Source organism: Mustela nivalis (assembly GCF_964662115.1).
Source record: "Mustela nivalis genome assembly, chromosome: 10".
Taxonomy (NCBI): Eukaryota; Metazoa; Chordata; class Mammalia; order Carnivora; family Mustelidae; genus Mustela; species Mustela nivalis.
The window spans coordinates 48,193,592-48,265,680 of record NC_139029.1 but is presented as its reverse complement, the minus strand read 5'-3'; the positions used below and the strand labels follow the sequence as shown (position 1 = coordinate 48,265,680).

Below are 72,089 nucleotides of genomic sequence, written 5' to 3'. Positions count from 1 at the left end.
CTTTATTTTTTCCATGTTTTGTAAAAGTTTTTTGTTTTATTTTGTTTGTATTTCTGCAGGGCCTATATGCAGCATTTTCTTTTTAAAAAATTTTATTAATTAATGTATTTATCTACAGAATTATTCTTTGCAATGTTCCAAGATATAAGCAGCATTTTCAAAATTGTTCTCAGCTTCTTCTGATTTTTTATTATTTCTTAAAAGATTTTATTTATTTATTTGACAGAGAGATCACAAGTAGGCAGAGAGGCAGGCAGAGAGAGAGAGAGGGAAGCAGGCTCCCCGCTGAGCAGAGAGCCCGATTCAGGACTCAATCCCAGGATCCTGAGATCATGACCTGAGCCAAAGGCAGCAGCTTAACCCACTGAACCACCCAGGCGCCCCTGATTCTTTATTTTTTTAAAGATTTATATATTTATTTATTTACTTATTTGAGAGAGAGCAGGAGCAAGCACAAGCACGGGGGAGGGGTTGGGGGAGAGGAAGAAGTAGGTTCCTGGCTAAGCAGAGAGCCCCCACATGGGGCTCAATCCTAGGACCTTGGGAACATGACCTGAGCTGAGGGCAGACACTTAACCAACTGAGCCACCCAGGTTCCCGCTTTTGATTCTTTATAATAGGCTTTTTTAAAAGAGCAGTTTTAGGTTCACAACAAAATGAAGCAGGAGGTACAAAGATTTCCCATATATACCCTGCCCAGCCTGCCACATTATCAACGTGCCCACCCGTCTTAATCACCCAGCATCTATAGTTCACGTTAGGGTTTGCTCTTGGTGTTGTGCATTCTAATGGGTTTGCACAAATGTGTTGTAACATGTATCCACCATTATGGTATGACACAGATAGTATATTCTCACAGACCTAAAAATCCTCTGTGCTCTGCCTATTCATCCTCCCTCCCGCCAACCTCTGGTAACCACTCATCTTTCTACTGTTTCCAGAGTTTTGCCTTTTCCAGAATATTGTTAGTATTGTGCAGTCTGTAGCCTTTTTAGATTGGCTTCTTTCACTTGGTAGTATGCACCTACAATTCCTTCCAATCTTTTCATTACATGACTGCTCATTTCTTTTAGTGCCAAATCATAGTTGATTGTCTGGATGTACCACAGTTTATTTGTCTATTCATCCACTGAAGGACATCGTGGTCATTTCCAAGTTTTGGCAATTACAAATAAAGCTGCCATAAGCATCTGTGTGAAGGTTTTACATGTTTTCAACACCTGTGGGTAAATAGTGAGGAGGGTGATTGCTGGATTGTGTGGTAAAAGGATATTTAGTTTTGTGAGAAACCTTTAAACTGTCTTCCAAAGAAGCCATGTCGTTTCATGTTTCCATCAGCAATGAATAAGAGTTTCTGTAGCCCCCCATTTTCACCGTCATTTGGTCCTGTCAGTGTTTTGAATTTTGGCCATTCTAATAGGTGTGCAGTGGTATCTTGTTTTAATCTGTATTTTTCTTAAGACATACGATGTGAAACAGTTTTTTGTGATTATTTGTCATCAATATATCTTCTTTGGTGAAGTGTCTGTTAAAGTGTTTGGTCCATTTTTAGTTGTGTAACTTGTGTTCTTAATGTTGAGTTTTAAGAGTTCTTTGTATACTTTGGTTAGCAGTCTTTTATCACATGTGTCTTGTGCAAATATTTTCTTTCAGTCTGTGGCTTGTCTACTTATTCTCTTGGAAGTGTCTTTCACAGAGCAGAATTTTTTAAAAAAACTTATTTATTTGACGCAGAGAGAGAGATCACAAGAGAGGCAGGCAGAGGGAGAGAGGGAAGCAGGCTCCCCACTGAGCAGAGAGCCCGATGCGGGGCTCAATCCCAGGACCCCGGGATTATGACCTGAGCAGAAGGCAGAGGCTCCACCCACTGAGCCACCCAGGTGCCCCAGAGCAGAAATTTTTAATTTTAATGAAGCCCAGCTTATCAGTCCTTTCATGGATCATGCTTCCTGTGTTGTATCTAAAAAGTCATCACCAAACCGAGGTCATCGAGATTTTCTCCTATGTTATCTTCTGGGAGTTTTATGGTTTTGCGTTTTACATTTAGGTCTCTGATCCATTTTGAGTTAATTTTTGTAAAGGGTGTAAGAAGGCCTATGTCAATACATACTTACTTTTTTTTTTTTTTTTTACATGTGGATATCTAGTTGTTCTAGCACCATTTCTAGACAACTCATCTTCATTTCCAAATTTATTCCTCCTGTGTCCCTCTGGTGGGAATAGCAGCACTTCTACCAAGTGGGAATTCAGTGAGTTCTCTCTCTCTCATTTTTTAAGATTTTACTTTTTTGTTTTAAAAAAACCAACCCCTCCAACCGGAGGGGCATTTATTTTGCCTCCCACACCAAAGATTTTTTAAAAAATTTAGTTATTGGACAGACAGAGATAACAAGTAGGCAGAGAGACAGGCAGAGAGAGACAGGAGGAAGCAGGCTCCCCACTGAGCAGAGAGCCTGATGTGGGGCTCGATTCCAGAACCCTGGGATCATGACCCGAGTTGAAGGCAGAGGCTTAACCCACTGAGCCACGCAGGCGCCCCTAAGATTTTACTTTTAAAAGTAATCTCTGTGCCCAAGGTGGCACCTGAGCTCACAACTCCAAGAACAAGAGTAGCATTCTCCATGGACCAAGTCAGCCAGGTAGGTGCCTCTCAGCATTATCTTTGATGCTGTCTTCTCCCTGCATCCGATGGATCACCAACCGTTTCAATCCCACCCTACAAGAACTCTGAAATCATTACTTCATCCTCATTGCAACTCTGTTTTTCAGGCCCCTGAATCCCTGTCATCTGGGAACCTGTGACAAACTCCTGTCTGGTCTACCTGTCTAGTCCCAGTGTCCTCTCTGTCCACCATTCCCGCTCCCACCGCAAAGTTCTTTCTGAAAAGCAAATCTGATCATCTCTCTGCTGCTTGCAACTGCTCACAAGCTCCGTATTTCATTGAAAAGACGAAATCCAGATCCCTTTTGCCGGATTAACAGGTTTATCCTGACTAAGTCCCAGCCACCAAGGTTCACATCCCTTTACTGCCAGTACATGTGAGCTGACCCCTTGAGGTAAAGGGACTATGTCCTGATCTCTCCCTCACCGAGACGAGTGCTGACTGCTGCTCACCCTGGTCACTGACTTCAAAGTATCTCTTAGTTTCTTGAAGACACAAGAAGGAGGTCAGAAGTCCGATCATGCCTCTGGGGGTTTAAGTGGAAATATCTGCAGGGGCACTTCCCACAGGAGGCTGTAAGGGCGGATCCATTCCATGCCTTGTCCAGCTTCTCTTTGAGTTGGGTTGGAAGCCTTCTTCTGCCACTCTGTACTACCCTACACTTCCCTCCAGCACAGTACTGATGAGTTATTACCGTGATGATCTCTTTAGGAAACAGTAACAATACTCCTGAAGTTCATGGATTCTGGCCTTATTGTGATACACTGCACATGAAAATAAAATGAAGAAAAGTAACATATCAGACACCTGTGTACTCGGCACAGAGGTTAAATATATGTTAGTGATTTGCCATACTCGTTTCAGATTTCTCTTTTTTCTCTTATGAAATAAGAGTTTATGACTTTACTGGAGCCCCACCCCTCCCAGACCTTTCTCCACCTTTCCTCCCTGAAGGTAAACACTAACCTGAAGTCAGGGAGGAAAAGTCTTTACTCTTCTGTCTCTCTCACTGAACAGTCGGTCAGCACCATAGGGTGGTTGGGGAAGACGGGTGTCCTTTGCTGTGGTCTCTCCATCACCTGCGCTTAGCACAGGACTTGTCACAAATATTCCTGGTAACACTAGCCTCAGTGGCCTCCCTGAACCCACCACCATCCAAAGGAGCTCTTTCTAGAGTCTTAGCTCCACTTGTTACTCTTACTGTAACGGGGATTTACTCCTTCTCAAAGAAGGACTGAGACGACTATTATGGGGGCAAAAAGGAACAGAGGACAGAGCATGAATTTTGGAATCACACTACTGGGTATGTGCCTTTGAGCAATTACTTAATCTCTCTGGGCGTTTAATTTCCTCTTTTGGAAAAATGAGGCTAATAATACTCATCTAGCAGGGGTTTGTGAGGATTCAATAAAGTTAACGAATGTGAATCTTCCCTTGATGGTGGAATAGGTGCTCAATAAATGTTGCCATTGCCATAAAAACAATAAAGTGTTTCATCTTTCTGTTTTTCTTTCTCAGATTTTTCCCCTCACAGGCTTTTTATTTTCTTGTCTCCACTTCCCCGTTCTGTTCCTTCTCTCATTCCATTTCCTCAGCCAGGAAGAAAGCTCCGCTGTGCACTGCCTGTCTGTAGCCCACATATCCTTAAGGTTCAGCTCCAACCAGTTCTGAATATTCCAGCTTTCTTGTCCCCTTTTCTTCTTTAAACATGAGCATTGATCACTTAACCTCTGTGACAAACTCTCTAGTATGTGGCATTTTTGCGGGAGTGTTCTTTCCCATTCTCTTTGTAATTTTCTCAGAGGCCAAGACCGAGTCTTGTATTTCTCTGTTATTTTCCATGCTTCTCAGCCCTAACACAGGACGTAGGATGACTTGTAGTCAGGCTGCCTGAGTTCAAATCCTTCTTCTGCTACTTGCTCTGTGATCTGGATCAAGTAACTTCATTTTTCTGGACCTCAGTTTTCTTAGTATAAGTTGGGAGTAATAATAATCCTTCCACCCCAAGATTCTTGGTGTAATCACATCTTCAAAGCCCCTTTTGCCATGTAAAAGAATATATTTAAATGTTCTGGGAATGAGGTTGTAAACCTCTAGTGGAGGGGCATTTATTCTGCCTCCCACACCAATATAGTAAAACATTCATTCATTCAACAGACATTTATCTATCACCTAGTGTATGCCAGAACTTTTTTAGGCCCTTGGGTTGCAAATACAAATAAAAATAATTTCTGGTGGATGGACAGTATCTAATTCACTGGAGAAACTTTGTTGGCTGTGGACCTATCTTATGATAGTACTTCCTGAAATGTGGAGGGGGAAAGGAGAATATCTCATATTTAACAGTTACTTAAAACTTGGTGCCACTTTGATTAGTGGAGGGGCAGAAAGTGGACCCAGTACAGCACTCAATAGATTAAAAACACCCTAGGTATGTGTGTGTGAATATGTGTTCATGAGGTTGAGGTATGCCTGAAATTGCTCTCCCAATGAGAAACCAACAGAAATTACATACACAATTTTAAAGTGAGAAAGAGAATGTGGAAGGGCAATATTTTCTTTTATTTTCTATTTATCCCCAATGTGGTATGTGTGGATTGTAAGGATCAGGGAGAAGGGTTTTTCACTTGGGCACGATCTACCCAATAGAGCAGGCTCATTTCATTTACCTTCTCACCCATCAAAAAAACACCCTAATTTTTTTTTTCACACTCACTCTTTCAATTATTGATTGTGAGGTTGATCCAAGGGCATTATCACACTCTATTCACAAGAATAGAAAATGGGAGAATAGGGACACCTGGGTGACTCAGTGGGTTAAGCCTCTGCCTTCGGCTCAGGTCATGATCCTGGGGTCCCGGGATCGAGTCATGCATCGGGCTCTCTGCTCAGCGGGGAGCCTGCTTCCTCCTCTCTCTCTGCCTGCCTCTCTGCCTACTTGTGATCTCTCTCTGTCAAATAAATAAATAAAAATCTTTGTTAAAGAAAAAAAAAAAAGAAAATGGGAGAATAAACACAGGAATGGGAAGCACCTGCCAGAATTCTTAGAGATATGGGCTGTGGTTGGCAAAGCAACATGTTAGAAAAGAGAATGAACCAAAAGTAATATTTTCAAATGACAAGTCAATCATGTCTTTATTTCTAGTCCCTTGTCAGAAATGAATAAAAAATGTCCATCTCTAGACCCTGTGTTTCCTATTGAATATTACTTTCTGACTCCTTTGCATACAGAATTGCCCTCCAAACTTCATTTCTCCTGCATGGTCTTCCCCTTACATGACTGCCAAGAAGTGGGCTACTGAAGGTCAGAAGCCAGAGAGGTTTCTTTCTTTCCCAGGACTTGGCAATGGGTCACGTGTTTTCATTGGTTGGGGGCTGGGCTTGTTTGGATTTTGTCTTCCTTATCTCTGAAAGGACCAGAAATGACTGGAGTGGCCTTCTTAAAATGCAGGAAGTTCACTCAGGGCTGCTTTTGTTTATTCATTATTTTAAAAGGTGAGACTTTTGTGAGTTACTTGGGTTTGTCGTGACCACACAGCTCACTTTGTGAAGGGGATGCTGACGTTCTCTCATTCCACAAATACTAACCGGGGTACCTGCTGTGTGAAAGTCAGGTGCAGGAGGGCAGGAAGTAGGGAGGACATGGACATCTACTGAGCTTCAGTATATGCATACACTGTGACCTTTTATGCTTAGATAATGTGCCTAAGAAGCAGAAGTCATTATGCTCAGAGATTTGCAGTGTGGCAGATCGGTTTTTACTTTCGTGTTAGCTCCCATCATCTGTCTACAGGACTGTGTCAGGAAGGACAGTGAACTGAGCTCACACACGATGGGAAAGCATGGGGAGATTGAAAAATGATGTCTGCTCTGCATGTGGGAGGGGACACTGGTGACATATATGAATGTAAACTTTCATTTACTCATTAAACATTTACTGATCACCAACTGTGTACTAAGCACCATGGAGGCATATGTGGATATAAATGCGGTGTAAGGCAATATGTGGCAAATGCCAATAGATGCCCCCCCCCCACACACACAGTGACACAGAAATGTAGGGAAGTTGCTCTAGAATGGTCTCATCAGGGAATAGCTTTTCCATGAATGGAGCCTTCTGTATCAGTCAAAGTTTTATCAGAGAAATAGAACCACTGTCAGTGTTATGGAATATGGGATGTATGATAACAATGAGACATGACATCATTGTGGGAGGGTCTGGGGAAGTAAGATCCAGAAAAGGGAGCTGGAGGATCAGAAATAAAATTACCAGCCCTCCTGAAACACTGGCACTGATGGATTGGTAGAGCTTGCAAGGAAAACCTGGTAAGGCAGATGAATCTAGGTGCTGGGATGGTACTACCAGGTGGAGTGCTGCAGAAGCTTATGGAACATTGTTGACTCTGTATCTGGTGGGGGGCTGGGGCAGTGGGTGGTCGTCAGGGTCAGCAACTAGAACAAGAGCTGGTCACAGAGCAGGGGGAAGCTAGGACACATTTGAACCTGTTTGTGCCTCTGCTTTTGTCTCCCATCACATCTAATCAAGACTTCAGCCTTCTAGAGCTCTTGCAAATTTGTTTTATGGTCAATTCTAATGTGCAATCATCCAGAAAAGAGATCATGAGAAATGTCGTTCCAACTTAGCCACATTGACCCAGTTCAAAACGTGATACCTCAAAAAGGGACACAAATCCACCTAAGAGGAGTGAGCAGAGCATCTGGGAAGTTTTGTGGGCAAGGCTTGGTGGTGGGAATGAGTAAGTTAGTGTTTAGGAAACCATGAGTAGATGCACCTGGGTATAGTGAAGGGCTTATGCTAGAAGATAGGGAAGATAAGGTTAGAAACAAAGACTGGAAGCATTAGTTAGTGCATTAATTAGCCTATTCAATCAAGTTGAGGATAAAACATCTGTGGAAGGAAAACTGCAAAGGGCAAAGGGTGATCTTGGAAGTCTTTCTTTAGGCTGCGATTCCAAGGTTCAGGTTGGTGTGTGAGCTAGATTCCAATCTGCAAGTCAAAACCCAGTGATATTTGGGTAGTTCTGAGCATTGTGAGCTGGGTGCTTTTTTTTTTTTTTTTTTTTTTTTTTTTTTTTTAACAACTAACCCCTGAATTTATTACTGGATAATGTGGGTATCCTGTCATTTCTGCTAAATAAGCAATGTAATGAGATCCCATGGCATGGTATGTGTGTGTCATGTGTGAGAAAGAACACCTAGTCTTCACAGAGTCAAACTGAACTAAAATCAAACACCATATCTGACCCTCGCAGGGTGTGCCATGAAGTCAGAAGCATTTCCTTCTTTCCATTTCTATTTTACCACTTGCTGTTATCCCAGATCCTTATTGAAGTGCTTCTATCAAGTTGGCAGACGGTACTCTTTTTCTTTTTTTAAAGATTTTACTTGGGGTGCCTGGGTGGTTCAGTCGGTTAAGCGTCTGCCTTCAGCTCAGGTCATGACCCCAGGGTCCTGGGATCAAGCCGCACATCGGGCTCCCTGCTCAGCAGGAAGCCTGCGTCTCCCACTCCCCCTGCTTGTGTTCCCTTTATCGCTGTGTCTCTCTGTGTCAAATAAATAAATAAAATCTTTAAGAAAAAAGATTTTACTTATGTATCTGTATCTATATGTATGTATTTGAGAGAGACAGTGAGTGAGAGAGAGAGAGTGCACGAGCAGAGGGAGAGGGAGAAGCAGGCTTCCCACTGAGCAGGGAGCCTGATGCAGGGCTCCATCCCAGGACTCTGCGGTTATGACCTGAGCTGAAGGCAGACACCTAACCAACTGAGCCACCCAGGCGCCCTCAGACTGTACTCCTTGATACAGAGCTCATTATCCCACTTTGTGGTATCTAGTAATAGATTTCTACATTTATTTGATAGGTTACCAAGCCGTTTTGCATTTGACCCTCATAACAGCTTAGTGAGGTAGCCAAGGCTGCTTACTCCTTTTTCCATTGTACAGCAGACAAACTGAGGTCTAGAGAGTTGAAGAGACTTGCCCAGCTAGTTAATGCCAGAACCAAGACTAGTCCCCAGCTTTTTCTGCTTGGCCACATAAGTAATGTCAGTCCTGGGAAGGAGAACACCATTGTTGTGAGTCAGAATTTTTTTTTTTTTTTTTTTTTTTTACTTTTTAATTATATTTTCACATGTTGACACTCTGCTTTCCTTTGGACCATTCTAAATCAATTCTTGGATGGGGGCTATGTGAGGTTGTGCTGCCGAGGGGGAGTGGGTGGACAGGAATCCAAAGCACACGGGTCTATGGCCAATGGGCTGCTTTCTTTATAGCCCAGGCGATCCAAACCAAATGTGACAAATGGGCAGAATCTCATAAGTATTCCAGCTCTTCACTTCCCTAGTTTGATTACATTGTACCGGATGGCATTTGGAACCCGGTTCAGGGTGCATAGAGCTGAATTATGCAATTTGCCAATATGCAATTAACTGGAGTAGCAACACATTCAATCTAATGGGGGCCAGACAGAGACTGCATAATTCTTGGGAGCACAAGTTGATTATGCAGTTAAGTGATATGCACTTAAGAGAAGTGCACCACATCTATCTGATCCCATTTCTTCCAATAGATTCTTCATGGCACTTTACTCCAGCCTTTCTGCTTTTATGGTCCAACGTATTCTAACCTGTATCCACTTGAAATGAGAACCTTACAGTTCATATGTAGATTTGGGATTCATTTCTTTTAAAAATCTTAACTCTTGAATGCAAAAATGGATAGGCACATGAGAAAAGAAAGGAGGGAACTGGGGGGCTCCATGGGTTGGGGTCTTAAAGACACAGAACGATATCTGGATTGTATAATTTAGGATGCTTCGTTTTCAGTTTCTTTTTTTTCCCCTTAGTTAGGAAGTTGTGTTTCAAATGCAAACGTGAGGTGCATGAGAAGATTTCTTTTTAAAAGCAATGGCCTTTGCAGTCGGTACTTTTTTTTTTTAACTTGAAAATGGATATTGTAGAAAGGGGGCCCTTTTACGAGAAACTCCAATTAAATGACAGTTCATTGAGTGTAGCCAGTTTTAAGTTACTCTGATGATGATGGATCGTTAATTTAATTTGGCAGGTTTTACTGGTTTACTGTTATGCTTGCTGTATGCCCTGGATTGACCTAAATCCTTTGGGGGGAACCCCTAGAAGTATAAAATATGGTTGTCTGTCCTCAACCTCCTTAGCAGGTCACGAGTCATGCATACAAAGCAATTGAGGAACAATAAAACACAGCGTATGATTAGGTGTCCAATATGGTTGTTAAAGAGAGTAAAAGATGAAAGAAATCAGAGAGAAAATAAACTGGGCTGGAATTTCTCATCACTAGAGGGAGACAGAGGGAGAAGCAAGGGTCAGAGCTTCACATATATTAGGTCACATCAAAACTATTCTGTAAAGGTACTACTGTCCCGAATTTACCGATGAAGAAGCTGAGACTCAGGAAGGTTAAGGAACTTGTCCGTGATCCACAGGTAGCAGGAAACAAAGCGAGAATTTAGAAGCAAGTTTCCCCGTCCCCACACTTCCTCCTTGGAGGTGCTCAGTGGGGAGGCCGTGGCAGACGGGCTGTGGAGGGTTCAGACATCCCCTGGAAGAATTAACTGCAAGCTCATCACCATCTCTCCCCATCTGGGGTCCTATGGTGTGGAAAGGGTTCAAGGAACAGGTTGGAGTCGTGGTCCTAGTTTTGAGAGAGTTCCTTCTTATCCCTTTAGCAGAAGAGATACACCTCACAGACAGAGCTTTTCCTGAGTTAAATACATTTCTGCCAGTGTAGAAAACCAAATGAGATGACTGAGCAAAGAACTTCAGCATTTGCGACTTAGCACTTGGGCCTGTAGCAGTAGGCAAGGAAGAGAGAATAACAAAGGTTAAGTGTCATATTATCATCAGATCTCCTTTCCCTGAAAGAGAAGAAACTCATGGAGTGGGGAGCCGGGTGTGACTGGGCCCAGTGGGGACCACATGGGTCCCTATCTTTTAGGTTTGTATGGAAAACACTTCCGGGTTATCTGCCACTCAGTAATTTACTCTTCACCTGTATTAGTTTTCACTGGTGTGTAACAAACTTAGTGACGTGAACAATATCCATTTGTGATCTCGCAGTTTCTAAGGGATGGACTCCATGCATAGGGTAGATGTTGCCCTTGCTCGGAATCTCACAAGACTGAAGATGTCTTCTAGGGCTGCATAAGTCTATGACTTTGTCAAAAGTCATGGATACGTACCATTAAAATGAAGGCCTTTTACTCTAGGTAAGCTCTACCTCCATAAAGTTGAGTCAGAGAAATAAAAATTGAGAGAAACTGACAATTTGGATAACTCGCTCTTCACAGTCCCTGACAATGTGATTTTGCCTTTAGCACTCATCATCAGAGAAACAATTCCTTTGTGGCACAGATATTCCAGTAAGAGGTATTTGCCACTCTTTGGAGTGAGGAGGAGTTGGGGTGTAGAGTGTGGGGTTTCATGGTTTGGGAAGGAGAACATCTGTTGTCTCCCACCAGCCTTGTTCCTTTGTTCCCCGAGGGTCTGGGGTGTGTTCTATTACTTCATTAAGCCTTCTCAAGTTCCGCCCATCTTCTTTTATCCCCCACTTTCCACTCTCCTTTTCTTCCTTTCTTTGTATTTCTTTGCCTGCCAAGTTCTGTGAGGTTCTGAATCACAGAGAAACAGATCACTTCACATTAATCTGAAAAGCCAGGTTCAAACAGGAAAAATAAGCAGGAAGTTTTCAGACAATTGTCTTGAGATAATCCAAGACAAAGTTTTGCTTTTTACCATGTTCTTATAATAATCTGCGTTTCTTGGCCCGAATAATTAAGGCTAATTCTTCATTACTCTCTTCGTCTGTGCCAGTGGAGAAACATGGTGAGCTCCCGGGTGTCTGGAATTTGTAAATGAGGAAAACTATTATAGAAATAGTTTGGAATCCGTTGAATTAAACAAATTTTAGCAAGAAATAATTAAAAATTATCATGGTAAAAGGCCCAGAAATATCCATGTTACCTCTTTGGTGAGTATCTTTCTCTTTTATTTTTCACATTTTTATTTCTTATATTTTAAACATCAGTATGTACTGTTCTGTAACTTGCTTTTTCCAATTACCAATATGCTCAGAAATGTTTCATATCTATATGTATGTTAATGTGAATCATATAAAATTTCTATTTCTGTAGATTTAAACAGAAAAGAATTTTTTAAAAAGATCTTATTTGTTTAATTGATGGAGAGAGAGACACAGCAAGAGAGGGAGCACAAGCAGGGGGAGTGGGAGAGGGAGAAGCAGGCTTCTGGCCGAGCAGGGAACCCCACGTGGGGTTCTATCCCAGGACCCTGTGATCATAACCTGAGCCGAAGGCAGCTGCTTAACAACTGAGCCATCCAGGCACCCCAAACAAGAAAGAATTGTTAACCAAATAAATCGATTCCAGTATTTTAATGGCTACATAGTATTGCATTATATGGTTATACAATAATGTAAAAAAAAATAATTCCCCTATTGATGGACATTTAGGTTGTTTCCATTTTATTTTGCCAATACGGACAGAATTGTAATGCATACATACACACTACACATTTTTTTATATCTATCTCTGTATATATCTTTGCACATAAGTTTATATATGTCTTTATGTATATACACACATATATCTTCATTATGTCTATATCTTTGTGTGCATATACCATACCATGTATAAAATCTTTGTGTGTATCAGTTTTTCCTGTAGAATAGATTGGATAGATTTCTAGATTTTGGTCAAAGGGTTCGCACCTTTAATTATTGCCAAAATGTCCTCAAAATGACTGTAACAATTGCTTTCCTCAGATTGTCCTTTTCTCCATATATTCTCAGTAATCTGATGGGTGAACTGGTTTTTAAAGCATTTTGAAACTATTTTATTCTGCAAAAGCTGTAAGAAAGACCTACCAGGCACCCAGTGCTGCTAGGCCTGAGAAGTGAATATGTGAGTCGTCTATATGGTCATTGCCTCACAGCGTGTGTGTTCCAACTGGCAAAACAAGACTAGAGCCCACACGCATACACACTCACATGTGCACTTGAACACGCGGTAGCCATGACATCAATGTCATACTCACCAATCATCTTTATCAAGATGCACTGAAAATACACCCACTGCCTGCTCTGAGGGTCATCCGAGTCTGACAGAACCAGTGTCATTCTAGTTCCTCCCTTTACAGTCTGCATGACTCTGAGTTTCTTTGTAAAATGGACAGAATAATGATAATCTCCTCAGAGGGTTTCTGGAAGCTAAAATAGAGTGCCACGTGCAGTGCCCAGCCCTTCGTAAGGACTCTGTGAGTATTAGCTACCGCCATTTGCCTTCCTTTCGAATGCCTACCAGCTTCTCATGCCTGTTATTGTCCCTCTATAGTATGACACAAAAAAATATTTCTTTTTTTTTTTAAATTTTTTTTTTTTAAGATTTTATTTATTTATTTGTCAGAGAGAGAGCGAGTGAGAGCGAGCACAGGCAGAGTGGAAGGCAGAGTCAGAGGGAGAAGCAGGCTCCCCGCGGAGCAAGGAGCCCAATGTGGGACTCGATCCCAGGACGCTGGGATCATGACCTGAGCCGAAGGCAGCTGCTTAACCAACTGAGCCACCCAGGCGTCCCCCCAAAAATATTTCTTACAGGGTGTGCCAGGCCTTGAGGAGACAGAGACTGTCGCTCCCCTCATTCTGAACATTATCTCTCTCTTAGTACAACCTGGTTGCTGAGGTTTCTGCTCTAGAGTTATTTTATTCTAAGAACTTTCAACATTGCCTGCTCCCTCAATGGAGGGACTTCTCAATGCTGTTTTACAAAACACTGATTCTTGATTGAAGAAGGGCCATTTCGATGACCACCAGTGTATTTTAGAAAGAAGGTAAGGGGGCAACATAGTAGATACATTTAACCAAAATAGAATGGTGCAAAGGGAGGCTATGGAGATGTTTGCTCATAACAGACATATTTTCTGCATTTATTATTAATGTTTCAGAAAATACTGTTTTCTTCCAGGTATGTAAATTTCGTGTTCATTGGGGTGGCATAAGCAGGTGGGTGGAAAAGTGCCTGGTCCATTATGCATGACCACGAAAATACGGTAGTCCATAAACACACAGCTTCCTCCACTACACTTAGAAAATCCGTTCCAATTACCTGCCTGTTCCCTGCTCAGGAGGCTGCAGCAACGGCTGCTCAGTGGAAAGTACGAGAAAAGAGCAGAGAAATGTGAACACTTGGGAATCTAACAAGAGGGCACTCTCCCTACAGGAAACTCATTTCGGAGAAGGACTTTGGGGGCATATCAACAGTCTTTGGAGGGAGGCATTTGCATCAGCGGCTCAGGATACCCTGATAACATGGACAGATGTGGACTGATAAATTGCAGGGAGTGGCTAAAATGCTACATAATGGGGGCTGAAACCATTCCAGCTCAGTTGGACTTCAGGTTTTCTGTGTGGAGATTCCTTTGGTACCATGATCTGTAATCAGCAAAGGGTTCATGGGATACCTACAATAGGCTACCTATTTCCTCCGAGGGTGCTAACCCGGTTAGGATCATCGACCCCCTGATGGAAGTTCTAGTCCCACCTGATGCTTCAAGGTTAAGTCATATATTGTCCCCCAGATTGGATTCAGGCGAGCTCGCTGGATGTGTAGGGTGTGTGGGAAGTGACCAGGACGTTTTTCATTGTGTAGAGACCTTCAAGGGTTGGTAGCTGTGCTATGCTTAATCTCAGTCCTCATTTTCATCAGGAATATCCCATGTCCAGCAAAAAAATGGAGAGGGCGTAGGAATGAGAACTTTGATTTCTGGTTTTGACTCTCTTCTCAGGACACTGGTTGGAAGAGGCCTAATTATGCCACGGACACAAGAAAAACAGGGAAACAGATCCTTCTGAGCAGCATGTTTTAATATAATTGCCTCTTCCAGATTTTCTCAAGGAAAAAACATTTGCTTTTTGGCATTTGGTCTTAGTATTAGGACAACTTACAGACTGTGGGCAAAGGCTTTGTGAAAACAGGCATATTGATGCGTAAGGTTAGGCTTTTTTTTTTTTTTTAAACTAGGTAAACATAAAATTTGGATTTAAACATTATCTTAATATATTTAGTGAATAATCTTGATGTTTTGGGAGAATGGTGTCCTGAATAAATCCAGCAGACACTTCTCGAGCACCTCCTGAATTTACTGCTAGAGTCAGTTCTGACCTTGAGGAGATCAAGTCTAGAAAAGAGACTGTGTCCTGATTTTGTTTTTTAAATCTCCGTATTAGGATGTCAAAATCTGAGATTGTGGCAAGAATCTGTGTTTCTTTAAAGCTGTGAGAGTTTAGAAAGAACAGTTGAAACCCTGGAATCCTGGCACCTTTGACCTTTAAACCGTAGACCACAAAGTTTCCAAAGTAGTTTAAAGTTATCCTGCAACAGAGTCATACAGAACCACAGGGGTGACCACTGCATGCCGTCAAATTCTCTCTGACCCTTTCCATGCCTGCTGTGTGAGAACTTCCACCATCTCAATTCCTTTCATGTAGTCCTGGAAGTCTTCAAGAAGCCTCTCCCATGTACTCCACCTACGTCCTCAGTTACTTGCCGGGGTCACCTTTTGGTTTCTTCCTTCTTTAGCTCCTTGTAATGAATCTTCTCTCAGGACAAAAGTGCCCTCAAGCCACCAATGGCCCCCCATGGCCGCTGGTGCCAGCTGGCATGTATGGCCACGCCTCTGTCAGCACCTCCCCAATTCTAATTCTGCCACCCACTCTGTCTACAGATACAGTCAACACCTTTCCTCTCCTGCCCTGCCTCTGGCCCAAAGCCTCTAAAACAAAACCAGAGCACACACCTGGATCCCGTTAGCAATCTGTTCAGGAGCCAAGTAAACAAGGAATTTCTGAGTCACAGCCTTTCTATCCCCTACTTTGTATCTTTCTGCTTGCTACCTCATCAGGCACGAGAGGCCTGACGACAGAAGCTCAATCCTTGCTTTGCCGGCCCCAAGCCATACCCCATCTCTGCTCTCATGTACCATGCTCCCTGGGAAGAACCAATTTAATTCCAAATAGTGTGTTTGTAATAAGGCACATGCCTATGCTCCCAACACCCCTAAAATTAGCTTAGAGAAACATCCCTTTCTCCCTACAGTCAGCTCTGACTGCCAAGGAGAAGCAGATTTCCTGAGGCTGTTTGTCCCAGACCTTCCCATTCCCAGTGGGGGTCTGGGCTGTCTCGTTTTATTGCTTGTCTTAGAGAGGAGAACAGCCTGCTTTGTCAATAGGTTAAGAATCCCAACTGTGCACCCAGCACACAAAGCAGTTAAGAGTAGAGGTTTTGGTAGCTGGATCCTGACTCTGCTACTTCCTATCCAGGCTAAGACTGTTCCCTTATCTGTAAATGGGGAAATCCCTCTGACAATGGGGAGCACTATGCAAGGTTTTATATGTAGCTTACAATGATCACAGAATTGTTGGTTTTTGTTTGTCTGTTTGTTTGTTTAACAGTTAGTTGTATGGCAGTAGTGTTACAACATGGCTTCCTCTCCAGCTCCTGGTTCTCAGCAATCCACTTTCATTCAGCTGCTTGATTCATCTCCCCAGAACGTTAGTCTATGGGGAAATGTGAGATGCGCTTCCTATTACAAAGTCTGAAAGTCTTTCTCTCTGCTCAAGGCTTTGATCTGGCCCCAACACAACATCACCTCCTTTTGCCCACCACTCCTCTTCACACGTCCTCGCTCTGATGGAAGTCAGTCAACATTCCTGCAGTCCACCCATGCCCACCGTTTGTTCTTTTATCTGGAATCTGGATGGTATCTCTTCTTTGCACCTGACTCAAGTGCCACCTCCTCCCACAAGCCTTCCCCAGCCCGTAGTAAATCCCACAGCCCTTCACAGACTCTACGGACGAGGGGCATTTATTCCATGTCACCACATGCTTATCTATGCAAACTTTGTGCTGCAAATTTACACATCCATCTCCCATGTCAGATGATGGATGATGGCATCTGTCTGATTCATCTTCATATTCCTAAACCAGGATTTCTCAACCTCAGCACTATTGACATTTTGGGCTGAATAATTCTCTGTTGTGGGAGATGCCATGTGTATTGAATGCTGTTGAGTAGCACTCGCGGTCTCGATTCGCTAGAAGCCAGAAACATCCCCTCACCCCATCTGTGACAACCAAAAAAGTTTTCAGGCGTTGTCAAGTGTCCCCCAGAGGACAAAATCACCCCCCACCCCCAGTTGAGAACGGCCATCCTAGGCTGACCTTGGGGGTCTGAACATGGGTGGTTCTGAGCAAACGCTTATGAAAAGAAGGAAGGAGTTTGGCTCAGGCCCTTCTAATTTTAAACAGTAGTGAAATATGTAATTAATGATATTCTTTCAGTAATTGGAAATAAAAGGATAGAGTTCCCATGAGGACTCAGAGCTAAAGATAGAGATTGGAATGTCGCTAGCATGGAAGCAGCCAGTAGGCATTCATGGTATAATGCTTAGGAGTAATGCTTAGGAGTCCAGAGTCAGGTAGGATTTGGGTTCTGACACTGGCCTCCCCACTATGAGCTGTAACCGTGGGTATTTATTTATTTATTTATTTATTAAAGATTTCATCCATTTATTTCAAACAGAGGAAAAACAAGCAAGAGCGAGAACGAGAGCACCAGCTATGGCGGAGGGGGCAAGGGAGGGGTAGAGGGAGAGGCAGGCTCCCCACTAAACAGGGAGCCCAATGTGGGGCTCCATCCCAGGACCCTGGGATCATGACCTGAGCCAAAGGCAGACGCTTAAGCAACTGAGCCACCCAGGCACCCACCATGGGGGAGTATTTAAACCTATCTCAGCTTCAGTTTTCTCCTTCTGTAAAATGGGAGTGATAATTGTAACTCACATGGAGTTGTTATGAAGATAAATTAGGTAATGTACTTACAGGGCTTAGCAGAGAGCCTGGAATGTAGTAAGCACTAATAATAGTTCAAAGCTATTATTAATATTGCAATTATTATTGTAATAGTGACTCATTTCTAATCCTTTCAGAGGTCATGACAGTATTACTTCCATTTTATAAATGGGTTGTGGTTAGAATCTGGATCTTTTGATCTCCAACCTTCCCTGGATTCAATTTCTTTTGACATAATACAAATAGAGTCATTCACAAGAAGGATCTTCATTTTATTTGGAAACTGAGCGCTGCCTACAGCAGATTCCTTTTCAATCGGTAAACACCATCTTCATCTGTAACTATCCCTGGGAAACTCAGTAACTGCTTATTAAGCACTTTGGATAAGTAGATGCGCTACATACTGGATATAAGACACCTGTGTTGCTAAAACAAAGCACCTGCCTATTTGTACGTTGCAAACCCTCAAGCTCAAAGATTCTGTCCTTCAGGCTTGAAAACATGAATTCATAAGTTTAGTAACGGGTTGGCATCAGCTCCAGGCAGCATTTGATATTTGGAGTAAAGCAGCATGAGCAGCTGCCTTGGCCCAGAGCAGAAGCTGGGACAGAAGCTCAGGGACAGGACAACAGGTAGGTGGGGAAGCCAATTTCCCCCTGAGACAGCCAATCAGCTGAGCGGATTCGTGCAGGCCAATCTGCAGTAAAGCAGATTAATTCTCTTGCCTTAGAAAAACGGAACACCAGAGAGGTTCGGAAAATTTCTCCCCAAACCATTTTTTTTTTTTTAAGATTTTATTTATTTATCAGAGAGAGAGAAGGGGAGAGAGCGAGCACAGGCAGACAGAATGGCAGGCAGAGGCAGAGGGAGAAGCAGGCTCCCCGCTGAGCAAGGAGCCCGACGTGGGACTCGATCCCAGGACGCCGGGATCATGACCTGAGCCGAAGGCAGCTGCTTAACCAACTGAGCCAGCCAGGCGTCCCCCCAAACCATTTTTATCACCACAAACTGGCTGACTTGGTGGTGGTGGTGGGGTGGGGGGATCCTCCCCATACTTCCGTTTACTCATCTGCAAAATAAGGGCATCAGATGAAAGGAGTGGGTCTTGGTGCTGCCTCCCTGGGAGGAGAACACTATAGTAGTACAGATCCTGCAGGATTTTTGTAGCAATTACTAGCCATTAACAAAATGCTAGACAACACCTGAAGAAAAGAGGAATTTTGGGGGCGAGGGAGGGGACCACATATCGTCTCTTTTGTTTGACAGAGTGGATTTGTTCATCCGTTTATTCATAGTTGAGGGCATCCTAGATGCTGGGTCTGTCGGAGCACCAGATACTGCCTTGGTCCTCAAATGGGGCTTACATCGAACGAGCATAGGTTGGAGGAAGGGCTTATGTCTTTTCCCCTCCAAATCCAAATCGCTGTCCTGAATCTGGCTGGCGGCCCTTTCTGGGTGATGGGGATCCCTCCTTCCCCGACTCCTTCCCGCCGCGATCCGGTCCGCTGGGACCGGCTCCCCCCACCCCCACCCGTGGTCGGTCCCCACCCCCACCCGGTTAGCGCGGAAGCGGGGCATCGAAGCGGCGTGCCTTCCGATTCCTGCAGGTGGAGCCAGAGCCCCTGGCTGCGCGGCGGAGGCCGGCTGGCGGGGCGGCCTCCGGCCGAGGCTCGCTGGCTCCCGGCGACGCTTCCTCCCTCTCCCCTTCTCTCTTGGGCGGTCTCCCTCCACATCCAAACCCACCGAGTGCGTCTGAGGTGAAGTCGTGCCAGACTTGGAGACGGCTGCCAGCTCCCTCTCAAGTCTTGGCTTCACAAAGGAAAGCAAATTACAAAAATGGAAATTTTCAAACTAGCGTTCAGTGGTATTCAAATCGACGTTTGGGTAGCACGCAGGCACAGATCGCGTTCGTGCTATTTTGTGATTAAAATGATCCCGAAAATACCTCCTTGCTTTGGTTTTCATCTGCTAAAGCGACTTGTATCTCTCCCTCTCGACCCCCCCCTCCGTGTGGGGAGCGGCGAGCCCCGGACCCCGGGAGGACGGCTAACATTTGGATCGGCGTCTGCTGAAATCGTGCCCCCGCTGACTTTCCTCAAGAGTTGAACTTTGAAAACGCCTGCGCTTCTCAGCCTGGGGGAATACGAGTGAAGTTTCTAGGTACTTCGCCGGGAAGTTCTGTTGTTTGTGTGGCAGGAACCACGAGGTCTGTGATAGTGCCTACATCGTCTCTCTGTGTCGTCTCCTTGCAAGGAGCCCACCCGAACTTGGAAGGGAGGGCTCCGTCTCATCCTTTTACAAGATAGTTTTTAAAGGGCCCTTGACTTGGGTCTTGAATGGTCTTACTTATTGTGGTTTTTTTTTTTTTTTTTTTTTTTTTTTTTTGCAGTTGCTAGACAGGAGTGGGTTGGTGAGAAAGGCGCTCCCATCCCCCGGCTCCTCCGCCCCCATCCCCCGCCCCTCATTGTACCATTTCTTTCCTTGGAAGCTTTGACTGTCTCCTTACACAGCTGTGTTTGCAGCGCCTGGAGACAGGTGGGGCAGCAGCCTCCAGCTGAAGCTGCCAGCTCCCTCTCTAAGGACTGTCTGAATAGCTATTAAAAAAATGTAAAGATCACACGGAGGCATGCATACACGCCCACACTTTATTTTTTCGGTGGTGGTCACTGACTCTGTCCGACTGTTGTCCGAAGGCAGCTGTACTAGTTTGGGGAGCCAAGTGTCAGAAGCATTCTATGATCTGTATTCTCCAGGCCACATCCATGTTCCCTTGGGCCACCACCGTGTCTTTGTAGGGACAATAAAAGCTGGGTCCTGTGGCCGTGGCCACGCTGTTGGACAGATGATGACTGTGGGGGAGAGGACCCCCAACTCAACAGGTCGACCTCAAACTCTCCTGAATGCGGGCAATGTTCAGGCAGTTGTGACATGAAGAGGTTTAGTTGATTTGGGTCTATACAAATTAGAATTCTCTGTCTGGGTCAAGTGATAGCAGATAAATCAGACTAGACTGGTAGTGTTTTCCAGACTTTAGAATGGAAGGATGATTTCTGGGTTGGATTAGATACCCTGAGGGGTCTAGCCCTGAGTACCCAGTGTTCTTTGGGACCCTCATGCCTTGGCTTGCACTGTAGCCTCCTCTCGGACCATCTCCCCATCCTTTTCTTTGCTTAGCAAACTCTTGTTTGTCCTTTAAGACTTGTCTTAAAGGCAACCTCTCTGAAGTCCTTCATAGCCAAGCCCATGTGCCTGTCCCCCACACCCCTGAAAATTAATAATCCTGTCATCTGTCAAATATAACTCTATTGTTTGATTTATATAACATACTGCACTGTAGTATACTCTTTTTTTTTTTTTTTGCCTCTTTCTCTCCTGACAGAATATATTCTTTGCAAAGGCCGGGAACACTTTGTATTTACCTCAGACCCCTCATACTAAAAATGCTTAGGAAAATCTGTTGAATGAATAAAGAAACACGTTTGGTTTTTAAATATGTTCAAAGGAGCAGTTTTTTTTTTTTTTCAGGTTCTCCTAGTTCAACAGCCAGACATCTATGACCGTGTCTGTAGAGCCGAGAGTAAACATCTTTAGTTTACGTTAAAGTCTGATTTTCCCATCTGAGAGACATTCTCCTGCTTATGGCAAGGAAAATTTGATGTACGTGTAGGTGGAAAATTTCTGTATCCCCGCCATCTGATTAATGCATCTGTTCCTACACAATCTGAGGAGAGCAGAATATCACTGCAGACATGAGAGCTGGTGGGAATGATATGGTCCTCCTATCGCTTTAGGATACTCTTACGAGTTGTGCGCAGGTTGGCATGCAGGTTGGTATTTATTGTTGCTGTCCGTATTTATTGTTGCTGAAGCCACAAACCCGGAAGTGTCCTTGGAAGTGTCTCCCTCAGGTCCCATGTCCAGTTATCATCAAGTTACGTCATTTCTTCTCCAAAATATTGCTTATATTTGTCGACTGTTCTTCACCTCTGCCATTGTCCCATTCTAAGCCATTATCACTTCCCATTTGGACAATAGTCAAAGTCTTCTTAGTTCATCTTTCTGCTTCTTGTCTTGCCTGCCTCCTGTCATCCTACCGCCCTGGCCTACCACCTTTGAGTGGCTGCATAATCCTTACATAATCTTAGCATAATCCTTTGCATGGCAAAGTTTGATCTGGCTCTCCCCTGTCTTTTTAGCTTCTTTATTCCTGAATTTACTAGCCTTCAGATCCTTGAACTTGCCCAAGTCTTGCCTACTTCAAGGCTTATCTGTGTGCTTACTTCTCCTGGGAATACTCATCCACTCTTGGATTATTTATCATCTTTCCGAAATCGATTTCAGCGGCACTTTCTTAGAGATGTGTTCCCTGCTTCACTTCCCCACTCCATCTCTCCTGGATAAATCACATCCCCATTTTTGTCCCTCCTAATGCTCTACTTTTTCTTTGTGTTTGTTATCACAGGTTTACAATGCTAAAAATTATTGACGTTCTTATTCAATTTATGCCTGTCTCCCCATCCACAGTGGATCACATGAAGGCAGAGATCATATCTCTTTATTCAAAACAGTGTATACCAGTGCCTGGCCTATAGTGGGTAGTCAGGAATTGCTCTGGATAGTGCTGCATGAGAAATGCTAGCAGGTCATATGTAACAGGCCTGTGACATGATAATAGTTTCATGCAAAAAAAAAAAAAAGGTAATCTGAAATGAGACTCAAAGATGTTTATGCACATGGAGCAAGCATGGGGAAGACTTGAGTTATGATACGATATCCCACGGCCTTTCTCCACTGCTATTTGAAAAATAAGAAGAGAACAAGAACAAAAATATTTGTTTTACAGCTCTACCAAGAGTCAGCCCTCCCCTTCTCTCCCCCTTGCATCAAGTACATCCTGTACTTTTGGCAACATGTTGACTGGATATTTAAAAGCTGTGAACTGTTCTGAAAATTTCACATACTGGGTTATGGGCCATGTGTGTTTGATCAAAATTCAATTACTACACTGTACCATACTTGGAAACCTATCATCCCAAGTTATGAAGTATGACGAAATAGGCGAACCTAATTGGTTCAGTATGGGAACAGTATCAACCAACCTTGTTATGATAAATAGCTTCCTGTGTTAAAGGTTCTCTAGAGCTTATAAGTATCTTGGCTCACCTCCTCCAGTGGAATAAGAATATTACTCCCAGGGACCCCCTAGATCACCGTCCCTCCAAAGCAACAGGAGTTCAGAGTTTTCTTCAACTTACTGCCCCTGAAAAAGAAAAATGCTGTGCAATTTTTCCTCTTCCTTTTCATTTCTTCATCTAGAATTTGAGTACCTGGAATTTCTTCCACTCTATTTTTCTTCAGAAGAGCAATTTAAAAATCATAAAGCATTCCAAATGCAGAAAAATAGGCAAAACGTCAGACAACCTTGTACCCACCTCTCAGAATTAATATTTTTTTCCTATTTCCAGCAGATATTTTGTCTGATGTTTCTTATGTGTTCTTTCTCTTCTTTTGGGGATCAAAGGTAGACTACCATTTATTAAAGCACAATATTCACGGGATTTATCAATTAAGGGCTGACATACTTTAAATACTTGAATCAGAAGGATGTACATCTCATTACAGAGAAGTACCTGTAAGTTGTATGTCTTTTGGGGTGTTGAAATGGACTCAGTAAGGATTCCTTGTCTATGTTGTAGATGAGATCACAAGGTCCCAAAGAGAAGGAAGGTTTTTGGAGGTGGGGGAGACCGATCAAGAAACTGTCTTAACAGTTTAGAAAAGATAAAAAATGGGAAAACATTTCCGTGCTTTGTGGTCATCATGGGTGTATGCACTCAATTTTTCTTTAGCAGTGACATTTTGGATTAGGCTGGAAGTATTTCCTCCTAGTGTTCTAACTAAAAGGCAAAGCAACTGAATGCAGGCATCTGAACTTCCGAAAGATGATCAGATTCGAAGCATTGGCTTTTCCCTCAGAAGACAGCTTTAAGGCCCCCAAATTTGTATATATTTACCCTTAATTCAAGTGAATCACTTGTGGATGCTTTCTCAAGTTTGCTCTCATTCACTATTTCTATGAGACCATCCTCCTTAACCTCTTCACAACCCTCACCCTCATGCTAAATCTGCATTTCTCCTTCGTGGTCCATAAAAAGTTGTTTCTCAGTAAAGAGCGAGGGCTTCAGCTTGTCTTTGACAATCACTCATCAATCATGACTGCCGCAGTCCATCACCGAAGCCCGGAGAAGGCTCCTTGCTGAGGGTATGTGGGCATTGCCACACAAAGGGAAAGGGAATACACGGTGTGGCTGAGCAGTTTGAAATCACAGCGCTGCCAAGATTAGATTAGAGATGTTCTTGCTCTCTGCAGTCCCATTAGGTTTACTTTAGAAATTGCAATTAGCTTAAAAGTTGTGATTTCTGAAATGACCCACTCGCCTGTCTTGTTTCCCTCTATCAGGTAGATGTGAGTATCGTAATCCTTACGTAATTTTTAAATAGAACTTCCAGCAAGAAGTGCTCCCTGAGAGCTGTAAACTTCAAAAAATAGAATGTCACTGTAGGCACTTATGCTAATAAGTACCTACATGATTTTTTTCACTTAACAAATGTCTGATTTTGGCAAGTCACTTTTTTTTTTTTTTTTTTGGTATTGAATCTTGCTTGATTGGATAGCACAAGATTTGCCAGACTACTACTACTGTCTGTACAGTAATTAAAGAAAGAGTTCTTGTCGCTCTAGCAGAGACCAGGCTATGCCTGCCTGTGATAAAGTTAAATGATAAAGAATAAATAAAGGGAAGAATAAAGGGAAGTTAGCTACTAGCATGTCGTTATTTCAGGTGAATAGTAGATGTCAAGCAGTGGTGTATTTTGTAGAAAGTGTTGAAAAAGTGAACAAAAAGCTATCAACTTTTCCAATTGAATGAAGTGATCATTTTAGGAAAATAAACTCTTCCATTTCTCTCTTTTGGAGAAGTTGATGTGAATTATTTTAACATGTAACTTCACCAAATACAGGTTCAAACCCTACTGCAGTAAACATCAGTTTTATGACAATTGTCTCAGTAATCACAATGAACACTTTACTATCATAAAAATAGTTCCAAGCTTTGGAAAAGGCCGCATGATGTCGTTTGAAATCATGCTGACAGAAGTGAAATTTCCCTTATGGATTCATTGTGCCAAAGTGGGGCAGCCCGGCCCTGGCTTCTCCCCTCATCGTCTCTGATTCTCTCCTGCCCCTCTGTATTTATCTAATTGGACTACTGTAGGTGTTGTTGTTTCCAATAGCCCCAAATGGAGCCTCAAGACACTGGCACATCTCTGAATAAACCTCACCCAGAAGCCATGCAATAGAAAAACATATTTTAGTACGTTTAGAAGGAATTGAAGTAAAGGAATAGTGCCCTGCAGAGGAAGGAGGCAGCATCATGTTAGCCATTGTCTTAAATATCGTCGTGTTCTGTACTTTGGAAGGTCTGGTGCAGGGGTGGGCAAATTTTTCTCTAAAGGGGGTGTTTTGTGCCAGTCACAGCCTACCAATAACCAGTGCTGGGGTTGTACTAGTCTTTGTGTGTGTTTTTTTTTTTTTTTTTTTTTAAAGATTTTTAGTTACTCATTTATCTGACAGAGAGACAGAGAGTGCTGAGCAGGGAGCCCGTTGTGGGACTTGATCCCAGGGTCCCAGGATTATGACCCAAGCCCAACGCTTAACCAACTGAGCCACCCAGGAGCCCAAGCCCTTGTGGTTCTTATTAAAATTGCAAGATGTCCTTTGGCAACAACCATTAGGAAGCTTTGAAAAAAAATAAAGACTTACTACTCACAAGACCTAGACATTACATAGCGTACCTGGGGCCACATAGCAGGGTCCTGGGTGGGAGAGAATCCCATGGTTCTGGGATTCTGTTTTAATTGAGGTCAAGAGTGGTAGCCTAGGGTTTTGTGAGCTCACTCTTTATTGGTTAATTAATTAATTAGTTTATTGAGGTAAAATTGGTATATGACATTATATTAATTTTAGTTATACGCACAACATAATTCGCTATTTGTATACACTACAAAGTTATCACTACAATAACTTTAGTTACCATCTGTCACCATATAATTGACCCTTTTCAACCATTTCATCGACCCCACAACGCTGTCACACTGATAGCCACTAGCGTGTTCTCTGTATCTCTGAGTTTTTTTTGTTTGTTCATTTGTTTTGGTTTTTTTTAGGTTCTTCATAAAAGAAAATCATAGTGTATTTGTCTTTATTTGGCTTATTTCACTTAGGATAATATACCTAAGGTCATCCATATTGTTGCAAATGGCAATATCTCATTCTTTTTAATGGCTGAGTAATATATGCATCTCACATCTTCTTTACCCGCTTATCCACTGATGGACACTTCGATTGTTTCTGTACTCTGGCTGTTTTAAATAATGCTGCAATGTACATAGTAGTGCACATTATCTTTTTAAATTATTGTTTTCACTTTCTTCAGATAGTACCCAGAAGTCAAATACCTGGATCCTATGATAATTCTGTTTTTAAGTTTTTGAGGAGATTCTACACTGTTTTTCATATTGTCTTCACCAATTCACATTCCCACCAACCATGTATGAGGATTCCCCTTTTCTGCAACCTCTCCAACACTTTTCTTCTTGTCTTTTCTATACTAGCCATTCTGACAGGTGTAAGGTGATATCTTACTGTGGTTTTGAATTGCATTTTCATGGTGACTGATGAGGTTTTCATGTGCCTGTTGGTGATCTGGATGTCTCTGGGAAAATGTCTATTCAGATTCTCTGCCCATTTTTAAAAAAGATTTATTTGTTTATTTGGGAGATAGAGAGAGTGAAAGTGGGCACATGGGGGGAGGGTCAGAGGGAGAGGGAGAGAATCTCAAGCAGACTCCCTGCTGAGCACAGAGCCCAAGGTGGGCCTCCAGGGGCTCGATCTTATGACCCTGAGACATGACCTGAGCCAAAATCAAGAGCCAGACTCTTAACTGACTGAGCCACTGAGGATCCCCCTTCTTCCCATTTTTTAGTTGGATTGTGTCGTGAAATATTATGATTCTATTTTTTTTCCAACCCTTTAAAAATGTAAAAACGATCTTTAGTACATGGGCCATACAAAATCGGGAGGCAGGCCGGATTTGGCTCACATGTTGTAGTTTGCTGACTTCTGACCTAGTTGATCACACATTGTTTTCACTTAACAAATGTCTGTTAAGTGAACTTTAACCTAAATACTTTCAAAGCATTATGAGAAGTATGAAGATACAGAACACATTCAACAAATATTCAACATGTATCTGTTGAGCTCTGTTATGTCCCAGGCACAGTGCTAGGGCTGAAGATAAGATGGAGAGCAATGCAGACCATGCCCAGCTCTCACAAGTTTTCCTTATAAAGAAGCATGAGAAGTGCCACAGTAGGGGAGTCACAGGAATTGTGGTAGCACATGACAGATATAAGCTGACCTTGAATTGCTTTCAGGTTTTCTTTCTTTCTTTTTTTTTTTTTTTATGGTACTTTGTACTTGATCTTCCGGTTTCTAATCCTTACCCTATATATCATTATCTGAGTCTTTTTTTTTTTTTTAAGATTTTATATATTTATTTGACAGAGAGTGAGAAAAAGCATGAGCAGTGGGGAGGGGCAGTGGGAGAGGGAGAAGCAGACTCCCCACTGAGCAGGGAGCTGAATGCTGGTCTTGATCCTGAGATCCTGAGATTATGACCTGAGCAGAAGGCAGATGCTTAACTGACTGAACCACCCAGGTGCCCCTCTGATTATTCTTCTTGAGAGAAAATAAGCTGATGAAACTTCCCTGCATGCAAGAAAGGTAAAACTATATGTAGGACAAATTTCTGTCCCAGTGAGGACAAGTTGTCGCCCCCTCTGTTGTGGGTGTGGTCCAGTTCATCTGCCATGTGGTGGCTATCTGCTCTCCCTGAGGCAGCATTAGACAGAGAGCTAAGTCAGGGTCTCTTCTGTCGGAGGAGCGAGCACTCCATAGTCGAACCATCCAGATCCAACACACCGAGTAGAGAAATAGTTCTCTGTTATTGAACCCATAAGTAACAACCATCCCTACCACTACGGCCCCTTACTTTACCCCAAGCAAGCTCTGGCCTTCATTGCTAGGAAATATTTTGACCGATATTCAAGATCAGATCATCTTTCCAACCTCATCAGGTCCAACCTCACAGCTCTCTCCCATTCATCTTAGTCACCAGCCCTTTAATCTTGTTCCTTCTGAGTCTGTGACCCTCTAGTGAAACCATTCAGCATTACCCCCAAATTAATTTCTTTCTTTCTTTCTTTCTTTCTTTCTTTCTTTCTTTCTTTCTTTCTTTCTTTCTTTCTTTCTTTTGGATTTTATTTATTTATTGGACAGAGAGACAGATCACAAGTAGGGAAGGAGGCAGGCAGAGAGAGAGAGGGAAGCAGGCTCCCCGCTGAGCAGAGAGCCCGATGCGGGGCTCAATCCCAGGACCCTGGGATCATGACCTGAGCTGAAGGCAGAGGCTTTAACCCACTGAACCACCCAGGCGTCCCTACCCCCAAATTTCTGTATGTCTGTACTTCTTTGTCTCCTTCTAGGAGGGGGACAGTCATAGGTACTGCTCAAGGTTCTGCCTACTGAATGAAGTACCTTTCCCTAGTGCCCTTCAGGAGCCATCTTTAAGGAGGGCATACTGTTCCTGCAGTCCATTTTTAACCAGTGTAAATTCCTGCAGTTTTTTTTTTTTCTTTTTTGTTTCTTCAGGTCACTTTTCATAGACAAGTTCCTGCAAAGCTATTAAAATAAGTTTAAGAGGGACACCTGGGTAGTTCAGTCCCTTGAGCAGCTGACTCTTAATTTCAGCTCAGGTCATGCTCTTGGGGTCCCAGGAGGGAGTCCCCCATGGGGCTTCATGGTTTCTGGGAAGTTTGCTTAAGGACTCTCCCTCTCAGGGCACCCGGGTGGCTCAGTGGGCTAAAGCCTCTGCCTTCGGCTTGGGTCATGATCCCAGGGTCCTGGAATCGAGCCCCACATCGGGCTCTCTGCTCAGCGGGGAGCCTGCTTCCCTCTCTCTCTCTGCCTGCCTCTTTCCCTACTTGTGATCTGTCTCTCTGTACAATAAATAAATAAAATCTTAAAAAAAAAAAAGACTCTCCCTCTCCCTCTGCCCCTCTCCCCACTCTCTCTCTCTCTCGCTTTCAAATAAATGAATAAATCTTTAAAAAGATAAAATAAAATGAGTTATAGAAGAGGAGGCAGTACCCCCAGGGTATGTGCACCGGGAAGGTACATGGCATGCCCCTGAAGCTTACCGCTGCCTTTATCACCGGCTTTAATATGATCGTGTATTTAAACACTTGCACTTGATTTTGGAGTGTTGCTATGCAAACCCAATTTAGATTAGATGATACACATTTGTAATGGGCAGTTCAGGTCACATGATCCCTTCCTGTCTCACAGCTAAGAAATCAGTCTCTACCAGCCAGGAGATGTTTCTTCAAAAGAGACTATGTATTCATGGAAGAATATAGGGCTTTGCTCCAAACCCTGGGGCCTTGTATCTTGATTCTTCTATTGGAACTGTCTGTCCAGTATCCTCATCAGTCATACACACTTAGAGCACCATGATTCTGCTAGATCCTATGTCCAGGCTGCTTGCCCTGGGTCCTGGTCCAGCTGGAGAAACATTGCTTGCTCTGGGACCTAATCAAAGTTGACAGTCCTTAGGTGTTACTTGGTAAATGTGTCCAGCAGTTTATCCCAATGTGGTTTGAATTGCCTCCAAAACCCTAAGAGACCTTCTAAGCATCACTATGTTGAGGTGGCAGAGCCCTGAGTTTTTATGAGGTTTATCTCACACTCTTTCATGCATGTGCGTTTTATCAGGGAATCTAGAACTACAGCTGTTTCTTATTTACTATGTCTTAAGGATATGCTATCATCCATGTACTGAACTACCATGATATCCTGTGGGATGGCGAGGTAGTCAATGTCCAGTTGACTACATTTTCACAGAGAGTCAGAGTTGCTGTAGCCAGGAAGTAAAACAGTACAGGTGAATTGCTTTCCTGAGAGATGATAGCAAACTCTTCTGGTATTCTCTGCTTATTGGTATAGAGAACAAAGTATTTATCAGATTGTTCACTGCATACCAAGTGCCAGGGTCTGGATTGATTTGCTCTAGTAAAAAGACAATATCTGAAAAAAACAATTGCAGTTGAAGTGCTGTTTACATGATGAAATTTAAGAGAATCCATTGCTATTCTCCAAAACCCATATATCTTCTGCCATGGTCATAGTGGTGAATTGAATGGGGATTTATTAAAAGTCACCCCCCCCCCCATTTTTCAAATCTTTTTTTTTTCTTTTTTTTAATCTTATTTTTTAAAATAGCTTAGTAAATTACTTTAAAGTAAACATCCTTGTAACCAACATGAGTCAGGAAACAGAACTTTTGCTAGTCACCCTAGAAACTTCTACACATATCTCATGCCAATCTAGCTTTCTCCCCTCAAAAGTAACTATTCTGACTTCTATGTAGTCATCATCACTTCCTTGCCTTTTTATGCTTTTATCACCTGAGTGTGCATGCTTAATCACACCCATTTTATACAGTTTATTGTATAAATTTGAACTGTAGAGTTTTCCAAAGTCTGAATTTTTTTTAAATTGCATATTCATGGGGCAATTCAACATGGTTCTTCCTCCTTTGTATTTCCCGCAAATTGGCAGCTGGATTCAGAGGCCTGGACTCAGGTTCAATCTCTTTGGTAATACCGTAAGCAATATTGTGTTTTTTCATTAGAAGATGCATGTCTGTCCAATTTTTCACTCTTTTTATGATTTTAACAGCTGGTGAAACTCAAGGCCAAGGCCCTTTTATTTATTTGAGGTTCCAAAATTGTGATATTCTGTCATTTTGTTTTCATATTAGCTGAAGTAATTTTACTAATTTTTTAAAGATTTGTTTATTTGAGAGAGAAATTGTACGTGCATGCACAGACACAGACACACGCATGTGTGCACATGCATGGAGGGGGAAGGGGCAGAGGGAGGAGAGAGAGAAAATCTCAAGCAGACTCCCCACTGAGGGAGGAGGCTAACATAGGGCTCCATCTCACCACCTTGAGATCATGACATGAGCCAAAATCAAGAGTCCGACGCTCAACTGATTCAGCCACCCAGGCGCCCCCGAAGTAATTTTATAGAGGGATACTTCCCCTTATCCATTAAGCTAGTTTGTGTAAAATAGGCAAGATAAGTGCTTGATTCTTTCCTTTCATTTATCCAGTTCTCAAGGAAGTAAACTGAGTTCCTTTTCATCCTTAAAAGGTTGTTTTTTTCTTTTACTATTATTATAAACTTATGGATTTATACATATTTGGTGAGTTTCAATCTATTGCTATTTTTTTTAAAGCTGAAATTGTATCATCTTTGGCCAATGGAAGCCTCTTTATGTTAGCTCCTGGATCTTTTTGACATGACCCCAGTGGTCTTTGATAGCTTCCTTTCTATCTGATATGTCAAGATATTCCAGGCATGTCTTGTACATCTATACCCAGACCTGGATCTGGTCATTTCTCCCCAAATCCCTGGTTTCTTTTAATGAGGAGCAATATTTCAAAACCATGGCATGGACCCTCAGGAGACCTGTGATTCCTGGGTTGGTCACGTGTTCTTGTTCACACTAACATTTCCAAGTTAAATTCATGCTTCAAGATTTTTTTATTTAACCTCTTCTATATTACATTTGTATCCCTTTCTTCCACACTGAGAATCTGGTTTGCAAGGACATGATAGAATTAGAATATTACATAATTATAAATTTGTTTTGTCTTGCATTACACCTAGAATAGTCTCAGGTCAGCCATGCCAATAATACTACCATTAATTAAGATTATTGAAAATGTAATTTAAAAATATTTTATTTTATTTGCATACCCATCTCCCCCTTTTTTAATGGTTTTACTATATGTCAATTGTCAAATTTGTTTTCAATTAAGTATATATTTAATATCCACCATCAGTCTTTATGTTGATGATCGTCCAGTCATTTGGTTTTCTGAAGCTCATTGGCTTAAGAGAGTATTGTCCCACAGAATTTTCTGTGATGATGGGAATGTTTTATATCTGCACTCTCTAGAATGATAGCCACTAGCTGCATATAGGTTTTGAGCACTTAAAATCTAGTTAGTTTGATTAAGGAATTGGATTTTTAACTTTACTTCACTTAATTCATTAAAATTAAAATTTAACCAACACATGGCCAATGGCTACCATATTGGTCAGCTTTGCCCTAGTAGATCCCTTAGGAAGGGCTCAGGGGAACAGTACTCTTGGAGTTCTTGCATGTTGATAGTAATTAGTCTGTACCTTTTATATTTGTAGATCAGTTTTACTGTATATAAAATTCTTGGCTCACATTTTCTCCCTTCAAGCATTTTAAGTATGTTGCTTTATTTTCTCCCGGCACAAAATGTTGCTGTTGAAAAATCCGATGATAATACTTTTTTTTCCTTATATGTCATGTGTGTTTTTTAGCCTAGAAGCCTGAAATATTTTTTTCCTTAAAGCTCAGTAGTTTTACTAGAATATGTCTTAGTGCTTGTGTAGATACTTCATCATAATCAACCACCGATGATAATTTCATTAATAGTGAATGCCGCTGCATGCCATGGATTACCTAACATCCCATTTTCCATTGGCAAAGAGTTCTGCACTCTTTTCCAGAGTGAGGATATCACTAACTCCTCAGATTCAATCTTTGAGGGTCTATTTCCTGGGGCCACTGCTAGGACCAATTTCTGTATCAGTGTCTAGTGAGGAGATAGAAACCATTCCAATAATTAGAGCAGAGTGAATTTGTTATAAAAGAGAGATATTGGGATGCCTGAGTGGCTCAATTGGTTAAGCTGCTGCCTTCAGCTCAGGTCATGATCCCGGGGTCTTGGGATCGAGTCCCCCATCAGGCTCCTTGCTCTGCAGGGAGCATGTTTCTTTCTCTGCCTCTGCCTGCTTGTTCTCTCTCTCTGACAAATAAATAAATAAATAATAAATAAAATCTTAAAAAAAACAAAAGAGAGACATTAATTTTATAAATGGCATGACCACCCTACATATCTTTTCTCAAGTATACAGTGTGCCTCTTTCAGTATGTAATTTCAAATACTTTTATTTTTTATTTCAGGAAAGATTCCAGTATCTGATCCATTCCCCTGCTTTGGGTGTGTTTCTTCAGGGACTTCTATTATTCATGTATTGAGTTTTCTTTGCCCATCTTCAATATTTATCCCTTTCTCTTGACTTATTTTTGTTTTTCTTCATTTATTTTTGAATTAAAATTTTTTCTTCTTTTTACCTTCCATATTTTAAAGGCTTTACTTATATTTATTTGCTCTTACTTTTCTCCTACAGTAATCTTTATTTAAGAAAAAAATTTTTTGCCCTTTATTTGTATTCTTCCTTGTCTTTTGTCACATCACTTCGGAGTTTCCCTGATTCTGACTTATGCTATTTCCCCCTATATTATATTATTTTCCTAATGTGTTTTAGCTCATTTTGAAATAGTATATTACAGTTTTGATTTGTTTTTGAGCAGAGCTTTTTTCTTTGCCTGTAGGGATATCATTCTGCTCCTTTTCTTTTTTTTCAAATAGTAACATTTTATGGGACTTGATTTTGACACTTTTTAAAAATTCCTTTTAATATAAATTTGGTTGCTATTGCACTTCTAGAGGACGGTTATTTCAGATAGATCTTCTAACTTGACACAGTGTCCTCTTCTGTTGTTTTCAGGTAATGTCTAAAAATGTGGTGGTTTGGTTTCTGAGATTTTTCTGGCTCTTTTTCCCCTCCCACACTTTGATCTAGACCTTCCTTTACATTTATTTCTGTTGTTCTATTCTACTCAGATGTAAGGCTACCAGCAGCAGTTTCTCCTGTGGAGGTGTGTCTGGAGTTCAAGGGAATTAGACAACTCCAGCCCCTTTTAAGCCTTACTACTGACCCCTTACCCTCTCCTGTTAGTGGAGTTTCTGCTCCTTTCTCAAACAGACTAGCTGTACTTTTTGTCAGTTTCTGTTGCCTTTTTGAGGAGGTTTCTACCCATCACTTGCATTGTTGTATTTCTCTGAGTTCTCCAACCCAAATGACAATAACACATAGTTCATATTACTGTTCCCCGCACCCCCTATTTGTATTTTGGGGTTTGTTGGATATCTTATCATCTAGTTTTGTTGTAAATATTTGTCATATAGAAATTTTTCTGTTTATTTTTAAAGTGAAAATTCACAAGATTCTAAACTATGCTGTCCCCTGCTACTACCATCTTCTTCTTTCAGGTTTTTACAATTTTCCTTCCTGAATTACCAGAAGTTGAATTTTTTTTTTTTTCAGGAATAGCAGAGGGATCGCAACTCAAGAAATGTAAACTGTGGTAAGCTACAGGTGAGACCCTCAAGTCTTTGAAGGTGGTATTAATGTGTAATTCCCTCAGGGATGTGATACTGTTTTTGATTCACTATTTGGTTCATTTCACTAGTCCCATCTCTTCATGTCAAGAGAATGAATGTGAATACTCTCCTAATTGATGAAATGTTACCACAGCGTTGTCTTCTGGAATGGGACAATAACTGCAGAATGGGTTTGTGGACTTTCTTGGCCCATTGCAAGATGGATTCTGGCCAAAACTGCATGTATTGCTTGATCTTCCTAAGCCCTTACTCTTACTAGTGGGTCACATTTGTCTTTTTTGTCCTTAAGGATTAATGCTAAGAACCAGTGTCCAGTTAAACCCTAAAGGATGGGTATTTCCCTTTCCCAGTGCACAGTTACTCTGGCAATTGGCTGAAGTTTATGTAAGGAAACAAAGAAGAAATTTATAATTCATGCTTGAGACAATGCCACAGCATCCTTGCTCAGGGATACCTGGCTTCTATATTCAATAATCTCAAACTGTGAACTGGATCCATTTCTGGATCCAGTTAAGGTAAGGTAATCTGACTTTTCACTGAGGCAACTCAAAACCAGTGCTCACATATCCCAGATTATTTTTTCTCGACTTTTTTGTTGCTCTTTGGTTCAGTCCTAGGAATCCAGCCATAAATAATCTCATTCTTGAAGGTCAGCTCATTCTGATTACAGCTGTATTCTTGCTGCTTATATGGTAACTAGTTAGTACTACCACTTAACCTCTGCCACTCCAGAATCGTATCATCACCACTGAACTTAGGAAACCTATTTTAATACCAGAATCTCCTACATAAAGCAGCCACTGTAGTGTTTTAAAGGATATGGGTGCTTCAACCAGGTATATTTCTCTGTGTCTTAGTTAGGGAGCATCCTTTGGGTCCTCTTGGCAAACATAGTTAGATGGTCATAAATAGTAATTCCATTTTAACACTGTTATCTCCCTAAGACTTTGTATTTCCTCTTCCCTTTACATTCTGTCAAGGAATTTTGACATTTCAATCTCACTTGGGGTAGGTCTCTATTGAAACCAGATTTGAATTGATCAGCGGAGCAAACAGGTGCATTCTCTTGAATTAGTTTATTGAATTAAAATCTCTAGTAAATGCATCCATGTTGATAATTACTTCTCATCGATCTACTCCTTTCCCCCTCTGAATCCATTATCACACATATTCATTCCCCAGGTTGTTTCTACAGATATAAGTAAGCAGGAAATTGTGATATTAAATGGTAAACTCTCTTTACTGGTCTCCTTGAGACATAATGGGATCTTTTTTTATGGGGCAAGCAGGAAACGATGAAAACGGTGCAACATAGCCATGGCTATGGTAAAACACAAGGTTAACTGTCATCTCTTTGAAGGTAGATGCCTCTGGTAAGGTCAGCCCAGGCTTTCCACAAAAGGTGGAGCTAACTTTCTCATGTGGGAAGGAAGGACTGCTTCTTCTACCAAGTAAGGCTCAGTGTATACTGAGACTCCAGAGACTCATATTCATCTGAATTTATCCAGATGTTCTCATCTCAGTCCTCAGGGTTCCATTCCTTCCTTAATCAAAGTCAGTCTTGACTATAAAAGAGTGGGGGAAGCTGTGAATTTGATTTCATTTGTAAATCAAGAGTCACATGACCAGTCTTGGCATCTTACTTTTGGACATGTCATCTTGTTGGCTTGAAGAGATTAAAGATTGTTTGATGGCAGTTACAGAAACTTTCCAATCCTCTAATTTTGTCTAGAGTGTAGCATTTTAAAAAATATACATTGGCTCCTTTCCGTAAGCTCTCCAGGGCTTCAGAAGTGTTTAGGTTCCCCATAGTCCTTCTTTGCCTCATTCAAACCGTACGAATCCACCGAAGACTTGCCTTCAATGGGCTCTTAATTTAAGTCCTCCAAAAAATGTGATGATTTAAGTAGTTCTGTTTATGACTGTGCCATGGACTGTCAGTTCCCATTTTTCAGTGGGAGCTGAATCATCTCTGCCTTCAAAGCCAACCAAATCAGATAACCACTTTCAAATCTTTGTTGAGAGTCTGTTGTCTTTAAATACTTCTAATTTCACAAACTATATATTATTCAAGGCTCAGTATAGGCAATGGAAAATATCCCAGGTATTTTAAACACTAAAGGATTTTGTATAAGAATTTGGATGCTTTAAGAAATAGCTAGAAATGTTATAGTAGTATGAATCAGGAGATCTATTAAATTTAAAACTTATCATAGATGCTAATCAGAGATCAGGTAGCTGGGGTTAGAAAGCCACTTCCTCTGTCACCATCAAAACTTTCTTGACACCTTAGGTGTTAACCAGGCACTGAATATGGTCATCATTCCCTCTGACCTGCTTTTTGACACTTGTGTTTTTATGAGCTTGCTTGTTAGCAATGAGAAGAAAATGTCTTCCATGTTTTTCTTCCAAAACTTTTATGATAGTCTTAATTGGCAGAACCTAATTTGCATATAGAACACTAGCTGCAAGAGAGTCTGGAAAACACCATTTTAAACTTTCTAGGCTCTTTTTTTTTTTTTTTTTTTTTAAGATTTCATTTATTTATCAGAGAGAAAGAGAGAAAGAGAGATCACAAATAGGCAGAGAGGCAGGCAAAGGAAGTGGGGGAAACAGGGAGCCTGCTTCCCTCCCAGGATGCCAAGATCATGACCTGAGCTGAAGGCAGAAGCTTAACGCACTGAACCACCCAGGTGCCCCACTTTCTAGGCTCTTTAAAGTAGGAGTGGATGCTATCCAGTATATCAAAAAACCAAATTTTTCTCCCCCTTTGGCTTATGTAGATCAGTTGCTGTTGCTTTATGCAAAATGGGAGATAAACTATAGTGAGGTGAAGAGTTAATGTAAATGAAGCCCTATAAAGAGCAAAAATAGTGTATTCTTAAAAAATTTGTATATGAAGAGAGAGATGAGATGGTAATTAGTGGGAGAATTCAGAGGAAAGAGACAATTTCTACTTAGATGTAAGAGATTTAAGCATTGTTATGGGTTGAAGGGGAGCAAAGAATAGAAAAGAGTTTGGTTGAGGACTTAGAATAACAAGGGACAATTGATCATACAAGTTCTGCAGGAGGTGGGAAGGTAGGGATCAGGGTTATAGGCATCAAGGTTGTCCTTAGAGAAGTAAGAGGATCAGCTTTACTCTATGGGGGTCCTGCCAGAACTTTGACCATGCAAGGACCCTGCCAGATGTGAGAAATCAGGGAACATGATCATAGGCAACCTCATATCTATATCAGTCATAAAAGAGTAGTTTGTGTAAAATAGATGACTAGATGTGTATGTAGTTCCAGCTGTTTTCACATGAAGAACTTATTTTGGGGCATTTCATCTTTCAAATACTTTAAACCACTTGCTGTCAGATATTTACTTAAGACAGATTATGTCCAACATATATTGTGTTAAAGAGGAGCACTGTGAAGCAGCATTCTTTGTTTTTGTAAATGTGTGAAATCAACCAACATGAGGTCAGTGTGTTGCTCAGGCCTCCACACTGCTCTGCTCAAGCCTATACAGAGTCTTCCATTTCTGCTCAACAGCCCACATCTCCATAACTTAACTCTAACCATGGTTGATAGGCCTATGGTAAGCCCCAACCAAAGGAAGTTAGCTTTGTTTGGGGAAAAATAATGCAACAGTGAAGTTACACCCACAGTAAAAATGTCTACCCTTAGAAGTCAATATGATTAGAATGGAGATTTTGAAGTAGGTTATGCAAAAAGAGCAAAAGTAGGGGATTAGGACAGAATGAGATCTGCCTCTACTTTTATCTTCTCTAGGGCTATTACATCTAAAACATTCCAGGCAGGAGGCTTTTGTGTGTAAGGGCAAATGGAAAGCAGAGAGAGTCAGCTCTCATGAGGTGATGTGATTGGGTCTTCCCAGGTGGCCAGTAAGTAGGTGAAGGTTGAGAGGACTTCTTGAGAAGAGTGCTGATTTGGGGGCAGCTTTCTGAGAGAAAGTAAGAGGATTCCCAAATTCTCTCCTTGTTTTCTTGGGTCAGTCTTGGGTCAAGAGGTCAGTTGGGTGACTCTAAACTGTCCCATACATTCTCACCCCTCATTTTCCCTCTACATCCATCATCCTAAATAAATCTACAATCTAATTAAAAGTGGTTTGTGCAAATGTGATGCAAATGTGCCCTGAAGATAGTCCCCGAGCAACCCTTTCCCACCAGCAGAGACCCGAAGCCCTTGAGGCAGAGCTGGTCTGGAGCTGCTACCAGCTTTTGTTCCAGATGCGTGTTCTAATGTTTATTAGGAAAACAAAGTGGAAAACCACTTTTCTATAATGTGTTAAAAATTCTGCCTGTGATTCTCCTTTCTCCCTGACACACCCACTGGAGGCTGAATGCCTTATACTATTTTGTTGGCCTAGCTATCCTCTTCTCTGACCCACCCAAATCTAGGGCCCTTCCTCCCATTTTTGAGATGAATCCTACCTGTGTCCCTTTCTTTCAGGGCTCTGCAAGGTGACTGGTTAGTAGATTTAATTAACTAATGCACTAGAAAGTCTCACCAGTTTCATGCATCACTCTTGGAGGATAACATTTGCATTTTAAATGAAGCTTCTTAGACTGTCAAGCTCAGGGAGTAGCTTATAGATCATCAGGACAAATGCTCTGATTGTACAGAGGAGGCTGCCCATGCTCCCAGACCCCACGGGACTTGCTAGAGGTCTGAGGGCGAGGGTAGGATAGAGCCGGCACTGAAACCCATTTAGGTTCTAGTCTGCCATCATGACTCACAAGCTCTCACAAGATGAGGAGGTTAAAAACAGAATTTTGAGGTACTAAGGGAAAAGATGTATTTTGAATTGTGTATTTACTTAACAGTCAACATACATTTACACACAAAGTGATCCCTCCTTACCTAGAATTCCTATTCTCATTTATCTCTGTGGCCACTTAGCATAGAAAACTGCCATTATTCCTTACTTGTGTGTCGTCCCAACTGGATTCTGAGCTCCTAAGGACAGGGACTGGATTTTATTGGTCACTGCGTCCTAGGACCCAAGGCAAGGTAGGGCAGAGTGGGGATTCAATATACATGGCTGAAGGAATGATTTTTTTTAAGAATTAAAAAAAATTTTAATTTATTTGACAGAGAGAGAGAGAGAGAGAGAGAGAGAGCGAGCGCACAGCAGGGGGAGCAGCAGACAGAGGGAGAGGGAGAAGTAGGCTCCTTGCCAAGCAGGGAGCCTGACGCGGGGCTCATTGCCAGGACGCTGGGATCATGACCTGAGCAAAAGGCACATGCTTAGCTGACTGAGCCATCCAGGTGCCCCTGAAGGAATGATTGAATAAATGAATGATTTGATTGACCAGGCAGAGCGGATATAGTATTAGGTACTGCGCTTCCATGGTTCTGACAAAGTTATCCTAATGGTGAGGCATCTTTTCTAATATTCTTCAAATTATATGAATTACTCACCCTCCTCCTCTATCTCCTTGTACAGCTGGTTGCTGTCTTTAACTTTTACTTTTGTGCCTTACACTGATGTGATTACGTCTCGAGTTTCTTCTACCTGTAAGATTTCTTTTCCTCATATGGTTATCATCGCCCTTTTGCAAGATTAAGAAATGACATGCTTAAAGAATACCAGATTAATCTGTTCTGATTTTTTTTTTCTCAGCTAGGGATAAAAAAAGAGCCTTTTGAAGAGCCTTCAAATCAACAGTAATTTCAAATTTTCACAACATAAAGAGGCAGAGCACAAAGTGAATTTGACACTTTGAAAAATGCTGTAAGCCTCCCAGTAGACGGATGAACATGCTTCCACTTCATGAATGCTTGTTTCATAAGTATTCCATAAATATCGATGTCAGGGTTGTTAAGTAATTAATATTAACCTATTGAGAAAGCGTTTCTTTTCTAGGTGGTTGATTTCCAGTGGGGAGACTAATGAAATATTAAAGACTGTGTGAGATGTTTTCTATAATTACAGTTTCTAGCTGTATTTACAAATGAAGTGTCTACATGCAGTGAAATAATAACGGGGTTTTAACCTGTTTTTGTTCCTATACAGAGTATATAGATGTTTTTTTTCAATCTGAACCTTCTCTGCCCAAGTTTGTCTATATTTATTACTCTTCACAATTGCCCTCATAGACTCTTTCTTGTTTCTACCATGATTTGAGAGGCTACAATTCCACATTTTTATAACTCTCTGTTTTCTGGTTCTTGACTCATCATGAGTTGTTTCTGTGAATTCCTATACTTATCTTATTTATAGAATAAACTCATTTTGAGTCATCAATATACCCTAGTTGAGTACTTAGATCTAGATGTTTGGGGTAAATCATATCAGGTAAATGTTAACATAATTTGAGTGTTTTCTGGGATACTCCTGCCCCTTAACCTCTTTGTAGGATTAACCTGAACCACATTCTACACCCTGTAGGAAAGTCTAATGCCCTCTCTAGCATTTGTGCAGATTCTCAGGGACCTTAATTTCTTTCTTTCTTTTCTTTTTTTAAAAGATTTTTTTTTGTTTATTCATGAGAGAGAGTGTACATGAGCTGGGGGTAGGGAAGGGATAGAAAGAGAGGGAGAAACAGACTCCCTGCTGAGCAGGGAGCTGGACATGGGGTTTGATCCCAGGACCCCTGGATCAGGGAGCATGACCTGAGCTGAAAGAAGATGCATAACCAACTAAGCCGCCCAGGTGCTGCTCTTTATTTCTTATTTATTTATTTATTTGACACACACACAAAGAAATCACAAGTAGGCAGAGAGGCAGGCAGAGAGAGAGGGGGAAGCAGGCTCTCTGCTCAGCAGAGAGCCCGAGGTGGGACTCTGAGATCATGATCTGAGCCGAAGGCAGAGGCTTTAACCCACTGAGCCACCCAGGCGCACCCGGCTCTTTATTTCTTATAGTCATCTCTGAGTCTTGTATTTCTAGTCGATTTTTTTTTCCCCATTCTGTCTTTTTGTGGTTGGTCATTTCTCTTTTTCACTTTGACCCCAAAAGAACTCAAATACACTCCCCCTTCCCAGATGCATATCTATCTACCTACCTACCTATCTATACATGTACATATACATATACATGTGTTTGTACATAATACATATATATGTGTGTATATAATACATATACATATGTGTGTGTTAATCACCAAAGGCCTCTGTATATGTGGCAAATTGGGGTTTGGTTAAACAAGTGGGAGATTCAGCAGTATAGACAGATTAAAAGAAGACCTAGATAGATGTGTTCTTGAAAGTTCTTCTAGTCTTCCAGCTGCTTGCCCATTATTTCCCACCTCTAGTCCCTTCTCTCTTCTGCACCCCTTTTCTCTCAGAAACAGAGTCTTCCTCAAATTCTTCTCACTATCTATGTGGAACAATCTAACTCTCTCCACCCTATTCCAAGTCCCCATAATCCCTGGCTTTTCTTTGTAAATACAAGAACTCTGTCCAAGCTTCAGAATCTCTATGTGCAAGAGCTCACGCCACTGTATTTTTTGATAATCCTCCTCATTCTCTGTTGGGGCATGGGTCATGCCTGTTTTTGGCTCTTCCATTACACCTAATTTTCAAGCATGAAACTATTGGATTCCTTTCAGATTTTTCTCACTCCTCAAGAGCACATGAATAAGGCAGTTCTAATTTTTGCTTTTATTTTTATGTATTTATTTTTTGCTATAAAAAATATATCGCACTGACTATGATTTTAGATTTTTGACCTTAAGAAATAATTGAAAGGAAGAATTTCAGAAGTATCCTTGCTGACCTTGCTAAATATTTATATGACTTAAGTGGATTCAAGAGGGATTGTTTCTGATGCAAAGAACCTTGAATTGTTTTAGTATATGAAATGCTATGACTTTCACGTCTATGTTGAAAGAGGATTAGATTTGCTGTGTTTAAGAAGGGAGAAATAAATTTGAATAGGACATTTACCTTATACAGTATGGAGAAAATGTTTTAAAAATCAAATAAAATTATGCTTATTAAAAGAAAAAAAAAAAAAAAACTCCTGCTTTTTATTCTCCAAAAACCAAGGAAGAGGATTAATCTACTAATGGTTTAGAAGCTCTACTTTCTTCCCTTCAAGGCAGAGTCCTCAGTAGCTACACACTTGAGGACTTACCCAATCAGTACCTGCAAGAAGGAAAATCAATCCTTAGACTCGTTACCCGTAATCACGAGGCTCAAGCACACTTAAGTCAAGGCTCCTTTCACAAAGTCCAATGTCGGATGGAGAGCTCCTACATCTTTTTGTTCAGTGAATTGGACTGGGCATGATGGCTCTTCTGGTAAGAGCTTTCTTTTTTTTTTTTTTTCTTTTAAAGATTTTATTTATTTGACAGACGGAGATCACAGGTAGGCAGAGAGGCAGGCAGAAAGAAAGAGGGGGAAGCAGGCTCCCTGCTGAGCAGGGAGCCCAATGTGGGGCTTGATCCCAGGATGCTAGGATCATGACCTGAGCCAAAGGCAGAGGCTTTTAACCCACTGAGCCACCCAGGAGCCCCTGGTAAGAGCTTTCTTAACTTCAGGTTCATTTAGTATTTAAACTCGGAAAATAAGAATATAAACTGGAGTCTTGACAAGTGTTTACAGATTAATAAACATTCTAGGCACTGGCTAACTAGGCAAATATTGTTTAAGGAGAAACCACGTGTAGACACAGGGACTGTGGCCTCCGGATATGAGAAATGGGTATAGTGTTGATGAACAGCAGACACTATGCAGGTTTGGGGTTAGAAGGAATTCAGTTTATACAGAGGTAACTCCTAAACCTTTTGCTAAGTTATTTGTTTCTCTAGGTAACATATTTTTTATTGGATCTTATATTCTAGCTATTGCGATTCTGAGGGGGCACAAATTCCAAAGATGTATGAGCCAGGCTTCTTGGTTCAAGTATCAGAATGTAACTCAAATGCCTTATGTTCAAAAGGGAATTTATTGGCTTATATTACATGGAAAGGCAGAATGTACTTGCCTCTCAGATACTGATCCAGGAGCTAAATTATTTGGGCTTTATTTCCATATTTTAACTGTGCCTCTCTCTCTAGGGTTGGCTTAACTTCATGGACATGTTCTCCTCTTGAGATGGGAAAGGAGAATGGTGGTGGTTCAAGGCCTCTATCATTATAACACTCAATCCAAAAGAAAAAGAGGGGTCTTCTCTTTCCAAGAGCCATATATTGATATCATGGAAAGGGTATCATGGAAAGGGCTAAGTAAGCATAGCCCCTAAGCATCGTAGGGACTATGCTTACTTCTATCATTGTTGTCAAGAGGATATGGTACCAGAGGTTGCCATGCCTGGGTTACAGGGCTGAGCCTGCTGGAAACAGGTAGGCAGAGCACTCTGAGGCCCAGTCTCAGCAGAATCACATAGAACAAAGCAGTGGCACTTCCACAATGGAAAGAATGGTTCTGAGCACACAAATGCAACTGATGCCCACAACAAAAGTCTGAGCCCATTCCTCAAGAAACTCTGAGTATGGTGTAGGAGAGGGATATATGAAGAGCTGCAGTAGTCAGATGAAAGCGAATACAATTCAGATAAGCCCGGTGCACTATGGGACCACAGAGTGGGGGACCCGTAACTCAGGTTTGGACTCTGAGTGATGGTTCCTTGCTTGAATCTTGATAGACAAATAAATAGGGGTTGTCAGTGAATGGGAGGTGCAGAATAGATTTTTTTTTTTGCATTAGACATAGCACAAACAAAAGCAGAGAGATGAGACTGCATAAAGGCCGTTTGAGGAACTCTACATATTTGGAAAAGGCTCCGGGGCAACATGTTTTGGGGGATTTTCAGGACAAAAGGCTGAAGAATTATAAAAGGTTGGAGTATGAGGATCTACAGGACTTGCAAAGCATCCAACATAGTTAAAGTAGGAAAGTTACTTGATGAAGCTTGTGTTTTATGGCAGCAGGTAGAGAATAGATTGGAAGGCATGTGGACTAGAGGGGGAGAGCTTATGCAGTAAAATGAGGGAGAAATGGTGAAGACCTAATTGAAATAATGCAATTTTGAAGATGTTCTTGATAGGACTTGATAACAGATAGGAAGGATATTGCCAGTGAGCGAAAGGGAGAGTTTGAGATGACTCCACGTTTTCCAGCTTTGGTAACTTGGCAGATGGTGCTGTAAATCACCAACAGAAAGAACCAGAAGTTTTTGGTAGATCAAGAACTTTGGTTTGGAAACTCATCTTTATAAAGCAAACCTGAAGTGACTCCAGAAGCTAACTGGACTCATGAGAGAGACGGCAGAGCACATTGTTGTCTGCAGTAGAGCAAGGGACCAGGTGACTTCTCAGGACCCTTTGTGCCCACCCCAGGAAAAAGTCCATCCTAATTTTAACCATATTTACTTTCCCACCGTCAGAAGTTCCTGTGACCTTTGTTATATCTGTACAGCTTTGATACAGCTTATTCCTGTATCTGTGGACCTTGTACAGAAGGAGAAATTTTAATATTATGTTTTATTGATTTAGTCTTCATAATTTAGGGTTACCAGCCTACTGATATGGAAAGTGGAGTGGTGCTTAATCATTCCATTCTACAGGATGGAATTAAAGGTTATCTTTAGGTTTTTTCCAGCAGGCAATTGCTACATTTATAGTTTTTCTTCTTAATGATTACCTTTGACACTTCAAACCATAGAAGATAGCGTCACAGCTCTCTTGTCTGACCTACAAGGCAACAACCTGATCTAACCCATCTTTCCAGTCCCATTTTCTGTCACTCTTTCCTGTAGATAGTCATCTGTGATCAAGGTGGTCTGAACTTCAAATGAAACTGTGACAAAGTGTCTGGCACATACCTGCTCTTAAAGATTTCCTGAATTTTTTTTTTTTTTTTAAGATTTTACTTATTTATTTGACACAGAGAGAGAGTGTGTGAGCACGAGCAGGGGGAGGAGGAGGGGCAGGCAGAGGGAGAAGCAGGCTCCTGGCTGAGCAGGGACCCCGTCTTGGGACTAGATCCCAGGACACTGGGATCATGACCTAAGCTAATGGCAGCCACTTAACCAACTGAGCCACCCAGGTGCCCCGACACTTATTGAATTTTTGAAAGAAGAATTAGAGAAAATCAAGTGGTTCTCTTTCCCTCTTTTTGAAATGCTTGTTCTTTTTCTGATTAAATAACATTTCCATGGTAAAAATTAAAACACACAAAAATAAAAATAAAAAGTTAAATAGGGGTGCCTGGGTGGCTCAGTGGGTTAAGCCTCTGCTTTCAGCTCAGGTCATGGTCTTAGGGTCCTGGGATTGAACCCAATGTCGGGCTCTCTGCTCGGTGGGGACCCTGCTTCCCCCTCTCTCTCTGCCTGTCTCTCTGTTTACTTGTGATCTCTGTCAAATAAATAAATAAAATATTTTTTAAAAATGTAAAATAAAAATTACTTATCATTTCATTACCCACGATTAACCATTGATAACTTTTAGGTGAATTTCCATTTTTTTCTATGCATGTGGAAGCATATGTGTGTATATGTATACACACACATATGTACACATATATGCACACACGAATCTCATTAGATAAAGTGTTGAATTCTACTCTTCTCACTTAGCATTTATCCTAAAACTTTTTCCTGATTTTTGAGTACTCAGGGATACTATGCTTTTTAACTGCCTGTATGAATATCTATCAATTAAGATACAGTTATCTCATCATTCTTCTGTAGTTAGATATTTAGGGTGTTTCTAGTTTTTGTAAATGATAAATATATTATGAATATTCTCATAGGCAAATTTTATCAGCATTTCTGGTTACTTCTTTAGATAAATTCTTAAAATTCTGGGGTGCCTCATTGGCTCAGTCAGTAGAGCATATGACTCTTGACCTCAGGGTTGTATTAGCTCAAGCCCCCCATAGGGGGCAGAGATTACTTAAAAATAAAATAATATAAACATAAATAAAAAGTAAAAGTAAAATTCTGGATCAAAATATTGTGGACGTTTAAAACAATCTTTGATTTACCTAGCCTAATGGTTTCTAGAATCATCTTACCAACTATATTCCCATCAAATTATGCGAGAGACGCTCGTGCGGCTTAGTCCGTTAAGTGCTGAACTCTTCTCTTGATTTTGACTCAAGTCATGATCTCAGGATTATGAGCCTGGGCCCTGCATTGGGTTCAGCTCTGGGCATGGAGCCTGTTTAAGATTCTCTCTCTCCCTCTCCCTTTCCCCTCTCTTCCTCCTTCTCTAAAAAGAAAAATCATTTTTTAAAGATTTTATTTAGGGGCACCTAAATCTTTTTAAAAAAGGTTTTATTTATTTATTTGAGAGAGAGAGAGCGTTAGAGAAAGAGAGAGAGAGAGAGAGATAGCAAGCACGAATGGGGGGCAGAGACAGAGGGAGAAGCAGGCCCTCCACTGAGTAGGGAGCCTGAGGTTAGGTTTGATCCCAAGACCCTGAGATCATGACCTGAGTCAAAGGCAGACGGTTAATCGACTGAGCCACCCAGGTGCCCTTGGAAAAAAAAGAGACTATATGAGAATGATTATCATCACATTGCATGAGAATGATTAATTTTCAGGATATTTAAGCATATGTCAGGTTAGAAACTAGGTTGGTAGGGTTTGTGTGTGTGTAACTTTATTAAACATCCAGATGAGTTGGAGAATAATTTACATATTGATGATATTTAAACTTCCAATAGACTATCTCTCTCCAGTTATTCCAGTCAGTGCTATTTTTAGTCCTTTACATTTTTAAAGTTTTCATTTATGGGTAACTTACACACATTTCTTGTTAAGGTTATTCCTAGGTATTTATTTCTACTGAGAATGAGAATGGGATATTTTCCCATTGTATTTTTTCTTTTTCTTTCTTTTTTTTTTAAAGATTTTATTTATTTATTTGACAGACAGAGATTACAAGTAGACAGAGAGGCAGGCAGAGAGAGGAGGAAGCAGGCTCCCTGCTGAGCAGAGAGCCCGGTGTGGGGCTCAATGTGGGGCTCAATCCCAGGACCCTGGGATCATGACCTGAGTCAAAGGCAGAGGCTTTAACCCACTGAGCCACCCAGGTGCCCCATCATTGTATTTTTTCATTAGCTGCCTCTGTCACACAAGAAAACAGTTGATATTAAAACCTTCCTTTTTTTTTTTTATTTAAATCTCCTTCCTATCTTGTAAAGGAAAGAAAAAAAAGGGGGGGGGGAGGAGATGCTCTGACTACTTTCCAAACACACTTTGCTTTTTGTTCTCCTCTAAATTTTGTTCATATGGTCTGGCTCTCTTAGAAAGCCCTCCTAATGCTTTTCCACCTTGGAAAATCTTAACAATGAGGAAGAGACTGTGGTGGTCCATCTGAACCCCTCTGCATAGAGAATGCAGGTTCTGGGACCCCCAAGGGGCCTCTGCCAGAATTACTCAGCATGGTCACCAGTGCCTTTCTCATTCTAGTCAGGCTCTGTGGCTTCCCTGCAGCTGCCAATACCAACCAAAGAAGGAGACAAGGAGACAGAATGCCTGGTCCTCCCACCCGCCCCCAGCAGGCGCCCTGTGAGCTACAAGCACCTATGCTTGCTGGCCCTCCAGCCATGGTACACCCATCTCCTTGTTTCAGCCCAAAGTTAAGCCCCTCTAGTCATCCATGTCCTCTGATACGTTTCTGGTGTTTATTTACCTCTTGCTTGTTAGTTCCAAAACAACTCTTCTATGTTCTGCTCTGTGATGCTGAGCTCAGGGTCTGCAGAAGTGTATTTCTCAGAAACTCTTGCCAGTTGGCTTCCTATTAGCTGATGGACTGCCAGTGGGAAGAACAGGAGGGGGATTGGGAGATGGAAGGGAGAGGACAGGACTTGCTATTTCTAGTGTCAGTTGTCTACAGCAAAGCAGCAACAAGGTGCGGCTTCTTCATCTGGGGCTCCCCAAACCAGCTGTGCCCTTCCGCCTTAGAAGTGCCAACACCACCAGCCTCACCCTTCCTCGAAGTCTGAGCCTACTCTCTTCCCCTCGCCTTATTTCCTTCCCTCCCTTTCTCCCCACTTTGTTCTCCTAGTTAGTGCTTAATCCTTCAGATCTCAGCTTAAGCATTGACTTCTCAGATCTTGATGCTTGTTCGAGGCTCATCTGCTGAGGGTAGGGAAGCTGGCCCCTCTCACATGAAAACCAGCTGAGAACTAGTCAGGAGGTACTTCTTGGGCTTTATGAGTATGTGAATATGGAGGTTGGTGTGGGCTTTTGGTTCTAATTGTGGGCATTTTTTTCCTACTATCTCCAAACCTTAAATCATAAATACCAGCTGATTTCATTTCCTTTCCTATTATTTATTTCACACAACCTGGTTTTCTCTACTGTCCACTAGACTATCCATTTTCATGGATGAAGGGGTCATATCTATTTCACTCACCTATTAGCAGTAGATAACATGCAGTGAATATTTTTTAAAGGAATGAGTGAATGATTTGGCTAGAATTGCCATTTCTGAGGCCACTAGTGGCATGCCGTTTACCAAATGGACGATGGACACCTTCAGACTTTAAATTTTTTTTTTTTTTTTTTTTTTTTTACCTTCAGACCTTCTTATCGTACTCTGCTAGTATTCATGCTTTGATCCCTTGCATTTTGTGGCACCGTTCTTTCCTGATTCTCTTCCTACCTCTCTTGCTATTATTCCTCCATTAACCTGGTAACCTCTTCATGAAGGTCCCACCTTATCTTCATTTAATCCTCCAGTTTAGCCCCTTCAGAGACCAGGGGTTTCCCAGGTGATAACAATAAATTACTCCACTAATTTGGCCATCTTTCTGGAATGTGATATGATTTCTGATTTACTCTTTTGGCTGTACTGGAAGTAGGGCATTTTCAGAGACTTCCATTTGACTTTACCCATTATGGTAGCTTTTATCCTACAGGACAAGAACCCAATATGGGAGTTGGACCAAGTATATCAAACCCAAGTGAACATTCAGGAATGGGGAAATGACCACTGGGTGGGTTCATGGATCTAATGTAAACTGGATGTTTGTCAGGATTCCATCCATTACCTGGTCCCTGTAGTTCCCTACTCTAAGAGAGAGGCAAATGATGATTGTTCAGATCTCTGAGTATTCATGCCAAGTGTGTCCAAAAGTCCTTGAAATGTTTGAGTATTTCCTTTTCCTAAACATATAGCTCCCCAAGTACATGGCCTTAGGTCCCTTTTCGAGAAGGAATGGGGAACTCATTACCATGTGTATTTGCTTTGGTGTTAGAGGGTCCTTCCTCCTGGAGACCTGGCCTCCTGTTGAGTTAGTGAGTCTGGGTCTGAAAACAGATCAAAGTCCAGAAACTAGGGATTGGGTGTAACTGCTTTTGGTCTCCTATCATACACACTTGATTTCTTAGGAGGTGAAACCTGATTAGGGCCCTTTTTACCTGAGGAATGCCATGTTCCATTAGATATCTTAAGAAATCTTTATGGCTCAAACCTTTTCAACTGCCATATCAACCATGGTCTTAGGGTACTTATGTCCTTTTGACTTGTGTAGTTAAGCACTACCCTCAACTTGTACTCTTTTTTTTTTTTCTGTTTGTTTTCTTTTCTTTTGTTTTGTTTTAATGCCCATTGCTATCTGATTCTATTTCTGAAATGGCCTACTCCTACTAATAGCCCATGCCTACTGTACAAGGCTCTGGAACATTTTGATTATGCCCAGAAGAATGGGGAGTCATTGAAGGGTTTTTAAACAGAGGCAATAAGTTCAGATGTATGTTTTAGAGAGGTTAGTTTGGCAGCTTTCTGACATCCTCACCACAACATTCTTTCTGGTCTTTATAAATGGTGTATCTTGGCATTCTCATGGAGCACAATCATTGGGTGAGTCTTCAGGCCTTACTTATTATATCCATTCCCGAGTGCCTACTTCTGTGAACCTTCTAATCACTTTCTAAACCATCTGGCACAGCAATTCTGAAATTTTGATTTCACTTAATGTGGTCCACTGCTTTCCCCAATATTTTTAAAAAATTTTTTAAAGATTTTATTTATTTATTTGACAGATAGAGATCACAAGTAGGCAGAGAGGCAGGCAGAGAGAGGAGGAAGCAGGCTCCCTGCCAAGCAGAGAGCCCGATGTGGAGCTCAATCCCAGGACCCTGGGATCATGACCCCAGCCAAAGGCAGAGGCTAATCCACTGAGCCACCCAGGTGTCCCCCCTCCAATATTTTTAGGAGCTGTCCTAGTGGCAAGTTTGTGTTATCTCTTGGATTCCTTGCTGGGATGTTAAATCCTACATTTTGGCAGAGTGGTCCAGAATAAATAAACTCATCCCTACCTATCTCGTGTTCTAGACCTCTCGATAATGTACCCTCAGAATCTAGCCCACACCTACTCTCCATCTAGCTCCTGCTGGTACATATTGGCTATGTCTTGAACCCCTTTGTGGAATAGTGGGAACAGTTTCTTTCCTCCCTTATTAGACCTAGTATATCTCCAGATGGATTACATGGTGACCTACTTCTGGTTATAGCATAATAACAAGGATGGGGAGGAGATGGGCAAAGATACTGCAAGGGGCATGTGTTGTCTTTCAGGGCAGAGATCTCTGCATTGCCTTCCAGCAAGAGAGGTTCTCACCCTTACTAAGGAGGATGGGACATTTCTGAAGGCCAAGAGAATTCAGAGGAGTCTAAGAGCTCAACATCTGAGGGGACATTCAGCTGGATAATTCTGGGTCAGGTCTCTCCCACCCCCCAATGCTCTGCCAAACAGAGCTTATCCCTGTGTAACAGATGTAGTTTGGTTAGTCATTTAACCTTTTCCAGAATTCAGCCACTTTGACTTAAGTCCTGGATCTGGGTCTCAACTTTCTCTGCCCTCCTGCTGTAGCAGATGGGAGAATTGTTAGAAGATACCAAGAGGAGACCCTCCAGCTTTCACACTTGGTTTTCAAAATACCTGCTGATCTCTCATTGTTCTTCAGTATCTTTTCCTAAGTCATCAGTAACACTTACCAAGAAGTATCGAATCCTGTTTTCCTTATAATTCGTAATTACCCTGTACTTCTCTAATGTCTGATGCATTATACACACTGGCACAATCCCCTTCTCTGATACACCATTCTAATTTCCCCTACAAGAGCATGTTCACGACTAGATCACTACCTGCTGCCAAGGTCCATCTGTATTCTACCTGTCATGAGTGATGGAGTCCTTCTTGCCAGCCAGATGATGAATGATTCAGTTCCCAGTTTCCAAACTACATTCTGCTATTTTAGTCCATTCCTGGTACCAGCTGTCACAGGCTGGGCTCTCAGAGAGCAGATGTTGAGGCAGAGATTGCCATGCAGGATGTTTAGTAGGAGTCAACACCTGTGGAAGGCAGGCGAGGTAGTAGGATTAGGCAGAGAAAATAATTCAGTTGCAGTGCATGCCTGATAAAGCCTCAGCCAATTCTATCAGGAGCTCCAGAGTGTACATGATCTGTTGAGAGTTATCCCACCATGGGGTAGACTAGCTGGGCCTTTATACCCCATGGGATCAAATATTGAACATGGGCTTTCTAGGAAGGGCATGACCTTGGATGAAGTGGTTCTCTGCAGCTGAGGCAAACCTTGAAGGGACTGACATCTGGAGGCTGCCTATTGATAGCACTCCTGGTTGCTGGGGCGAAAAGTTCTACCTTGAAGCAGTATTGGGGTGGCACACTTGCATGTCCACCACAACATTCAATAGCAAACTCAACATCTGTATTCATTAGGGTGCTCCAGAGAAAACAGAACATACGTGCGTATGTGTGTGTGCACACAGACACACTTACATCTATCTATCTATGTCTATATAGAAGGTAGGTAGGTAGATAGATATAGACATAAAAGATTGGCTCATGCAGTTATGAAAGCTGAAAAGTCTCATGATCTGCTGCCTGTATGCTGGAAAGCCAGGAAAGCTGGTAGAGTAGCTTTAGACCAAACCTGAAGACCTGAGAACCATGTGAGTCAATGGTATAAGGAGTCTGGGTCCAAAAGTCCAAGAACCAGGAGCAGTGATATCTGAGTGCGGAGAAGACGGATGTTTCAGCTCGAATAGAGAACAAACTCAGCTTTTCTCCACCTTTTTGTTCCATTCAGGCCTTTTTGTTCCATTCAGGCCTTCAGCAGATTGGATTGATGCTCACCTGCATTGGTGAGGGTAATCTTTACTCTATCTATAGATTCAAATGCTAATCTCTTCTGAAATCTGCAAAAGTAATATATTACCAGCTATCCGGGCATCCCTTCAGTTGACACATAAAATTAGACATCACAACTTCTATCTTCTTTTTTTCCTCCTTCACACCTTTTTTCTTCCATGTTCTTCATCAGTGGGGGTGGAACTACTCCTCACCCAGGCATCTGGAAGCCATTCTGTTTCTCATCCCTCACAATTATCACATCACCACATTTTAATAATTTGGTATCTTGAATATTTTCCACATCTTTCCCTTTCTTTCCATGCTTCCCATAAGAGCTCAGAGTCTCAATGTCTTTCCCCTGGACTGTCTCAGTAGCTTCCAACTTCTCTTTTGAACTTCAGTCCTGAAGCTCAATCCATCTTCTAATAAGCTGCAAGAGTAAGCTTTCTGAAATGTAAATCTGATCTTATATGATCTTAACTCCTCATTTATTCATTCATTTTATCAGCAATAAATTCATTCACTCAAAGAACTGCTCAGGTCAAAGATTTTGTAGTCAAATAAGTCTCTTCTTTTCCCCTCACACGCATTAAGTCCTGTGGGCACCAGCTTCAAAATATATTCTGAATTCAATCACTTCTCCACAAGTCCACCTCTGTGGTCCTGGTCCAAAGCTTCCTTACATTTCATGGGGACCAGTGAAATAGCCTTGAATTTGGTCTTCTTGTTTCTTCTATTGCCTCTTTATTGTGATTTTTCCGCAAGAGAGTCAGAATAATTTTTTAAATGTAAATAAGATCATATTTCTATAGCAAATGAAATCTGCCAACAATTTGATAAACCAGAGGAAGAATATTTCAGATAGAGGGATGCCTGGGTGGCTCAGTTGGTTGTATCTGCCTTCAGCTCAGAGCATGATTTCAGCGTCCTGGGATGGAGTCCCACATCAAGCTCCCTGCTCAGCAGGGAGCCTGCTTCTCCCTCTGCCTGTTCCCCTGCTTGTGTACTCTCTCTGACAGATAAATAAAACCTTAAAAAAAGAGAATATTTCAGATAGAGGGAACCACAAGTATAAAGGCCATGGGTTGGAAGCAAATTTGGGGTGTCTGAGTAACAGAGGAGAGGTCAGAAGGACTGTTACAGTGAGCAAGGGAGACTATGGTGGGATGGGTTCTGGGAGGCCTTGCATATTTCTTTCTCCTGGCCTTCCCTTCCCCTACCTCTCAGCTTGCTCTCCAGTTTCCAACTCTTGCTATGTGCAAGCAAGGGAGAATGGAGGAGGAGATAAAGGTCAGGAATAACTGTATTTGAATTCCTTCTATCAGAGCCTGGCCTCCTATTCTTGGGTTAGACAGGTGTTTAAAGTTGGAGTGTTTTCCAGGCTCTTCTAGAGGTTGTCAGCCCAGCTCTCCCACTACAACTTCAACGTGCATTTCTCTTTGGCTTGACTATTCTTTTTCTGTAGACCCTGGCTTAACAGGAGCCACTTTCTATGTGCTCACTCTTAGCCAGGAGGTCCAGTTGGACAGAACTTAACAGGTCTGTGGCTCAGCGCTCTCTTTAGCATTGCTATGTCTTTTCCATGGGAAATACTCTCACTGTGTCCCCCCAGACTAAGAGTGTGCGGGACTTTCCCCAACTCAACAGCCCTCTCCTGACTCCACCATCAAAGTGACCAGTTATTCCATTGCTCAGCTTCTAGATATCCCAGTGGAAGTCAGAATATAGACCATGGTTGTACCAGCCACCATATTGCTTTCACCATGTAGCCCAATGGAAGCCCTCTTCATCTGGCTTGAAATGAAGGAGATAGATGCTTCCACCACCAGCTTCCCATCTTTCTCTCACTCACATATACCCCCGTTAGAGGAAGGTGTGGAAACTTAAAGCACTGTCAAGAAAATTTTAGATTATACATGCCAATTAGAAAAGGAGAGGCTTTTTAAGGTCACTCGGTATATTTTCTACTTAGTTGTTTCAAGATTAGGAAGAATCACTTATCCGATTAGAGGGGATGTGAGGCAGTGACAGCTCTTTCCTAAAATAGATGAAATGGGTGATGCTGGTAAAAGAATTCTGACCCTATGTTAAGAAACGGGCTCTATCTTAGAACTTTCTACTCTTCAGAGAAATTTTGTTGTCAGAAAAGTGTTAGATGAAAGAATGGTGGAGGTTACTAAGGCAGTAGTAGTTGTTTTTCTCCCCCTGTATAAATAAAAGAATGCTTATTTCCTCAACAAATATCTTTTGAGCAGCCCCATGTGTCAGGACCTGAAAGGGGACTAGTAGAGAACTACATATTTACTATGAGAAAAGGGGATTATCATCCAGAAGAATGCTGATTTTTACCTTGCTGTTAGAATCAGCGAAGCCAGATGGTTCAAGAAATCTATAGCGTGACCTATAGGGGAGATTTGCCTTGAGGAAGCAATTTTACTTTATATTTTATAATTTATATTTTACTACTTAATATACCAGATATTCTGAATTCAAAGGCAGTGAAAAAATGGAAAAAAAATAGAAAGAAATGGATAGGATTCATTAGAAAACAAAGATTTAGTAATAATGCCATAAATTATAATTGTTACAATCATTTTTATAAGTAACATTAATTGGGCACTTACTATATGTCAGATCCTATGCCAAGCACTTTCCTGGATTTTGGTATTTTTCATAACAATACTTTTACTTTTTTAAAGATTTATTTATTTGAAAGAGAGAGAGAGCCAGCTAGTGCGTGTGTGTGCGTGTGTGTGTGTACGCAAGCGCAGGGAGGGAAAGAGGGAGAGGGGGAGGGGAAGCAGACTCCCCACTGAGCATGAAGCCCCATGCAGGGGAGATCATGACCTGAGCCTGAAAACAAGTTTAACCGTCTGAGCCACTCAGGCACCCCCATAACAACTACTTTGGAATATGTATATTATCATCCCCATTTAGTAGATATAGAATTTGAGACACAGGGAGGAGGTGACAGATTCAGATTTGAAAATGGCTGTTTGAGTCTTAACCACGGCTTCATGCAATCTGGGATGAGAACACGACACCAATTCCCTCAGCTGTACACGCTCTGTTGGAGTCAGCTGTAAACGGGATCCATGCTTAGGGGATTACTGCAGATGAGCCCATAGTTTCTTGGTCCCAGGGGAAAGGCTCCTGGCAGTCATCTCTATTTTGTGATTTGTCATGTGTGTAATAAGAAGAATCTGCTAGATTTTCTCCTAAAACCTATTTATTCCATTAATATTATCACTCTCGCCTTCTTTGTGTTTGAAAACCAGGAATGTCCTATTGTAAAGCTTTCATCTTACTTGTCATAAATGAAATTGTACTGAAAGGAGTAAGGCATTTGGAAGCGATGAGCTTCAGGGAATGAGTCGGGCATCTGAGAACATCAGAGCCTTCTCGAAGTATTTGCAGTGCCTGTGGGATATGCGAGCCCAGAATGCCAGACACTCTAAACGACCGAGTCTCTCCCTTCCCCTGCAGAGCTGAGATCCTCTCTGAGAACATTTCCTCAACACTCGCCATCTCCTCTGGGTGCTCTGAGAGGATTCTGAAACCGTCTCTGTCAGAAGCTGGAAGAAGCCCATGGTTCCAAGACGAGGTGCTGAGAACCCACTGCTGTGCTCTTGACCATGTGGAGTCGGATTTTTAGACTATCTGCTAGAAGAGAAGAACAGGACCTCCTGCTGAGAGAAAGTCTCCTCAGCTGAGTTGACTTTTTGGAAAACAACTGGATATGGTATTGGTCTTTATTACAGTTTCCACAGACTAAAAAAAAAAAAAAAAAAAAGTTGTTTATAAGACAAAAGCCGCATACAATTTGGTATGGTAACATTTTTTAGAATTTTGTTTTTGCACAGCGGAAACCAGGGCTGATGTGGTCATGGTGGAAATGGAGCCAGTTCTGTTACCCCAAAGCACCTCTCCTAAAACATGAAACTGAGTAAGCCAGGCCTGGCCTTGCCAGGAACAGCCGGCATTGTTTGGCTCTTTGGAGAGTTCCGGGACACAGTGCTCCGAGAGGGCCCCGCGGAGCCCCAGGCAGCGCAGCAGCGAGGGCTCCGCACGCCTGGGCCCCTAGCGGTCGCGTTCTCAGGAGTGGAGAACACCCGCTGCCCCCGCCTGTGACCTTCTTTCTTCCAGGCTCGGGGAATGGTCACGGTCACGGACGGCTGCCCGGCTGCCGGGTGGGCGCTGTGCTACGCATGGTTCTCGCCTTTCCTCTCCACCGCAAAGGCTTCCTGGGCAAACCGAGACACCTCTCTTGGTCCCTTGTTTGCAGTTCTTCAGTTCTCGGGCAGTGAAAGATGCCAAACGAAACATCCAAGTTTCCTGATGTTTCGAGCCAGATCATGTGAAAACTAAAGAAAATCCATGTTTGCTGGCTTTGAGAACAGGAGTTAACAAACTACTTTTTAAGCTCAAAGGAAGCGACTTACAACAGAGCCAGACTCACGATGAGAAAGTAGAACGTGAAGGAATTCTATTAAAATTTGGGCATCGAGAGACCTCCTATAGTGGCTGTGTCTCTACTTTCCAGACAACCAGAATAGTTTATTTTCCCTCTTGCTGCCATTCTCTGGTGAAAAACTAAATTCAGGGCTGCAAACAAAAAAAAAAAAAAAATTTTTTTTGGAGGGGGGGTAGTTTCTTTTGGAAATTTTGGAGGTCACTGTACTATGGAAACTATTTGGATAGTTTTTATATGTATATTTTCCTAGGAAAATGAGAAATGGATACTTCATTTGATTCATTCAGTGGCTCGGAGACTCAGGGCTGGACAGGAACAGATGAGGCTCCTGCCCTGAGGAGCTCACGGGTGATAAGTGGGGGAAATAGATAGTAAATTTGTAAACTCTGAAATGTATCATGTAATTTCTAACAGTGATAATGCTCTGAAAAATAAAGCAGGGTAAGGAGAGAGAAAATGAATGGTCAGGGTGGTCTGAGAAGGCCCCCGGGGAAGAGAATATACTTAAATTAGGACTGAAGGACTGGCAGGAGTGAGCCATGCTCAGTTCTCAGGGAAGGGTACTGCAGGCAAGGCTGGTGGCTGGAGCGGAGTATAGGAGGGAAAGTGGGGAGGCTGAAGTTGGAAGCTCGGCGGAGGCCAGGTAAGCAGGCTCCTGTTTACCATGATAGGGGATACAGATTTCATTCCATCAGTTTGGGGAAGTCATTGAGTGACTTTGCTTATTGTCATTTTTTTTTTTCCCCTACCAGTTCCCAAAAGAGAAAGAATTTCATTCATGCATTCGATAGTTATTTATCAAACACCAACCATATATCCAATTGGGTCCAGTGCTTAAAAAGTTGTGACCTTTAGGGGTGCCTGGGTGGCTCAGTGGGTTAAAGCCTCTGCTTTTATCTCGGGTCATGGGATCAAGTCCTGAATTGGGCTCTCTGCTCAGCAGGGAGACTGCTTCCTCCTCTCTCTGTGCTTGCCTCTCTGCCTACTTGTGATCTCTGTCTGTCAAATAAATAAAGAAAATCTTAAAAAAAAAAAAAAAAAGTTGTGACCTTTGGGGGTCCAGGTACCCACAGCCACTCATGTCCTCTCTGCCTGTGTCCTCTGGCCGCCTATGGCCTTTGCACCCCTGCCCAGGGCAGCATGCTGGCCACGACCGAGCTGCCCAGCACTACCCTGTGCTCTACAAGGCGAGTGCAGGCCTCGGCTAGGCAGCCGACCTTGGGGCTCGCATGGGTTCTAGGTAGAGTGACACAGTCGTGTCTCCAGCAGAGTCATACTACCCCTCTGATGTTCGAGGACATCAATTATACATTCTTTGCCCTTGAGACTCTGGCAAGATCGACCCAGGAAAACTTGGTAAATTCCCACTTTATGAAAGACGTGGGAGGATTAGAAGCTTTGGATCGAGTGAAGATTACCATGGCAGTGGAGGATGAATTTGGGTTTGAAATTCATGACGGGGAAGCAGAGAAGTTCATGTGACCACAAGAAACTGTAGATTACATTGTGGATACGAAGGGTGCACATGAATAAAATATCAGGCTCCTTTTCTTCATCGAGGGAAGCCTTGGAAGGTGCTGGCGAGTGTCTGCAAGGGAGAACGTGTTTTTATTGCCGACTTTGACAGTGTAATTCTGCTTAGGCTTATATTTAAATTGTCTAAGTGTTTTTGCCCTTTGAATATAAATCTAGAAAACGAAAAGGAAAAAAATAAGGTTGGGATCTCTGTCATCAAAGGAGGGGATAATAAAATGATGTGGAGGAGCACCTGGGTGGCTCAGTGGGTTAAGCCGCTGCCTTCGGCTCAGGTCCTGATCTCAGGGTCCTGGGATCGAGTCCCGCATCGGGCTCTCTGCTCAGCAGGGGCCTGCTTCCCTCCTTTTTCTCTGCCTGCCTCTCTGCCTACTTGTGATCTCTCTCTGTCAAATAAATAAATAAAATCTTAAAAAAAATAGAATAAAATGATGTGGACAACCAGAACAAAAGTGGAATGAAGAAAATTCCAGAAGAGAGATGAAATACTACCATTAATATTAATGAAATAGGAACACAAATTATAAATATTAATGCTGGTTAATAGTAATACTATGCCCTAGGTGCCATTCATGTATTTTTTCCCCACAATGATGCAATGTCTTATGTACTATTATTATTATCCCCTGTAAATAGGAAACTGAGGTCACAAAAGCAAAATAATAGCACAAGGTCAGAAATCAATTAGGCTTAGAAGCTAAGATTGGAATTCATGTTTGTTTGATTCTAAAGCACAAGGTTTACTGACAGGAAGGAGCTAACTGTGACAGATCAAGTTTGGACAACTCAACAGTTATCTCCCAGACTTGGATCAGATTGGTTTCCGATCTATATCCCAAAGTTAAATAAGTAGGGCACCATAAATTTGGGTCTGAAGATCCTTAAAAAGCATTCCAAAAGATTGCAAAGAGGACAGCCCACAAATGACTTTTTCCTTCATAAAACATGTTACAATCCATCTGTAATCATAGTGTTCTATTCGTTCCTCATTTTTTTCCTGTCTCCCTGCCGTATCTCCTGCAGCTATCAGGGCAAAAACCACGTCTGACTGTTCACCATATTATCTGCAGAGCCTAGCACATAAGGTTGGGATCTCTGTCATCAAAGGAGGGGATAATAAAATGATGTGGAGGGGCACCTGGGTGGCTAGCACAGCTCCTAGGATGCAGTAGAGGCTCAATGAATATTTGTCGAATGAATGAATGAATTAGACTTCATTTCGTTTCTTTCCAGGGTCTGCCTTGACTGCCGTGTACCCCTCCAGACAGCCCGCAGAGACAGTGGAGAGTATAATAAACAGCGGACGTATTTTGCAATTCATGGCTGACCCACACTGACCCTTTATTTAATTAAATCTTTCACTTGTGAATGAATCATTTCTTCCATTAATTAAAATAGGATACACATATGTCTCTGTAAAGTATGTGTCAAAAGAAGGCATTCCACCTAAAATATACAGGAGTCGCTGACCACTGTGGCGAGTCATCCATCATAATCTGCTAAAAAGATCGGCTCTGGAATGAGAACTAGCACAATCATCTCTTAGGCCCTCAAAAATATTAGTCGCAGCGTCGCGACCGATCTGTCAGCTCCTGTGTTCATGTGAGGAGGATGGCGGATTGGGAAGCCTGAGAGAAGCCTTTATTTTGGAGGGTGGCTCAAGCGGTCCCAGCACTCCAGGGATGCCATCATTCTCCAATAATTGCTTGGAGCCGGGCTCTCTGGAGACCTGTATCTCGATTGTTGGAGCTGGGATCCAGCTTGGATTGCAAGGATCCCCATTCGCTCCTTCCGTTCCTCTGGTAGCCAGACTGAGAGCCGCAAGGAAGCGGACCGTGCTTTTCAAGGAGCAAAAGCCAGTTTGTGTTTCCCTGCACCCTCCAGTCTCCTCCTGGAAGAAATGGGAGGCAAAATTCTATTTGCGATCTTTGGCTCCAGGAAACTGTGAGCATGTCTGGCTATTGTTGCAAATATTTAGCCTCGGAGCAAAGTCTGCGCAGCCTGAACCCCTAAGGGCCTCGATGGAGTACCTAGATGTACTTAATCCTCACCACGGATGATTTTCAGAGCCAGGTGAAAAGAAAGGAGGAATATGAGCAGGAACTCAGCTTAAAAGGGCCTCTCGTCTTCTAAAACAAGTTTTAAATATTTTGCAAGAATTCAGATGCAATGGTGTTTGAAGGAGTAAGGAATTGCAAAGCCGATTCCCTTAGTGTAGTGTCAGGCTCCGTGGGAGCAGAAATGACAAACACTCTCCCCACATATTTAGGAACTTGTTTCAGAGGCCAAGTGATTGCTAAACCAGTCGTGGCCATCCGATGTGTTTTAGTACCGTACTTTAATGTTGAATATTAACTGCGCTTTTATTTTTTTCCTTCGCGTGAATCCTGGGAGGCAGGCGCAGAAATGTTGTAGGAATGGTAAGGACCTTTGCGATCACTGGGGTGACTTCCTGTGGTACAAAGGCCCCTTCCGGGGAAGTGACTTGTCCAAGTCCACAGGGCAGGGGAGCGGTGGAGCCAGGACTCCGAGGTGTGTCTCCTGTCTCATAGTCTCGGGCTCTCTCTCCTGCGTCTGTGCTGAGGGCCTAGTCACAGGTGGCGGTGTTCCCCAGCGCATGCTAGGTGGCTGCCATGGATTGCTTAATGCACTGATTCCAGTGGCGCAAGAGAGTCAGGATTACTTGACAAATCTCTCAGGCGCTCAAGAAAAGAATCAATAGCTTTTCTTAGACTTCAAGTCCAAGTGATCTGGATTATCTCAAAGGTTAGTCTTAGTCTCTATTATCTTTCAATTTTTAGTACTTTCTCCCGTTTTCCACACTGCTCTGATATTCTTTGGCTTATCTCCTGGATCACGATACAGAAAACTGAAAAGAAGCAGTAGGTGAGAGAATTAACATGTACTGGAAATGGACAACAGCCCAGGACAATGTTTCCGTGGCACAGAGAAGTTATTAAGAGCATAGACTCCAGACTCACGTCCCCTGGGGTTCAAATGTGATCTTTGCCATTTAGAAGATGTATAATCCAAGATCACTGATCTTGGGCTTTTTCAATGGCTGAGGATCGGTTTTCTTCTCCGCAAAATGGGAATTATGGTATCTACTTTGTAGGGATGTTGCAAGGACATCAATTTAGAAAATCTCTTGGAAGTCCCCTTGCTATGTGTCATTTTTGTGACACATATACATATTCAAACAGTAATAGTGGAACATGAGCGATGAAAAAGTTAGACCACTGATTTGCCTTATGTCGATGGAAGCCCTGATTACAGGTTATTTTTGAGAGAAGAGCATCCTCATGCCGCATGACAATGCTGGGTCCTCTCTCTCTGCCCCACCCATGCCGCCTCAGTTTAGATGCCCTGTGTCCCTTGCCTACATGGCTGTAGCAGCTCCTGCTCTCAGACTAGTTCTTCTCGAGTAACTTCTATAAAGCACGTATTTGGTCATACCGTGCTCTGGCTTCCAAACCTTCCATGAGTCTTGTGGCTCATAGGATAAAGCAGGACCATCTGGTCCCAACCCATTATTGCAACTCATTTGACCAGCATCATCCCTACACCCTGCGTTCTAACCAAGCAGGGCTTCCCACCGTTCCCTGAATACCCCACGCATTTATTCACCTCTGTGCCTTCACTCACAATGTGTTCTTGGCCTGAGATCTACTTTCCCCACTTCAGCACCTACTAAATTCCTGGTGATCCATCAAGGCCCAGCCTCAATTTCACCTCTCCAATTAAGCCTTTCCTTACTCCACTCCTCTCTTGGCAAAATTAATTACTCCTCACTTTGTGTTCGACGCTCCTTTGTTCTTATCTCACCAACAGCACTTACTCTATTAAGTTATATTTTGTTGTGTATATTTCTGTCCCTGGCTAAACCTGGATTAGCAAACATTCAAAACCACTCCTTCTTTCCATGCCTCCGGTTCTTTTCCCTGCTAAGATCAGTGCTGCTTTCTCTCGGGTTTAACCAGTGCTCTGGGTAGCTGTCTATATCCATGAGAGTTGGTTCCAGTGTGAAACATACTTGCCAGTCTGCTGCTCAACTCTGACCTGTCCTGAGTTCAAGGCCATGTCTTACTTATCTCTCTACCTCTTTACCTGGTCCAGTACCTAGTATTTAATAAATGTCTGTTAAGTATATGAAGGAGAAGTATGACAGCACTGAACTATAGGATGTGAACTTGAAGGAACAATGCTGGGCACCTAGAATGTGGAAAGGAGGCATAGGCTGTTCATACTCGACACCACATTTAATGTCCCGGGCCCTGGGATATGGAGATGGCAATTCTGATTGTGAAAGGAGCTCAGACGTGGGAAAGTGTTGCAGAGGAACTCAAAACTGTCTTCTACACACATACACACACAGATAGTCTTGCTTGGTAGAAAATACGCCTCCCATCCACAAGAAAATTGAATACCATACAGAACTTATCAGCCATGTGGTAAGATATTTATCTTCTTCCTTCTTCACCAAGTATTTCCAAATAAGTCTTTGTATCCATTTTTACAGAAAAAATATATCTAGTTTTATAACATAGGTTAATTGGAAAGTGAGATTCATTTTACAGAAATTAAAATTATTATTATTGTCAATAACAGCAAACATTTACTGAATCTTTGCTCTGTACCAGGCACCGTCTTAACTGCTTAATAGATATTGTCTCATTTGGTCTATACAACAGTGCTGTGAGGTTGGTACTATGATTATTCCCATTTTGCTGATGAGGAAATTGAGTCTCAGAGAGGTAAAGTAAATTGCATAACATTTCACATCAAGTAAATAACAGCAGCGTGAGTCAACACAAGATGTGCTAAAATTCAGAAACCATGCTCTTAACCATCAGGTCGTATCTCATGAGAATACGCATTTCATCCTGCAATAGTCAGCTTTTTCACAAGAATGTTATGTAACAACCACTTTAAAACTCAAGGGCTTAAAATGGCAAGCATTTGTCTCTTGCTCAAAGGTCTGCAGATCAACTGTGATTCAGCTGAGTTAGGCTGAGCTCAGCTGGAAGGGCCCGTGGGTTCTGTTTATATCGGCTTCACATTTTTATTTTGAGGTCAAGGCTAAAGGGACAGTAGTTACTCAGGGCATCTTGTGGCGGGCAGCTCACCAGTGCACGAGATCAAAGAGAAACTGAGAAAGCACATTCAAGCCAAGTGTCATGTCTGCAGACATGTCATCTGCTAATTGCAGGACCAAACCCAACAGGAGTAGAGGAAGAAGGTGAAGGCCCACGGTGGGATGTGCAGGGGAGTAGATATTTACTGAATAAGAACACAATGAGTCACACAGTATTTTTTAAAAATTTATTTTTTTTTACATTTTTAAAAATTAACATATAATGTATTATTTGTTTCAGGAGTACAGATTAGAATCACACAGTACATATATTTATTTATTTATTTACTTACTTACTTACTTAGAGAGAGCAAGTGAGAAAGAGAGCGTGAGAGGGGAGAGGGTGAGAGGGAGAAGCAGACTCTGTGCTGAGCAGGGAGCCCAATGCGGGACTCGATTCCAGGATTCCAGGATCATGACCTGAGCCGAAGGTAGTTGCTAAACCAACTGAGCCACGCAGGTGCCCCTTATTTATTTATTTTTAAAACAAAGTCGAGGATACATAATCCTTTGCATTTGAGCAGGTATTATTTCATTTTTGTCCCTGTGCAAAGGCACAAAATCCTAAAGCTACTATTGAAGATATTAGCTCCTCTATCCCTTAGGCAGTTCTATGCTGAACACTAAAATGTGGACTCTTGACCTGGTTAGAACAGAACCATTGTTGGCAGATCACAGACTCACACCTGATTGTTTGCCAACCTCATAAAGGTGCTTACATTTTTTAATTAAACACCTTACGATAAAGCTTTGATTTTTCTCAAGAGCGGTGTATTTTCAGAAATGCAGAAGTTCTTATGAACAGCTCTTAGAAAGCATCATAGAATAAGGTCAGAGAGTTTTAGAGCAGCCTTTGAGGGCCCTTAGTTCAACCTCCTCATTTTACAGATGAAGAAACAAATAGTTTCAGTTTCAAACTTCCAATTATTGTGTATACTGGGCTACATTTATTTTCTCCTGTAAGAAAAGCAATGATAAAAAAAAAACAACAAAACGAGGGTAACATTTACATTTCTTACTGCAACTGTAATTCTATAATGGGGACCTCCCATCAGTTTCTTTTATGAGAACCCTCCTAGGACCTACTAACTTTATCACTATAATCAAACTTCCCCAAATGCCTATGAAAAACAAAAATCAAGTCTTTCCCTTTCTCTTTATAATTTTTATAATCTCTACTTTCAGAGCCAGCAGAACAGGCTGAGAGACACCTGGTCCCCAGCTCCAGGGTCCTGAGGACATCTAGGCCTGTTTTCCACAAGGGAGAGAAAAAGAGAGGTACCAGGCCTAGTTTTCCAGAAAGAGAATTTTGGGTATCTTTCCCGGCCAAACATGTTCGATCTTGAGCTCATGTTCTCCCTGATTAAAACTGTAGGATTAGAATGGAGATTATGCTGGGATGAGGGTGGGAGCACGATTAGAAAAATCAGAGTGAAAAGTATAATTGATTACATAAATATCTTTGAATACTTTCTAGGAGACTGGCCTGGTGTGAATTTCCAGGGTTATGATGTGACCAAGGCAGAAAAGAGTCCTGTGTTCCTAAGGCTTCTGGTCTAGCCTGGACACGTGAAAGAGTTAACAAAACAAAAGATCTGGGTGTCAGTAGAGTGTGTAAGGTAGAATGTAACCTAGTGTATATGGGGTGGGGCTGAGAGGTAGTTGGGAAGGTCTCCCTGGGAACAGGATGTTTTCCCATTAGGGTCATTGGGGGGCTGAGGTCGAGAGTGTTCCAGGCAGAGGCAAGAACACGTGCAAAGGCCTGATGGAACTGAGAAGCAGTCAAAGAAGCCGATGCTTTATCAGGGAGGGAAGTCTAATGGAAACCTGGGCAGGGTAGTCAGGGCCCAGACTGTGGGCCTCTTATAACACAAAAGTAGACCGTGGGACTTTATCACAAGGGCAAAGCTTTTGTAGTAGGGGAATGACATCTTAGTACAATTTGCATTTGTCAAAGGAACACTTTGGCTGTATTTTCAAGAACAAATGAGAAAGGGGGAGAAAAAGAAAATTGGAGAATGTAAGAAAAAGACACAAAGAACGAAATAAGAGTCTAGAGCTAGTGAATCCCGATCTTCAGCCCAGGTTGGCCGTAGATGATGCAGAGTGGACGGTCGGCACGCGTGGGTACCTGAGCGGGCAGGTGCACATGTTTGTGGATCCTCTCTTCTCCCTATACTCACCCACAGCTTCCAGATAGCCCAGCAATAGGATCCCTCCTTTGAGATTTGAAAAATATCTCCAGAATGTGATCATTAAAGGACAAGAACAGCTTTAGTTAGAGCTGACCCACTGGACCCATACGCTTAGCTCCCTTTTGCCTGGTAACCTACTAACACAGAAATAAAGAGGATGGAAAAGGGGAAAACAGCAAAACCTGGGGATGGGAATGCGGTCAGACTGGCATCGATCTAGCAGACTCAGTCAACAAAGCCAGGGGTTAAGCCTGCAGCGGGGAAACTTCAAAAGGGAAGTGGGAATTAGTGGCAACTGTTATGCCTGGACGGGACAGTGAAGGTGGGGCAGAAACAGGAGGGTTAGGGAAGAGGGTCTAGAAGCAGGTAGGTGTCAGCTGAGCTCTCCACCGGCTCCCCGACCCCGGCTCCTATGCCAGGAAGTCGCTCCACTCGTTCTTCACTGCAGAAAGTGACAGGAGAGATTTATTTTCAAGAGTCAGTGAAGACGGCATTTCTGAAGTGGAGATGCTGGACAGAGTCGAGGGATGGGAGGGTGCTGTACTGACAACAGGGATACTCAAGGAATATTGATGGCCTGACTGAATATTTGGGCTCCAGCCTTCTTCCCACACTCGGCTCCCAGAACATAGTGGTCAGGCATATACTTGCCAAGTAGGGGCCTGCAGCGTCTTCTCTGGACATCTGACCAGTCCAAGAGGAGAGGCCTAAATTGAGGGTTCCCTGGGAAACCGTCTGGTCATGTGACACCCCTCCCAGGCCAGATTGGGCAGGTCTGAGGGCACTGGAAGGGACCTCGAGAGGAAGAAATCAATAGTTACTAATGTGTTTGAATGTCTTGAGAGGCAATGGGGCAGAATTTGGGTTTGCTAAGGTTAAGTATATCAAAAACCAAGCAAGTGAAAACAAAACAAAACAAAACAAAACAAAACAAAACAAAACAAAACAAAAACCAAGTCATTTATTCCCTCTCAGTGGGAAAAGTTTTGCTCAGGAAAGGAAAAGTACCCTTTGTCTCCCACACGACTTTGCTGTCTACAGCATTTACAGTCATGGTGATGATCACGTTGAATATCACCCTAACAGAATCACGACACCACTCCATTGGGTGGATGCAACACTAGAAGTGTGTGTATGTGTTAGTGGTGGAGTGTACCTACAGAGAGCAGAGTCGCCATCTTCCATGTTGCAAAAACCAATAGATAATATCTATAATTGAAAAATCGTGTAGTTACATAAACTGTTACTTGGAAATTTACGCTAAATATTAATAGAAACAGAAGAGTGGAAAAAGGCTGCCTCTGAGAGCATGAAATGGAGGTGGGGAGCATTGCATGGCTTGTTGACTTGTATTTTTCATAATAAGCCTTATAAAACTACTTGACTCTTTCATATATATGTGTGTGTATAATGTTCATAAACATGAACATTAAATTTAAAAAGGAAAAGAAGAAAGTAGGCATGTTGATATATCCCATTATTGGCTTTTTAAAAAAGCTCTCTTCTGAGTACGACCACAATACCAAGTACTTGGTATTATGGGTTAAATTATGTACCTCAAAGATGTTGAAGACCTAACCCAAACTACCTAAGAATGGGATTGTATTTGGATACAGGGTCTTTATGGAGATAACCAAGTTAAAGTAAGGGAGGAACCTAATCCAATACGACTGGCATCCTAACATAAAGGGGACATTTGGACACAGAGAGAGACACGCACAAGGAGAATGCCATGTGAAGATGAAGGTGGAGATCAAGCGATGATAAGCCAAGGAGGACGAGAAACTGACAGCAAACCATCAGAAGCTGGACACCTTGATCTTGGACTTCCAGCCTCCAATACTAAGCAGCAACATATTTCTGTTGTCCCAGACTTCGAGTCTGTGATGTGTTTTTACGGTGGCCCTTGGAAATGCACACACATGGTGTGCAATGGCTCACTTATGTGCACTCCGTAAGGGAAGGGACCATGTCTCTGACTCTTCCTCTGAAGGAAGAAGAAAAGGAAGAGAGGAAAGAAAAGGAGGAGGAAGGGAAGAAGAGAAGGACCAAAATGTGCCTCGATTGACCTTGACTCCGGTGGGAAAAACTGCTTTTGTGCAAGAGGGGTTTTACTTCTGTGTCTTTAATTCTTTTATAACTGGAACATATGTAGGTACTATGTTTGTAGTTGAAAAGAAAGTAGATAAAACACACACATATACCCACAAAAAATGGAAAAGAAAACTCTTCCTCAATTCTTCAAAATCTTCAAATGTGAGAAGAGCTAATTGATGATGTTGAAATTAATCAGTGGCATTGAGGTTAATAAGGAATAAAAATATTGTATTTTAATCTGTTCCTTTTCCCTACCAACGTAGGGTAACTGCATTTGGGCAGGCTGGGCTCTGTCTGACTTCTCCCTGGGAATGCACAGAGTCAGGGAGACACTGACTTGGGGCAGTCCTTCTTGGACTTGCTTGGGAACATTTAGGAAATTTTCCAACATTGGCCCTTGATGGATACAAGAAGTAAGGTAATAGCTACCACTTCCACCCCTTGTCTAGGTTCCAGTATATGATACATAAACCACACGCAGCCGCTCTGGTTCACAAGGTTAAAAGTTATTAACTGAAATCAATTGAAATAAAAAAGTCACATCTGCCATGGTACACAATTCACTTCTCCAGACGGCTTTGGCCTGCACTACAGGGGACACACACACACACACACACACACACACACCCCTTGGGGGAGAGCAGAGGCAGCTGCAGAAGCCAAAAACCTCCCCAGTCCTAATTAAACTCTCCCAAGTTTCCAGGCAACACAGCCAAGGAAAAAATCATTTCCAAGCTGAAGACCCCCAGCCCCCAGCCCCCAGCCTCCACCCCAGCAAAGGAAACGGGTCATTTGGTTTAATCAGCCCACGTGCACATTCTCTCTCCCCAGGTTGCCAAGAAGGGGCCTGTACCTAGCAGAGGTATTTGTGTAATCAAAGCTTCTGGAACTTTCCCTGCCAAGGCTACCAATGTGAATAGGCTCCTGAGGTAAAAATGTTCCCCCTGCTGGGGACGGCGCCCTTGAAGTCTACATCAAAATCAAGTCAGGGTCACAGCTGTTGCGGCACCCCACAGTGGAAAACTTGCAAGAAATCCTAGCCTGTACTACTGTTTTGCCTCAGGTCTAGAGGAAACAGGCCGCAGTTGCAAGTGAGAAAGAGAGGAGGGATTGAGAGAGTGGGGGTTGGTGGGGAGAGAAAGAAAGAGAAGAAAGAGAGAGAGGCAGAGAGAGGAAAGAGAAAAGAGAGTCTGCTTTAGAAAAGGCAACACTTCTCCCTAGTACTTTGGGGTGGAAAGACAAAGCCACTCAGGAACCTTGCCCCCTTCACCAAGGCAACCTCACCCCAGTCACAGCTCCCTCATTCCTCCTCTGTGAGCCGGGGGTCGCAGGTTGGCTGAGAGCCACTAGATGGCAGCAGATTAACTCTTCCAATGCCAGAATGGGCACAGAGCAGTCAGGAATTGGGTCGGAAAACTTCGCATCTGGTCATTTCCCTCAAAGGAAAGGAAACACAAATGGCTTTCTCTGTACTTACACGGATCCTTGGCGTGCAGCGTAGATATCGCAGGAAATCCTATGAAGGGAAGATGGCTGCCTGATCACCCATTCACATGGAGGCTTGAGGCGGGGTGAAACGCAATTGTGTATGCTCCAGGTTTCGTGACTTCAATGACGCTTGGTTCAGAATTGGTTCAAGAGACTAAAAGATTCTTTGAGAAATTTATACTCACCTTCAATTCACTTCAACAAATACTAAATACGGTGAGAACTGAGTGCATTCCAATTTCCAGGGTTATTTTCCCTGCTGACGGCCGGGGAGCCTGCCCGTGAGGACTGGGGGGGACGACAGACACTAGATGAGTGGTCTTCTCATAGTTAACCACCGTGGATGAGTAAAGGAAAGGAGACTCAGATTTGCTATCCACAAAAGGGAACGACTTAAGTAAGTCTTAAGGGAAGATAGACTCCTGAAGATCATTTTACACCGCATTTCTGATAGGGGAAGCCTTACGTTTTTAGGGTGAATAAGGCCTGAAATATGGGATCCATCAGAAAGAAACTAAGCCAGCGGGGGCTCAGAATGCTTGCTGTTCAGATGACAAGGAAAACAAATCATTCTCCTGAGTATTCTAGCCTCTGTAATGCAGCCCCCAATTCTGCCTATTAAACTTTTGCCACAAATATAAAAATACTGTGGTGTTGATTGGAGGAGCAGGGCTGGAAGGTGAAATTGATTTACTTGAGGAAGCGGAGAGAGAGGCACCAGCCACAGGAGAAATCAATTCAGAAAGGGGGAGGAGAGCTGGGGGTGAAGGACAAGGACTCTTGCAGTTGGGTTTAGGAGAGATTGGAGGCATACAGGGAGAAGGGGGAAAGAATGAGGAGGAGGGAACCATAAATGTATGATATATATGACTAGAGAGGGATGGGGAAAGGCAATTTTAAGATGTTTTGCTGTGCATTTGGGATTCTCTTTGAGAGGCTTCAAGAAACCCCGGTGAAGATTAAAGTGCCTTTCAATGATTCTTAGTTCTTGGACTGGAGGGCTGCCGAGGCCCTAGCAAAGAACCATCCGGGTTACCAACCCTTCCCTTTCCTACCTAAGTGGTAGGACAGCATCCAGGTTGTAACTTCTTTCAGGAAAAGTCATCCCAGGATCTCCAATAGATTATACAAAGTTGCAATGTTTATCATGTTTATCCTAATATGCAAATTCTCATTCTCAAATGGGCAGCCTCAGCATTTAAATTTCACGGAAAGGACAGGAAGTATACCGTAAGACGAATCTCTAATTGTCAAGTGATTTTTGGATGGTGCTGTCATGCTGTTTTCTTGAATCATTACCATACTTATGCTGCGTACATGGCAGGGCAAGTAGGTGTTTGATGGTCTTGGGGTTTACAGTGGTTCCCTAGCCTAGCTTCTCATCTGGGGTAAGAACTGTTACATCTTGGAGAACATTAAATGAGTTAGGTCTCAGGACCCTGGTCATGCTCTCATCTTTTCCCTCTGCTGGATTCTCCTTGCCTCTACCCACCCCTTTCACACCCAACCCTTTCTGGTCTGCTTCATGAATTCCTACTTGGAAGTGAAGACTGTTGCAATGTCCTGGCCCTTAAGACACCTGCTCTGACCATTCATCCATACCCTCTTGGATATAAGCCACCATCTGGTACTGCTGTAACTTTTTCATATCTACCCTCCTAAGTAGAGTGAAGACACAAACTGCCTTTGTATCTTCAATGCCCAGAACAGTGCCCGGTACACAGTTGTTGCTCAGTAAACCATCGGACAAAGAACCATCATATACCTCGTCATCCTGTGCTGAGAAAGCCCAGGAAAGCTATCCTTTTCATGTACTTAACCTAGAACTCAAAATGCAGTCCATGCTAGGGAATCCAATTACTCATCCCTCTACTAATAAACTCTTTAAAAAAAAGTTTACTTTTTTTAAAATATAAAAGGACTCCATGCTCATTAAAGAAAACATGCAAAAGAGAGAAAAGCAGAAAAGCACAAAACAGTTCTCAATCAGAGTCTATGTAAATAGTGAGTCTGTAACATTTTAGAGTATGAATGACTCTCTTACTTATGGAATTTAATAAAAACCAGATGACAGCCCACACTGTCTACTAAAATCCAGAGGCGGCTTCCATGGAAAATACATAGGTGGATTTCGTTGCTGGCTCCCGCAGCACACATTGGGGGAGCGCGTGCCTGCGGGCATGTCCTGGTGAGCAGCGCTGGGGGGTGGGGAGATGAGTTAATGGAAAGGGTGAACTTGCACACTTGGGTCTTTTGGCTTGAGCCAATGGAGCTTTTTACCTTGCCAACGTCTTTTTTTTCTCTTCATATCCCCTGGAGTCATGACAAGCCTCAGGCTGTGCTTCCTTCTAGCTCACATTTGTGCATTACTGGTCAATTCTTCTAAGCAGCAGTGACAGTCACCAAGCCTCCCCAACAGCCCGGGACCTTCCCTGCTGTTACCTTGACTGAACCTGCCTGGAGCTGCCATCATACTTGAAACAGCATGACACTCTTCCTTGGACCCTTAGTGCTCACCCTGGTGCCGTCCCTTGAGAGCGTAGTGGGACAAACATCTTCCCAGAATTGAAAGGTCGTGGGAGAAAGGGGACACCTTGTTGATGTAAATAAACTGGTAGAGGCAGTTTTCCGACTGAGGACAGACAGTCCACCATCTGGATGCCTCGGCAGAGAGCCGGCAAGCCCTCATCTACACAGAACGACCAGCCCCTAGAAGAGCATTATGCTGACTTCTTGACTCGGGAATGGATTTTTGCATGTGCACATATATTTGTTTTATTTAATGTACAAAATATTTCTAGGCCCGGAATAATGAATCAGCACTGTAACTAAACAAGATTAATTTGTGCTCTTTGCCCTGTACCGAGTTAATTGCCGGGGACACAAAGATTCACATGACAGTCCAGCTAGGGAGACAACCGTACACCTGTATGGAGGGAAGGGAATTAAATATTTATTGAGCGTTTCTCTGTGCTTGGCATTATGCTAGATATGTATCTAGACATGTTAGATATATGCTATATATATATGTGTGTGTG

At 42.3% G+C, this 72,089-nt stretch overlaps 1 long non-coding RNA gene across 1 annotated transcript; it reads left to right on the top strand.

Annotated features, from left to right (window-relative positions):
• Positions 1 to 11,407: 11,407 nt before the first annotated feature.
• On the top strand, positions 11,408 to 59,545 carry LOC309842901. Its single transcript, XR_014299844.1, has 4 exons — positions 11,408 to 11,687; positions 33,983 to 34,033; positions 55,617 to 55,872; positions 59,371 to 59,545. It is a non-coding gene; the product is annotated as an uncharacterized lncRNA (long non-coding RNA).
• Positions 59,546 to 72,089: the final 12,544 nt, after the last annotated feature.